Source organism: Pogoniulus pusillus, chromosome 27 (genome assembly GCF_015220805.1).
Source record: "Pogoniulus pusillus isolate bPogPus1 chromosome 27, bPogPus1.pri, whole genome shotgun sequence".
In the NCBI taxonomy this organism is placed as follows: domain Eukaryota; kingdom Metazoa; phylum Chordata; class Aves; order Piciformes; family Lybiidae; genus Pogoniulus; species Pogoniulus pusillus.
Genome location: NC_087290.1, coordinates 18459113 through 18517176, shown reverse-complemented (window position 1 = coordinate 18517176; position 58064 = coordinate 18459113). Strand labels below are relative to the sequence as shown.

At 44.2% G+C, this 58064-nt stretch overlaps 1 protein-coding gene across 3 annotated transcripts; it reads left to right on the top strand.

Annotated features, from left to right (window-relative positions):
• Positions 1-10117: 10117 nt before the first annotated feature.
• ZFC3H1 (zinc finger C3H1-type containing) lies at positions 10118-56889 on the top strand. Of its 3 annotated transcripts, none has more exons than XM_064166651.1 (35): positions 10118-10844; positions 14883-15302; positions 17242-17300; positions 17556-17754; positions 17968-18194; positions 19752-19875; positions 21486-21583; positions 22518-22721; positions 24761-24925; positions 27793-27930; positions 28297-28415; positions 29369-29515; positions 30741-30915; positions 31620-31751; positions 32404-32952; positions 33033-33142; positions 34201-34332; positions 35860-35981; positions 36588-36689; positions 37796-37912; positions 38865-39048; positions 42920-43106; positions 43471-43662; positions 44926-45163; positions 45578-45683; positions 45764-45962; positions 46502-46596; positions 48146-48256; positions 49728-49832; positions 49933-50098; positions 50795-50895; positions 52418-52519; positions 53111-53150; positions 55802-55864; positions 55992-56889. In XM_064166651.1, the coding sequence occupies exons 1-35, from the start codon at positions 10262-10264 to the stop codon at positions 56127-56129; spliced, it is 5949 nt and encodes a 1982-aa protein (XP_064022721.1). In that variant the 5' UTR covers positions 10118-10261; the 3' UTR covers positions 56130-56889. The 3 variants fall into 3 exon arrangements, with proteins under 3 accessions (XP_064022721.1, XP_064022720.1, XP_064022719.1); XM_064166650.1 differs by having other exon boundaries at positions 17236-17300; positions 17559-17754; XM_064166649.1 differs by having other exon boundaries at positions 17236-17300.
• The last annotated feature ends 1175 nt before the right edge of the window (positions 56890-58064 follow it).

The following is a 58064-nucleotide window of genomic DNA, read 5'->3' as shown; positions in this document are numbered from 1 at the left end:
CTAGGTTGGGCTGGATGAGCTTGGAGCTCTCTTCCAACCTGCTTGATTCCATGATACTCTGTGATGATACTCTGCTTCTAACCCCCCTTGCCAATCTTCCAAGCTCACCTTTCCATGTAAGGCAGACTCTGGGATAAGGTAGAGGGGTGGAAAGGTGGTTGGGAGCCCTTCCTGGGAACTCTGATTTCTGGGAGGGGTGTTGTGTTTCTGTATTAATTTTAACTTGTCTATTTCTCTATGTAGCTGTAAATATTTGTGTCTGTTGTAAATATCTGCTTGTATATTGTGCTAAGTTGTGAGTATAAAGCTTCATTCCTTAACTTCCAGACAGCTGAGTCTAGTCTGGGTGATTTCATGAGAGTGTGGAGGGGTGGGTAACTCCCAAACAATCACACTGTCTCTGAAACAGAACCAGGAAAGGCAGCACTGTGAGAATCATGGCATGGGTGGGTAGGTAGTGATACCGAGGAGTATCTGGATGAGGTTTGAAACTTAGTGGAACATTGCAAAAGTTCATTAACGCTATGAGAAAGTGACTGGAAATGTTTCCTATGGTTAACTTAGAACAAGCCAAACCTGACTGGTAGCTTTTCTACAGGCTTGCCAGAGTTGCTAGCAAAAGGCTGGACTGCTTGCATGAGTTACTAGAAGCACTCCACAGCTCCCACTTGAACCTACCAGAGGTTTTGTCGGTAAAGCACAAGAAGACATGAAACGCCACAACTTTTCAAAGCCACTTCCTTTGCTTTCAGGCAGCTGCCTGTGAAATAAACGAGACTTCAGGCACTGCAGGAGATAATTTTGGAGCAGCATTTATGCATTCAACATTTGTTCAGCAGAAGGTAGGTCAAAACCCTTCAAGTTTACAAACACAAACGAGTCACCTTATGAACATCAAATGACCTCAGGTGCTTGTTTTGATGGACATGAAGCAGCAGCAGAATGGAATTTTTAGCTAAGTATTCAGTGAAAGGCAGAGTAATAGGGGGAAATGAATTAAAAGGTCTTTTACATACAACAGGTAACCATTCATAGCCTCTGGTAAGTTTGAGGAACAGGATCACAGGCTTACAGGAATTCAGGGGTTGGAAGGGACCCAGAGAGATTATCAAGTCCAACCCTCCTGGCAGAGCAGGACCTTGAATATGTCCAGAGAAGTACTTGGTACTTGAATATGTCCAGAGAAGGGCAGCAAGGCTGGGGAGGGGCCTGGAGCACAGCCCTGTGAGGAGAGGCTGAGGGAGCTGGGGGGGTGCAGCCTGCAGAAGAGGAGGCTCAGGGCAGAGCTCATTGCTGCCTGCAGCTCCCTGAAGGGAGGTTGTGGCCAGGTGGGGTTGGTCTCTTCTCCCAGGCACCGAAGAAGGGGACACAGCCTCAAGCTGTGCCAGGGCAGGTTCAGGCTGGATGTTAGGAAGAAGTTCTTCACAGAAAGAGTGATTGGCATTGGGATGAGCTGCTTGGGGAGGTGGTGTAGTCACCATCCCTGGAGGTGTTTAAGAGGAGGCTGCATGAGGCACTTAGTGCCACGGTTTAGTTGATTAGAAAGGTTAGGTGATAGGTTGGACTCAGTGATCCTAGAGGTCTCTTCCAACCTGGTTAATTCTGTGGTCTCCCTTCTTACCTCCCAGATTTTCACTAAACCTCTATCTGACATCTAGATTTGCAACCTAATAACTGGGAGCTGTGTGGCTGGGCCACTTTATAAGAACAAGCCACCTTTCAAAGGACAGCACCAGTAGGAGTTTGTTCAGATGCTCCAGAGAGATGTTTTTATTCCCAACCACATCCACTCCACTTAGACTGGTGGCTGAACAAGTAGCTGCTTGTTTAGGTGTAACCAACTCCCATGTGTGTATTCATTCCAATACACCCTTAATTGCAATACATCTGTTCAACTTATTGCTTGCTTTTTGTTTTCTAAACTGTAGCAGATTGATACTGGAATTTCTGGTGAAGAAACAAAAGGTTCATGTAGGAATCACACAGCTGTGGCTAGTGGCTGTGGGACTGTACAACTGTGACAGCATGATTAATGGTAACACACCAACTGATGTGAAGAGGGGGCAGGTTTGGGGTGCTCTGAATTGACTTTCAGCTTCTTTCATAGTGTCGTGGAAGGCCAAAATAGGTCACATTAGGTCTAAACATGTCCTGGCTTGCCCAGATATGTTTTCTGCTCTCCCTCCCTCTGCTGATGGGAGAAGCAACCACGGGAAAGAAAGACAAAAGCCCTTTGGTGCCTTTCAGTCTCCTCTCCTTCTAAACTTGTTCACAGGGTACCCACATGTGTTTATACACTTGTTTGTGTTCTGCCCTAAAAGGTAAAAGGAGGCTGACTTTAGCTAATAATGTGAAGCTTGGCAAAGTGCCTTTCTGATTGGCTGATCTGTGGCCAAAGACCCATTAGACACGGTGTATCGATAAAAAGAGATGAGCAGGTAAAGACAATGTGCTGCTGCCACTGCTCTTGCAGATTGGACTGGATGATCACACACACGCACATATATAAAGGCAAAACACTTGAGTGCACTGCAGATTGAGCTACAGTTTGTAAGTGGATGAAAGCATCAGGTTCTCTATGGCCAACCAACTGGATTTCAGGAGATCTTTATAATAATGAAGAATTTTTGTACCATTAAATAATCTGCTTTACATAAATACAACGAGTTTGATGTTGACAACACAGATTTTTTAGTCCTGCTTCACCCAGGACCAGCACCTCCACATCTAACTTCAACCACTTAGGGAGGTGAAGGCTTTTTCACCTTAGGAACTGGATAGTTAAGTATGAAATATGAATACATCTTGCAAAACTAAATTCAGAGAAAGCAGAAGAGTTTGAGCTAAAAGAGGTGACTACAACAATGTAGAGTCAAAAGTTAAGCAGCAATATTCCTTACCTTTCCAGACTTCTGTTCAGTCCAGATGCTGTGGAACTGGTGCAGAAAAAGTGTTTCTGAAGAAAGATGAGTTTAAGTCCTGTGAAGAAGAAATGTAGTCTCCCAGTGTTTTCAGCAGCCAAAGCTTCTCATCAGGAGCATTCAATTGCTTGTTCTGTTGCTTTGCTCTGATGGTTTCAGTCAAACAGTAGAGCGATGCCACAGCAAATCATCTGGTCATGAAGCAGATGTGAAATGGAGAAATCAAGACGCTAATAAACAGGGTGGAGCCCAATTCACTGCTCTCATGGAGAGAAGGTGTCAATTAAAGAGTTCCTTGCTTGTTCTCCTGACTTCAGAGATCCACCCAGTGTCATAAACTGGTACTGAAGTGGCAGAGTACCTTATCGCTCTGCACCACGCTCTAAGATTTTAATCTCAGATGGGTTTGTGTTTCTTTGTAGCCATGGAAAACAAAACAAACCAAAGCAAAACACAACCCCCAGAACATTCTTAATCTGTGCAAGGAATTGGTACTCAGATAATCACAGGATATTAGGGGATGGAAGGGACCTCTGGTGATCACAGAATTACAGAATGGTTTAGGTTGGAAGGGACCTCAAAGCTCATTCAGTTCCAGTTCCATGTGATCAAAGATCTTCAATCACATTCTGCGCTTCTGTGCTCCACAACCTCCCTGGGCAACCTGTGCCAGTGTCTCACCACCCTCACTGGAAAGACCTTTTTCTCAACATCCAGTTTGAATTTCCCTTCTGCCAGTTCAAACCCATTCCTTCTCATCCTGTTATTACAAGACCTTGTCAATAGTCCATCCCCAGTCCTCCCTTCAGATCCTGCAAGGCCACTCCAAGGTCTTCTGGAAGCCTTCTCTTCTCCAGGCTGCAGAGTCCCAACTCTCGTAGCCTGTCCTCATAGCAGAGGGGACTGGAGCACTGCCTGATGAGGAGAGGCTGAGGGACCTGGGCCAAAATTCATGAAGAAACTGGTCTAAGATGGCTTTACCTGAGGCTTTAGAGACATCAATTCCCATGTGAAGCTGTAATGAGTAAACACACAAAGCTACTGCATACCCCACATAAGCCACCATACAGACCCAAGCTATCGATTGCTGCTGATGTTCAGTTACTGCAAGGCTCTAATGAAATGTGAGGACTGTTCACTCACAGGTAAAAAGATCCTTCCAGAACCTGCCTCTGAAGGGACCACTGTTGTGAAACTGTAGACTTGGCTCTCCACCAGGGTGGCATACAGATGACTCAAGATGAACAGAGTTGAACCCATAACGATGCTCTGTCCTCCAAGAGTTGCAAGTCTTCATATCTTCACATAAACTATTGAAATACCATTATGGTAAAGACTTAGCTGTTTCAAAATGTGGGGTGTGTCCCCATATCCCTTGTCACTCCAGCAAAGGTGTCACCATGCTTCCTACAACCTGTAATTTGGCAGTAAAAAGACCAGTCTGGAACACCCAGAGGGCAGAAATTCCTTATCCAAGGAAATGCTCACTGACAACAAATGAAAACTGATCCACCTTGATCCAATACAAATGATACTCCAACTCCTATCTACCACCTGGGATTAGTCACCCCAGGGAACATTGTGACTTGAAAGCAAATGCAACATGCTACGTGTGACAGAGTAGCTGTACCAGAACTCTGAAGCCAGTCACTGCTCAGCTTATATGAGTGCTTGGGAGTGCCCTGAACCTGTTGCAGGACTTTGCACTTGGTCTTGTTTTCTTGGAGTCTGAAAAAATTGGGACTTAGCATGCTCTCCATTTTGAGGTGACAAGAACCATCATCCTATTATTTAAAGAAAACTGGTCAAAATACTGCAGATTATTCTTACCACAGAATGTCTGAAATGGTCTCTCTCTGTACAGTCACCCTATAAAACAGGTGAACTCTTGACTTTATGCTGATGAAAATGCTATAGTGCAGTTTCTTCTACCTCATCAGAGAAAAAACTAAGTCTCACAAAATGAATGTGAGGTTTATTTTGTCACTTCTTTCTCCTGCTGACATTCTGTGTGAAACCCAACCCATGGCAGTTTGAGTCTTAGTTGCATTAAAGCTGTGTAACCAGCTCTCAACATTTGGTATTCTGATCTGGTTCTGTGTAAATGCAGAACCTGTGACCAGCTGCAGGTGGTGAGCCATGGGAGGAGGAGGTCTTGAAAGTGTCTTTTAATTTCAGGTGTCTTATTCACTTATGTGCACAAGTTTTAGTAGTTCTAGCACATCTTCACAGATGTGCTATTGCTCCAGTGCTTTTTTTTTCACGTATCTAGAGGCACAGGCAATATTCAGGGAACATGACAAAGAATAAATCAAATTCTGTGTTCCAGTATTAAGATATATGCTTCCTTATCTTTTAAATGATTCCATTTCTACTGTACTGAGAATATATTTACTGTTTAAGGCAGACATTTGTTCTCCAGCAGCAATATCATCTCTTCCCAAGCCGTAAGTTCCAATGCAGCTAAGTGCAATTTCTTTACTTTTTATTTTGTCTTAAATTTAAACATTGCAATGAAACCTCCCCAAAAGTTACTTATTTGTTACCCAAGCCACAAGCAAGGAAGTTGCAGAATGTTTGCTTTTTTTGAAGGGCAGCTCCTAACACTTTTCAAAGGTTTATGGCTTCTTGTTAGAATATGTAGATATCAAAGCCATCAGATGAACAAATTCTTTGTACCTGTGACATCTTATTCCTTGATCTAGTTGATTGGGCAGGGCTGGGTGATAGGTTGGACTGGATGACTTTGGAGGTCTCTTCCAACCTGGTTGATTCCATGATTTTACAGAAGAGATTTAATGCTCTCAGTTTCCCTGTTTATTAACAGTGAAGAATACAATTAATGAGTCTGCTTTTTGCTGAAAATGTAGACATAAAATTACCTGCTGATAAGTCCAGACAAGGGAAAACAGCAGGCAGTATTGGATGACTGAAATAAAAGAAGGGACATAGGATACTGCAGGATATACAAAACCACTTCAGATACTGCAAGGCCACTCCAAGGTCTCCTACAAGCCTTCTGTTCTCCAGGCACAGAGCCCCAACTCTCTCAGCCTGTGCTCAGAGCAGAGCTGTTGCAGCCCTCTCAGCATTTAGTGGCCTCCTCTGGACTCGTTCCAACACTTCCACGTCCTTTTTGTGTTGGGGGCTCCAGAACTGCACACAGGACACCAGGTGGGGTCTCAAGAGAGCAAAGTAAAGGGGCAGAATGCCCTCCCGTGCCATGCTGGCCACGCTGCTCTTGCTGCAGCCCAGCACACGGTTGTTGTTGGGGCTGCACTTACACACTGACAGCTCATGTTGATGATTTCCTACCGTTGTATGAAAACACTTAGAAATAAAAGTAACTGTACAAAGTAAATTGGAACCAGGGGTTTGAGATGTCCAAGAAAATGTCTGCTGGGAGGGAAATTTGTGCAACGTAGATGTAGTGATACTGAAAAGTCTTTGCAACTGCAGCAGATCAAGTTTCATACACAGCAACTGAAATGTAGTGATATCAAAACTTCTCTGCAGCTACAGCAGCTCAGATTTCACACCCAGACTAGGCACTGCTTAAGAAACCTGCAAGACCTTCAGCTGCTACTGCAGAAAGCTTTCAGTAGGTCCTGTGTCATAGTCACAGTTGTTTTTAGCACTGTGGGATATGTAAAATAGTTTAAAGCACCAACAAAAGATGATTTTCAGAGGTATTATCTATGTGAATAGAACTGAATCATAGAATCAGCCCAGTTGGAAGAGACCTCCAAGCTCATCAAGTCCAACCTATCAACTGGCCCTGTCCAGTCAACCAGACCATGACACTAAGTGTCCCATCCAGGCTTTGTTTGAACACCTCCAGGGACACTGACTCCACCACCTCCCCAGGCAGTGCATTCCAATGCCAATCACTCTCTCTGCCAACAACTTCTTCCTAACATCCAGCCTAGACCTGCCCTGGCACAACTTCGGACTGTTTCCCCTTGTTCTGTTGCTGGGTGCCAACCCAGCAGAGCCCAACCCCACCTGGCTACAGCCTCCCTTCAAGTAGTTGTAGACAGCAATGAGCTCTGCCCTGAGCCTCCTCTGCTGCAGGCTGCACAGCCCCAGCTCCCTCAGCCTCTCCTCACAGGGCTGTGCTCCAGGCCCCTCACCAGCTTCATCACCATTCTCTAGACATGTTCCAGCACCTCAACATCTCTCTTGAATTGAGGAGCCCAGAACTGGACACAGCACTCAAGGTGTGGCCTGAGCAGTGCTGAGCACAGGGGCAGAATAACCTCACTTGTCCTGCTGGCCACACTGCTCCTGAGCCAGCCCAGGATGCCATTGGCTCTCCTGGCCACCTGGGCACACTGCTGGCTCATACTTTGACATAAATAACACACTGCTGTAGTATGATGGATACCTGATTAAAAAAATCCTCCTTCCCCTTTAACCTGACTTCACTTCTTCCTTGTAAATATCTTAATGGAATCCACAGATTAAAATATATATATATATATAAATTTAGGACATGATATCCACATTCCATTGCTTGACCCTGAGTTTTGTCTGAAGTCAAGTCAAAGGAATGGTATTTAAGTCATGTAGTTTGTCCAGCGTCAAGGAATTGGGTTGGGCTGACCACTAGGCATGTGACAGTTGCTCATTACTGACCCCTCTCTCTCCCTAGAAGGGGAAGAAAAGGGAATAAGGGAGAGAAACTATCAGATTGGGGAACAGAACTGTAAGTAATTTAATGAAAACAGTAACATTAAAATGAAATATATACAAATATATACAAAATCAGTATTGAACTGAACCAAAATCATTACTGAACCCAGCCTCCTTGATGGCAACTGCATCACACTCACCACTGATGCTGTAGGCAGGCATTGAGGAAGCTCCAGACTCGACTTAGTGGCAGATGGGAACTGGATTCAGGAATACACATATGGAGACTGAAGGTGGAACGGAGAGAGTCCTCCTCAGACATTGGCCACTGAATAAGAGAGCTTGAGCTTGACTCTCTTGATGCCTCAGCTTTATACTGACTAGGAGGCACAGGGAATGCAACACCTTGGTGGTCAGTTTAGGGTCACCTGAGCTGTCTGCTCCTCCCTGTGATAAAAGGAAAGAAAAATAAAATCAAGGAGTGCTGGTAAAGGGCCTTGCAGCTCAGATGCACACTTTAAAGATGTCTGTAGCAAACTCTAAATGCCAAACTTTGTACAAGTGTTTGTTTGTAGCAATCAGTTGAACAGCTCTAATGCGTGAACATAAATAACAACCTTTGCAGAAGTCTTTGTTTGTAGCTACTAGTTGGAGATTTGTGATATGTAATCTTGAAAAGGCCCAGGTCTGCATTCTTTTGACTAAGGAAAGCAGGAAGGAGATAAAGGAGAAGCAGAGATATCCTGACTTCAGACCAATAAAGCAATCAAGGGAGGCCTGCTGATCAAAGATGAAAAACCCCTGAGAGGAAGACTGCTGGCCTTCATCCCAGATGGGGGTTGGGCTTGATGCTCTCTTTGGGTACCTGCCAACCCCTGACATGCTGTGACCCTGTGGTCATACAGGATACATAAAAAGCTCTGGCTGTAGAAAACATTAAATGACCACCCAAGACCACAGGGTGTGGGGGGTGTGTTTGTGGAGCCAGGGCAGAGAATGAGAAAATATCTCTGTTAGTGAGCTCCAAGAAATAATTGTGATAACCCCACCTCTTGTCATGAATACATATGCTCTTGTAACATAAACTGAGGCTGGTGCCAGCACAGGGTGTGCAGGACTGGCAGAGATATCCCCCCTGTCACCTGGCGCTGTAATGAACATATCTGCCTCCTAATTCTGCTTGAGTTGTGGGGGTTGTTTCACAGGTCACCTGCAATGGCAGCCTTCTGCTTTCTTCACTCTTAACACAGTGCAGAAGATTTAGCTGTGACTTTGGTCTCCAAAGGACCGAGTGTAAGCAAGAGCCTTTCTGCATACCAGTCCTTGGTACGAGCTACAAACATCAAGTGTCATCACTACTGGAGGCTGATACTGTCTGCATGGGTTTTTGCACTTCAAAAAGTGCAGCTACTTAGAGGGGGCTGAAAAGTAAAACTACAGAACATAACTGGTTCTGTTCTAGCTTAAATCAGGACAGGAGGACGGAGCCAGGCTCATCTCAGTGATGGCCAGTGCCAGCACAAGGGGCAGTGGGTGGCATACGAAGTTTCATTTACACATGAGGAGGAATTTTTTCCCTGTGAGGGTGCCAGAAGCCTGGCACAGGCTGCCCAGGGGGGCTGTGGAGTCTCCCTCTGTGGAGCTCTTCCAGAGCTGCCTGGATGTGTCGCTGTGTGATCTGCTGTAGGAGATCCTGCCCTGGCTGAGCTGTGGAGGTCCCTTCCAGCCCCTGACATTCTGTGATTCTGCTACACCAAACCAAGATGATGCAAAGTGTTTGGAACAAGGAAAATTAAGTTTGGTGTGAAAATTTAGAGCATACAAAGGACGTGCATTACCCATTCCCTAAAGAAAATCTAGAGAGAAAGGCAAAGAAGAAAAATAGTAACGTGATAGTGAATTTTATTTTTCACAGGCTCAATGGATGTTAGGGGTTGGAAGGGACCTCTGGAGAGCTTCCAGTCCAACCCCTGCCACAGCAGGAGCAGAGCATCCAGCGCAGGCCACACAGGAGCACATCCAGACAGGGTTGGAAAGGCTCCAGAGAAGGAGACTCCACAGCCTCTCTGGGCAGCCTGTGCCAGGGCTCTCTCACACCCAAGAAGTTCTTCCTCACATTGAGCTGGAACCTCCTGTGCTGCAGTTCCCATCCCTTGCCCCTTGTCCTGAGGCAGGGCACAGGTGAGCAGAGGCTGTCCCTGTCCCTTCCTTCCTGACCCCCAGCCCTCAGCTCTTGACAGACATTGCTCAGATCCCCTCTCAGCCTTCTCCTCTGCAGCCTAAGCAGCCCCAGGGCTCTCAGCCCTTCCTCATCATCTTCTGCGCAGAGTTTCTTCCTAACATCCAGCCTAAAACCCGGCGGATCGAACTCGCACCGGCGTCCGCCCGGAGGCCGAGCCAGGAGCCCTGCCCGCTCCGCAGGGCCGGCGCTGAGCGGCGCCTGCATTGCCCAGGGCACCCCGCGCAGCGAGCGCGGCCCCGCCGCCGCCGCCTCCCTGCCGCACGGCGCTCTCGCCGCCCGGGAGGGGCGGGCCGTGCTCTCGCGAGAAGCTGGGCGGGCTGGGCCGGAGCCGGGCGGGCGGCGGAGGGGCCGCGGCGAGGCGTGGGGCCGCTCTGCGCAGGGAGCCGAACCGCCCGAGCGGCGTGGGGGCCTTGTGCTGCTGCTGCTGCGCTCTGCCTCGCTCGGATCGTTGGCCTGGGCCTCCATGGCGGCCGCGGAGGCGGCGGCGGCGCTGGATCCTAGCAGACTCTCCCCGAAGGAAGAAGGGGAGCTGGAAGACGGCGAAATCAGCGACGATGACAACAGCGGCTTCGGGCCCTGTGGCAGCAGCGGTAGTTCCGAGCCCGGCGGCGGCCTCGTCAGCAGCAGGCCGTACTCAAGACGCAGGCCGCCTCCTGGCCTCCGCGGGGACATCTCCCTTTCCTCATCCGGTCGACCCTTCTCCCGTTCGCGGCATCAGCCTCCGTCGGACATGGGCCACATGCACGGTCACGGCGGGTATCGATCCAAGGACTCGTTCCGCTCCCATCCGCCGCCCATGCCGGCGCCGCGGATGCCGCCGGGTTCGCACTCCGACACGGGCCCCCGGCTCTCTTTTTGGGAGCGAAGCCACAATGCTCTGGACCAATTCCGTTTCCGTGGCCGGCCCTACAGGGGCGGAGGGCGCTGGGGTAGGAGTCGAGGCGGCGGCGATCGGGGAGGCAATCCGCCCGGGAGGCCACCCGGTGGCGGAGGCGGTGCCGGATTCAGTAGCAGTCAGGGCTGGAGGGAGCCTTCGCCTCGGAAGTGTATCCTTGAGACGTGAGAAGGAGCGGAGACGGGAGGGCCGTGGTGCTGGAGTGGGCCTGGGTGTGTCGGTGCCGCGCTACGTGGCCGAGAGCCCTGGGAAGGGGCCCTTTTTTCTCCTGCTTTGGCATTAGGACTCCTCTAGGGGTAACGGAGAGGGAGGAGGTTCCCCTCCCAGTCGCAGGGGTTGGCTGAGGCAACAGGCCCTGCTTTTCCAGGAGAGGCTTCGTGGAAGCCGGATTAGTGCCGTGACCTGGTTGCAACCTGGCCAGTCAAGCCTCATGTAGGGAGAAACCTAGAAAATATAGCCCGAAACAAAGCCTTTCGTTGATTTGGTCCCGGGTGGCTGATTTCTAGCCCGAAGTGCAAATACTGTGAAGTGGGGTCAGCCTTTTGTGTGGCACTTTTAAAGCATGTAATTAAAGTGTCAGAGTCGTAAAGCTAAACCCCTAAGCTTGTTAAGTTCCCTTATTGGGCAATGTGCGATAGACTTTTTTTCGGGTTTGCTTCCAGCCCTTAAGAGGCTCTTTTCACGTAGTCGAAACTGACTTTAAAGATAAACCTTAGCTGGACTGGGATTGTATGCACGGAATGTGGTTTATGTGGGAGTTTGGTTAAAAAGCTCCGTTTCTCCATAAAGCCATATTCAGCATTCCTTGCAGATAGTTCACCACAATTGCTTCGGTGACTTTTAAGAGTTATATTTTTTTTATTTGAGGATTAGGAACTGCAGAACTGATGGATGAAGTTCCCATTTTCCAGATTCTTTATAGTAAAGAAAACTTAATGAGTGCAAAGTGTAACTTGGGGGAAGTCTCCTACCAAAACTTGATGCAACTGCGTTGTTGCCTGCAACTGAAAATATGGACAAATGAAAAAAAAAAAGAGCAGCAACAAAAGCTGACCCCAGAGTGAGAGAACTCCTGGTTAAAACCTGTTCTCCAAAGCCTCGCAGTGCTTTATTGTCTTTTGTACAAACAGGACAGAATGTGTGGTGTTTGCTTGAATGTGTTGGTTAATAACAGGAACAGGATTTTTTCCTACTTGAGCCAGCACTTGAGCTTTTCAGACTTACTTGTTGGAGCCTTGTGATATGTTACACACAAGGTTACTTAGCCACGTCTTTACTTTGCTTTTGAACGTGAATGGGGCATGCAAACTAATGATGAAGAGATGGTTTTTCTTTAGTCTCATCTGGTAAAGTTGCAGCATTACTGAAGTCTTCATAAGAATTTGTTGTTCAAGTATCTTAAGAGGCAGTGAGCGAAGATGTTATTTGCCCAACAGTAAGACTGTTCTGGTGCTGAAAATAGATATTGTCTCTTAATTTGCAGTGATGCTCTGAGTGCTAGAAAATGGTTGCTTTCTGTGCATCGTCTAAATTGGTAGGACAGACAGGTCATCCTAAGCAGACCTTGCAAAGCTCGTTAATTCTCATACAGACTCTTCCCTTTTCATTGAAAGAGCATTCAGAAAATGAGAATTCTTATTCCCCCCATTGTTAAGAGCACACTTCTGTTTTGTGGGTGATAAAGCTTCTAATACTAGTGCCCTTTTAATAAGTGACATTCAGTTGTTTATGGATCATACGGTTAAGCAAGGCTTGTGATTTTCTCTCAGTCTTTCTATGGTTTTTTATCTCCTGGCCACCTGAAAGAGTCGCTATTACAGTCTTCCTAAATATTGAGATACCTTCATATTGCTGATTGTGAATGAAGTAGAGATGTAGTTCATGGGTGTGCGATTTGAGAGGAGACGTGAACATTGACTGCCACAGGGAGGCTTGTGGCCAAGAGTGGTGTTTGGAATTCCTCCAGGAAAGCAAAATAATTGTCTGCTAATAGAGATGGAGTTTTATCTTTATCCTTGGAACTACTACTTTGCACAGTGCCTTGCAGGAGTAGTATAGATGTAAATGGAGTAAATGATGTGGTGGAACATGAGTTCTTACCACTTTTCTTTGGGTATTGCCTTTTAATAGACTTTTGCCTTTGAATTCCTAGCAACTCAAACATGAAGCTGTTGGACAGCTGTTCAGCAGAAAATTTTGCATAGAGAATTGTGGAATTTTAAGTCTGACATAGAGGACCAAAATGCAACTTTCTATTTCTGTTGAATTCCAGGCTCTTCACATTGTACATTTTTCTTCACCAACTTGCCCAGTTTCTTCAGCTGGTCTCTCTTTTTTTTGGTTGTAGAATGAAGTTTCTCTTGAGTTGATTGAAGGATGACTTGTTTTTTTTTATGTGTGTGTGCTTTTCTGCCTTTGATAGCACTCCATGTAATCTTGCACTCTGTGTGCACAATCACATTTTGAAAACTCTTATATATGTGAAACAATTTCTGAAGAATAGCGTTGTGGGAGCTCTGGCAGTTGTATCTTCCTGAGCACAGAAACAGAGTCTCAAAGCTTTGCCTTATTACTCAATTCTAGATGACTCCAGAAGCTATTGTAGTATTTTAATATCTAATATACTTTATAAATGATCTTAGGTCACTTTAATTAGCTTGGGGTATTCCTGTGACTGACAAGATCACTAAGGTAGTTGTCTTTTTGGAAGTAAAAATGTGTTGGAGTTAAATTTGGCCAATATACTGCATGCAGATCTTGGTATTCTCAGCATATTTATAGACCAGTGCCTTCTGGATTTTGTGAAGCTTGTGGATTCAGAGGACACCTGTTCTTGCTTTTAGGTTACTGCATTTATTGTTTTAGGAGATGACGTTGGTGAAAAAGCATTTCACATAACCGGGTGTGAGTCAGCTGCTGTCACAGCAGGGTTAATACTGAAAGTCAAATGAGTCAAACCGGACTTGGTAGCCTAAAAGACCTCCCCTGGAGCAAGCGAACTTCTAGTAGTGAGCTCTTTTATTCTCTCTGCAGTTGCCTAAGAATATTTTCATTGCTTGCCTTGGACAGCATGTGAAGAAAATCTATCCCTTGGGCACGCATAGGCAGCCTTTGCTCTGTAATTAGCTATTTCCGCCCTTCTGAACATTTTTGGAATGTTTTAATTGCTATTCTTCAGTCACTTTATTTCTTTCAGTTTCTGTGCCTTGCCTTATTTGCTTAGCTGCAGTTACTGCAGTGTGTAATTGTGCTGTGCCTAGACTTAGCATTTCATGAAAGGATGAAATCAGTGAGGATAAATTTAGTCGTGTGATGATGTTTTTTTCAGAAAGGTGGGAAGTTAATACTTGAGTTACAAACTCTGCAAGTCTGACTGCTCCTTTGTGATGGAGAGGCTACTGCGTTCAGTTTTGGGCCCCTCACTTCAGGAGGGACATTGAGGTGTTTGAGTGGGTCCAGAGAAGGGAAGAAAGCTCATAAAGAGTCTGCAGAACAGTTCCTTCGAGGAGTGACTGAAGTAACTTTAGCCTGATGTAAAGGAGGTTGAGGGCAGACCTTGCTGCTCTACAGCTACCCAAAAGGAGATCCTGGCGAGGTGGCAGTTGGTCTCCTGGCGAGGTGGTGGATGGTCTGTTCTCACAAGTAACAAGTGTCAGGACAAGAGGAAGTAGCCACAAGTTGTACCAGGGGAAGTTTAGGTTGGACATCAGGAGAAATTTCTTCATTGATAGGGTTGTCAAGCACTGGAAAAGACTACCCAGGAAAACGATTGAATTAGGGATGTGGTTTAGCAATGGATTTGGTACCAAGAGATGAATGGTTGAACTCTGTGATGTTGGTCTTTTCCAGCCTAAACACCTCTATTATTCTTACTGTTACTGCTGTTGTTTCTGGGATAATGATGTGAGCAAGAGACAAAACTTCTCAGTAATTAATGAAATTCTTGTCATAAATAGGATATTTTAAATTGTTCATTTGGGATGATGTTGATTTACTCTGTCAGTATATACTAATGGATACAGCTTTTTCGTGCTTGGTTGTATTTATAGGGGATATTTTTGAAGCTAGCCTTAAGGTAAATTTAGAGTGCATGGGAATGATCTTAAATTCTGTTTCATGAAATTTAGTCTTTGCCACTGTTTTAAGGTTCTACATGTTCTTTTCATGTTTTTCTTGACGAGTGTTTCAGCCAAAACTTTTGGAAGGTCCCCATCTAGAAAGCAGAACTACTCCTCTAAAAATGAAAACTCTGTGGAAGAAAGTTTTGAAGATTTGCTCTTGAAGTATAAGCAGATACAATTAGAGCTTGAATACATCAATAAAGATGAAAGACTGGCTTTGAGCAACAGGGAAGAAGATGAACAACAGAGTGATGATAAAGCAGCAGACACTGAGGACCAAGTAACTGTAGAAAATGACAGTATTAAAACAGATGCTATAAAAGAAGTATCTCCTGAGGAGAAAAATCCGGTTATGGCCTTTCAGGCATTTGAGTTGAAACCTCTCAGACAAAAACTGCCTACTCCAGCTGAGAGGAGCAGATTGAAAAAAGGCAAAGAAGGAACAAAACAGTCATCACAAAAATCTGATGGCACAGAATCCGGCCAAGGTAAATACCTGTAGATTTGCTTTTAGCTTGTAAACTTCTTTTTGCTTACCATTGCTTATCATATTAGGTATTGGGGAAGATGAGATACTGCTTCAGTTAAAAGCATGAGGACAAGGCTTGAAGGCTTTAATTGCTATTCAAAGCAGAAATCATTTGCTTCCACTGTAAAAAAATTGGGGATTTTTACTTCTTTTTTTTTTCCAGAAGCAAAATGTAGTTTGGTTTTAGCTGAAAAGGTATTTAGAAGCACCTTTTGCTGCATTTCATCTTTCTTATATGTTGTGTGCAGTGTAACAAGCTTTATATTTTTCACCAGAATCATTTTAATCATTATTGATTTCTTTTTTTTTTTTGTGAATAGTGAAGAAATTATGGCCCAGAAATAGAAAGCAATGGTAGGAGAAATGTAGCTAAAGAGTAGAAGTAAATGTTTTCTCTAGGTAGTTTTGGACTGCAGGCCAAAGAGCATAATTGTTCAGATGTATGAATGAGTTAGCAAGTTACTATGTCCAGATGATGTGAGGTGGAAGTCCTTGACCTTACTTTTGGATCTGTAGGAAAATAAAGCAGTTAGCTTAAATTTCATATTCTGAAACTACATCTGGTTGTAGTACTTGTTCACCATGGGAAGGGTGTGCTTGTGGGTATTACTTATCATCTTCTGTTAGCTCATTTGTGAATGTGTGCCAGCTGTCGAGAGACAAAGTAATAGATGGGTGAATTAGAAGTACCAGTGAGTAATAAGTAGGAATATAAGGAAGGGAGGAGTGGGGCACTGGAAGTCAGAGTGATTTATACATAACTTCAGAATGAGAACTTAGAAAGGCAAAGCCTATAAAGAAACTGGTAACTAAAAAAACTGGTAATAAATAGTAAAATCACTGCATTTTTAGGTGTGTTTTTCTGCTAATGCCTTTTAATAAAAAGGTAAAACCAGGTGCTGGTATTCTTTAAAGAGGTAATATGTTTTTTTTATTGGGAGATATGAGGGAAAAACAACAGATCTTGACTGCAGATGAATAATCAGTAGCCTTCAGAAAGAGAACATAGCAAGGCAGGAGAAAGAGAACTGCTTTAAAAGCCAAACAATGTTCCTACCAGTTTGGATTGTGGGAAGTAATCTCCCCATGCTCCTCTTTCCTCTGATAAACATGTACATGTATGGTTATATAAAAATGATCAAGTTCTGTTTTAGCTGTCAATTATACTAATAGTGATGAGCTCTAATTAAATTATGTACTAACATAATATACCTTAGGTATGTTTGAGGGAGCCTAGATCCTTCTTAAACAAGACCATAGGGATGGAGGCCCATCCTAGGGGGATGGACCTCAAATTGCCACAATGTTGTATATAAAATACATGTTAATCTGTATATACACATCATATTATCAGGTGGATATTTGGCTTTTGGACACTCAAGGAAATTAATATATCAACATCTTAATATTTGGGAGGAAAGCATTACTGTTTCCTACCCATTTGCATAGGAAAAGAGAGCTTGGAAACTAGATTTAATTCTGCATAAGACTGACCCGTTACTCAAAATAGCTGCCAGTGGAATCTGAGATGCTCACAACGGCAGCTGATACGAGATGGTAGCTTGAAACAGGTGGCCAGAAGTCTTCTTTTCTCCTTGTCTCCAAATCTGTTTTTCTGCTTCTTGGGGATTTCCCAACCTCAAGATACCATTGTAAAACAACAAATCTTGCCTTAGGCTTCTGGCATCATGGTGGTGTGTATTTCATCAGAGCTGCCAGGTTTGTATTCACGTTGGTCTATGTGATCTTACACATACAGCTGCTTTTCTGTTGTACAGTGTGCACCAATGAGACTGATAAAATAATGTTTGTGTGGGTTGAATCCTGCATGTTGCTGCAATGTATTTCTGTCTCTGAGAAACAGCTTACTCAATATGGTTCTGTTTTGGAAGGTACAGAAGACAAAGGACAAAGTTCAGCACGAAAGCTTAGCAGTTCAGATGTGACATCTGAAAAGGTAAGAAAGTATTCCTCTGTAGATGGGACATAACTGCATTAAGATACTCTATGGCTTTTCTTTAATTGCAGTCTAGAAGTGTTTCAGTAATAGAAACAGTCCATTCTTAAGGAATGATACATACCAGTACAGTAGGATTTTGTAAGCTTTCTCTTGGTAAATAACTTTGGGACAGACTTAAACTTTCAGAAACAATTCAGTTATTAAACACTTCTTTACTTTTTTCCTCTCGCTTTATTTTCTTTTCTTCTAAAGAAGCTGCTTGATGATGAGGAAGAGATGTCTGAATTGCAACTTAGGCTTCTTGCACTACAGTCTGCTAGTAAAAAATGGCAGCAAAAAGAACAACAGGTGATGAAGGAAAGCAAGGAGAAATTAACAAAGACGAAAAGTGTTACACAGAAAGTCAAGGCCAGTACAAAAGCACATTCAACCAAAAAAACTAGTGCTACAGGTAAGAAGTTTAATATTGCTGAAATGACTATCAATGACTTGACCTCAGAAAAAACCAAACCCCCATAGTATGTTGTGTGAAACATTGGACAGTGAGCCTTTCATCCTTTTAAAACCCCATACATCTACTGAAAGCTCTTGAAGAATCTAGGATTGGGAGGAAGCACTTAGGTAAGGTGGAGTTAATAGTGTATTGTGCTTGCTTTTTTTAAAGCCAAGCAAAATTTGAGAAAACAGCAGACAAAGACATCAAAGAAGATGCAGCAGCAAAAGGAACAAGACAGGCGTCAGAAAGAGGAAGATTTGAGGAAACAAGAAGAGGAAGAGGAGAGAAGAAAGAGGGAAGAAGAAATCAGAAAAATCAGGGACCTCTCGAATCAAGAAGAGCAGTACAATCGATTTATGAAGCTAGTTGGAGGAAAGAGGAGATCAAGAAGCAGGGTAACAGATTTTTTTTTATATGGTGTTCAGGTGTTATATTTGGGATCCTTGAATGATTTCTGCCTTGTCTCTCTTGGTTCTACATCCCTCCTTCCCCACCTCTCCCTTAAGAAGTGAAAAAAAAGCTTGAAAGTATTTCAGTGTTTTAATTCCTTGCTAGAAAGACATTCCCTTTGGGTTTGGTAAGATCAGTTTTGTATGAGTTGTATGTTTGCAAGCAAAGCATTTCCCTCCTAAAGATATTTTGGACAGTGTGATCAAAAAGCAATCTTATTTAATACAATCAACCAAACTTGCCTTTCTTCTCCTAGATTGCAGTTTTTATCTTCATGTTAAACAACTTCAGGGGTCTGCTTTCAAAGTGTTGCCTGAGCTTTGGTTCCTTTGTATTATTTTTTAATTGGTCAATGTACAAAATATGCTCAGGGTCACAAGGTAATTACTTGAGCCTCATTACAGAATGGCAGTTTTGTCACATTTATGAAGGCAGAGTTCCTTCAGTGGTCATCGTGCTGCCCTGGTAGGCTGTCTTCATTGACTCATCTTGAGATGAGCAGGAGGCACTTGAAGCACCAGTGTTCTGTCTCTAGTACAGTGCATTACAGGAAAAAAAATTACTGTTTGTTGTCAGCATTAATTCTCTCATCTTGGAAGCAGTGCAGCTGCTGCAGCTAGGTGCTTCCAGTGCTTGGAGCTATTGATGCTGTGAGGACAAATGAACGAAACTGCAACTAAAGGAACTGTAACTCCCTAATTGAGGTTGTGTTATAGGGGAGTCTTATTTATAATAATAAGTAAAACTGAGGCTGAAAGTGTGTAAGTGTAAGCAACAGAAATTCTAGAAGCTGCCAAAATATCTCCTGTATGCCTCAGAGGCACAATTTGAAGAGTCTAAGAAGTCATAACTTACCTGTTCTTTACATTTTCTCCATTCACTGAGCATCTGCAGGCATCTATGTAGCATTAGGCATTCTTTGAACAATCTGATTTATTAGTTAACAATCTTTGGGTGTTTTTCAGTTTGGTATGTGGCTCCTGGGACAGTAAGAGGATTCTCCATCTGACACATCAGTCTTAGGACAACCTGTACATGTTTAAGCTAAACACCCAGCCTTTGGCATAGCGAGGTTGATCCTTGTGTAATTTTGTGTTGTTTCTACAGGAGTAGTTCAGGTGCCCTTGTTAATTGCCATGACAAATTAACAGAAGTAACAAAAGCACTTAATTGTTTCAGTGTTTCAGAAAATACATAACCATGGCAACTTACCAGATTTACAATGACCTAATAGATGCTTAAAAACTGCTTATATGTATCCTGACACCCTCCCTCTCCCTCCTCCCCTGCAAGAGATAATTTGTCAAGTCACTGACCGCAGTGAATTTGATTTAAAGGTAGTTTTCAGGTTGCTTTTTTATACAAATTAAGTAAATTTTATTTATAAAGCAATTAGAAGACAATGTTGTAAGGGCCTATTTCTATGATGCCAGTTTGAGTTGGTTTTCTCTACAAGAATAACATATGGGCAGCTAAATAAAACACTTTTTTGGTGTGCTTAGTCCTCAGATACTGACCTGAGATGGTCTCTGGATAAACCTTCAACAGACAGCGCAGGAGGCATATATCAGTATGATAATTATGATGAAGTTGCTATGGATACAGATAGTGAAACTAACTCTCCAGGTAAGACTTAATTGCAGTTTTTTAATGGTGGTTGCTAAAAATACTTTTTAAAATAGGAAGTGAGCTGTCATTTTAGAAAGGAAGTCTGTCTTTTGAGGTGTGCCACTTTAAAGAACTAACTTTTTAGGCTGAGCTAATTGTCTTGTTTCTGGTTTTCTCTCCTGTCTCTGCTGTTTTAGTATTTTGAAGGTCTTCAAGGCTATATTCTTCTCACTGCAGTACTGTAGAGTTTCACTTGTGTTTCCAAGCAGCTGTGGAGAAATAGTTAGGGTCCCCAGGGTGTTGACTGGATAGACAGCAGCTTTGGAATTCAGGGCCTGGGAGTCCCAGTGGACTTCAAGTAGCATATGAGTCAGCAGTGTGGCTGTAGGTGATAAAGGCAAACTGCAGCCTGAGTTGTAGCGCTGTGACTGTAATGGATGTGGGGTTGAAGTGAGCTGTTAAGCTCTGAGACTGCATCAGTTTTCTGGTTTCATGGTAGGAGAAAGGTAATGGCATCCCAGGGGTTTATAGAAGAGCTTTTTTTGACTGGGGGAAGCTGTTTCAGGAACGTTTTTCATACATTTCATTGAGGACTGGAGCACTTGAGTTATGGGAAGAGAGTGGAAGAGCTAAATTTGTGTTCAGAAGAAAAGGCTAATGAAGGCTTTTGCTGCTGTCTTCAACAACCTAGCTTACAGTTACAGAAGACAGAGCCAAACTTTTCTTTTGAGTGTGGGACATAAGGACAAGGGGCAAGAGTTAAATTATAGCAAGCTAAGTTCTGCTTAGATACAAGGGAAACTTGAACAGAGGATGCTCAAATACTGGAGTAGGCTACCTTGGGTATGTTGTAGAATCTCCATCCTCAAATATACTTGGAAACTGGACAAAGCCCTTAAGAACTTGACTTTGGGGACAGCCTTTCCCCGAGTGCTGTTGCTAGGACATATGCCTTACAGAGGTTTCTTCCAGCCCAAAGAAGTTGCTAACTCTGAGTTTGAAGTGCATTTGAGATATTCAGGTTTCCTTGTTTCATCTCAACATGTGATGTGTTGAGAACTTAAACACTTTATTGATCATGTTTATTCCTCTTGCTTTTCCCCTTCCTTTTTCTCTCTTGCTGTCCTCTCCTTTCTTGTTCTTCCTTATACATCAGTTTGCTAAAATACTGCACTTGCTGTTATCAATATGTAAGCATCTGAAAGTGTAGTTTTGTTTCAGGATTCAGCATCAGCTGTGTATTTGGTCTGCTTCTGTCCTAATTTATGTTGTATTTTTGGTAGCCAGTAATTGAAAGACTGAGATACCCAGCCTAAGAAGGTAGATTCCTACAAATTAAATATGAGGGCTCTATGATTTAAAATCATTGCCTTACCTAACTAGTACTGTTTGGCTGTGCTTGAATTTTGTGTGTGAAACAGAAGGAGGACAAGCAGCTACTCTTGTTACAGGTACAACTGTAAGAAATCACTGTGCTGTGTCTGGTGTTACCTTTCCAACTGGTGCATAGTATCACATTTGTCTCTTCCTTCTGCTTCATTAAATTGGTTGAGGTAGAAGCATGAGTTGATGTTGAGTAATAATCTCTCAGGTTTCTTACATGCAAAACTTTCATGTTTTAATTGCAGCAGCTTCTCCAATGCAGCCTCCTTTCTTTGAGTGTCCAATAGGATATTTTCCACCTCCTGTACCACCAATTTCCTTGCCACTGCCACCTCCAATTCCAGTAAGTAACCTTGAAATGAGTGTGGTTTTGAAACTGTTGATAAATCTCATTTTGTAGCATATTTCTCATGCTAAAGTTAGGATTAAATTTAGATTCTCTCTTTGATACAGATCTCTCTCTGGTGATTTTCTTGATCAGATGGACTTGTGGCTGCTTATTTAAAACTTTATTTCAGCTATTGTTTAGGCTGATCAAAGGGAAGCTTTCCCAATTAATTTTTTCTCTTAGTTATTGGACTTGTGCTATTTTGTTACAGAAAGCAAAAATTGTCTGAAGAATGTAAGGAAAAGAAGAAATTGGAATTGTTAGTGCAAGGCAACTTTGTCTCTTATCTGCAGGCCATGGATGTAGATTTGCTTATTCTCTGACCTGTTAGCTGGGATGAGGGGGAAGCAACCAAAACCACAGCTCATCAGAGCCCTTCAAACGTTGTGCATTTTGAACATGTGCTGTCTGTTTTCTACCTAGAGGTCCACATGGAAATGGAATTAATGTGTTTTTTTTTTCCTCACTGAATAATTGGTACCCTTTTTAAAGCAGTAGAAAGTTGCCATTCCCTGGCCATGACAGCTTCTGAATTTTTGACCGAGAAATTGTTACCTTGTCAGCTAAGACAAATTCATAAAGCTACTTAAGGGCTATTTTAGTAGCAGTGTGAACTAGCTTGTCAGCCATATTTCTGTGGCTATACCACCTTTGGTTCTGGATTCTCACTGACTTCAGTTTTTGTGTCTGCACTACATCACTGTCCAAATGTAACCTTTCAGTTAACATCTTTGAGTAATTACTGTTTTGCAGCAGCCTTTAACAGTGATCTAAATCTACTCCAGTTTGAATTACTTTTTAAACCATGCAATAATTTAGCTCTCAGTGTCTGCTAAATCATAAGGTAGTAGTAATTCTCATGTTTCACACTCTTTTTTTTTCATCTCAGCCTGTACCATCTTTGAGCCAACTTTATATGGAGGGTATTCCTTGTGTATCTCTTGAGCCACCTCCACCTCTCCCACCTCTTCCCCCTGAGGAACCTGAACAGCCACCAAAACCTCCATTTGCTGATGAGGAGGAGGAAGAGGAGATGCTCTTAAGAGAAGAATTACTCAAGTCTTTAGCCAACAAACGAGCTTTCAGATCTGAGGTACTCCATGGTTTTTTGACTGAATTTCTAGATAGCGATTGAGTGCACCCTCAGCAAGTCTGCAGATGACACCAAGCTGTGTGGCACAGTTGACTTGCTAGAGGGCAGAGATCCATCCAGAGGGACCTGGACAGGCTGCAGAGCTGTGCCCAGGCCAACCTCATGACATTCAACAAGGCCAGGTGCAAGGTCCTGTACCTGGGTTGGAGTAATCAAAAGCACAACTCTAGGCCGGGTGGGGAATGGCTGAGAGCAGCCCTGAGGAAAAGGCTCTGGGAGTCTGGGGTGATGCAAAACTCCACATGAGCCTGCAGTGTGAGTGCAGCCCAGACAGCAACCCTGTGCTGGGCTGCAGCAAAAGCAGTGTGGGCAGCAGGGCAAGGGAGGGGATTCTGCCCCTTGGCTCTGCTCTCTCCTCAGGCCCCATTTGCAGTCCTGTGTGCAGTTCTGCAGCCCCCAACACAAGCAGGACATGGAGGTGCTTGAGCCAGTGCAGAGGAGGCCACCAAGATGCTGAGAGGGCTGCAGCAGCTCTGCTGTGATCACAGACTGAGAGAGTTGGGGCTCTGCAGCCTGGAGAAGAGAAGGCTTGGAGGAGAGCTTGGAGTGGCCTTGCAGGATGTGAAGGGGGCTGCAGGAGGGCTGGGGAGGGACTATTGGCAAGGTCTGGTAATGAGAGTATGCGGAGGAATGGGTTTGAAGTGGCAGAGGGGAGATTGAAAGTGGATGTTAGGAAGAAGTTGTCTACAGTGAGGGTGGTGAGACACTGGCACAGGTTGCCCAGGGAAGTTGTGGCTGCTTCCTCCCTGGAAGTGTTCAAGGCCGGGTTGGATGAGTCCTTGAGTGACCTGTTCTAGTGGGAGGTGTCCCTGCCTATGGCAGAGGATTGGGACTAGATAATTTTTGAGGTCTCTTTCAACCTAAACCATTCTGTGATTCTGTACTACTACACAAAGGCCCTGCTAAAAAGGTGGTCCTCATGTGTTTGACAGGCTTCCATTTCAGTATTGAAATGTGGCAGCAGGGTCTCCCTGGAGCCTCATCTTCTTCAGGTTGAGCAACCCCAACACAGCTTTTCCTCATAGGATAGGTACTTCATGACTTGAGCATTTTTGTGATGATCTTGATCAGACCTTAAGTATGACCTGCTGAGCAAGGATTGCAGGCTTTTGTGTGCTGCCTTTCTGATGACAAAAAAAATCACTGGAATTTCCATCGATTTCCACAAGAAACAGAAGGAGAATGGCACTCAGAAACACCAATTTAATTGTAAATTGCAGCTCATCCTTTATTTCTGAAGGAATTATGAAACTTGAAGGCACTGAAAACTGAGCATGTTCATGGGAATGGTGATTTTAATATCTGGGAAAAAAGAACCCCAGCTGTCAGTTAGGAGCCAAGACTTTGTTTCAGCCTTCTAGCAAAAGGAGCTAGAGGTGTAGTTTGTTGGTTGTGTTTTTTATTTCTCTGTTTTGGGGTTTTGGTTGAAGCAAGAAGCAAAGTGTGTGAAAATTCAAATTGGTTTTGGTCTTGTTGAAAGATGATGGATCTTTTGTGGCTGACCTGTGGTTAACTGGGCTGTGTTTGTATGCCTTTCTGATACTCCTGCAGAGTGACAGGGTTTGGATTAACCAGGCTGGAAAGACCTTCAAGATCATCACCTCCAACCTATTACCCAAATCTTGCCTCTTCCTTTCCATGCCTGAAACATTACATCTTTATTCATAAGCAAATGCTTGAATAAAATAAGGATGACTCAGGTAGCTGGGAGGAAGAGGAGGAAGTAAGCCACCCAAACAGAACTGACATAAGAATACTTAAGGAAATAGCTTTTACCTGAGGTATTATTTAAAGATGCCAATATAGATGGTCTGCTATATGCCAAAATTCCAGTGTGTATGGAACAATGTAATTTATGCTTATGTCTTTTGGACTTGATTCCAGAGGTCTTTTCCACCCTGGTTAATTCTGTGAGTCTGTCTTCTACAAGCTTTGTGAAGTGTATAGTTTTCTGATTGGGTTTTTGTTTTGTTTTATAGGAAACTTCAAGTAACAGTGGTCCACCTTCCCCTCCTGTTCCAGACAATTTGCAGTCCATGCCAAGAAGCAATCTGACTGCTGTCAGTATTAATACAGTGTCTCAGCCACGGGTGCAAAATACAAAGTTCGTTAGAGTGCCGAGGGCTCCTCGAGCAGTGATCACCGTAAGGAACTGTTGGTGCTTTCTCTTAATAAGGCTATGGGTAGAGCTTGTCCTTAGTAGGGATGCTGTGATGAGATCTCACCCTAACACTTCACAGTTGCTGTTCCTAAGTTCAAGGTTCTGCACCTAGGTAGGGGCAATCCCAAGCACTGGTATGGATTGAGCAGTGACTGGCTCAAGAGCAGCCTTGGGAAGAGGGACTTGGAGGTGCTGGTGGATGAGAAGCTCAATATGAGCCAGAAGTGTGCACTTGCAGCCCAGGATCTGGTTGTGTTTCTGGGCTGCATCAAGAGGAGCGTGGGCAGCAGGTCAAGGGAGGTGATACTCCCCCTCTATCCACTCTGATGAAACCTCACTTGGAGTACTGCATCCAGTACTGGAGCTACTATTACAAGAAAGATCAGGAGGTGCTGGAAGGTGTCCAGAGAAGGGCCACAAGGATGATCAGAGGGTTGGAGCTGCTCTGCTGTGAGGACAGTCTGAGAGAGTTGGGGCTGTTCAGTCTGGAGAAGAGAAGGCGCCCAGGTGACCTTATTGTGGCCTTCCAGTATCTGCAGGGAGCTACAAGAAATCTGGGGAGGGACTTTTTAGGCTCTCAGGTAGTGATAGGGCTGGGGGGAATGGAGCAGAGCTAGAAGAGTGTAGATTCAGATTGGATGTTAGAAGAAGCTCTTCAGTATGAGGATGGTGAGAGCCTGGAAAGGGTTGCTCAGGGAGGCGGTGAAAGCCTCATCCCTGGAGATCTTCAAGGCCAGGCTGGATGTGGCTCTGGGCAAGCTGATCTAGTGTGAAGTCTCCCTGCCCATGGCAGGGGGATTGGAACTGGCTGATCCTTGTGGTCCCTTCCATCCCTGACAATTCTGTGATTCTGTGAAATGAAGGTGAACACGTGGGGAGGTAATGGTTTGTTTCAGTAACATAATGTCTTTTATCAGCTGTGCTGTTGAAAGGTTGTAAATGTTACAGCCTTTCAACTGCAACTGAAATTCAGTACCTGATGTTAGTGCTGGTTGGCTTAGTTACAGCAGATAGATGAATACCTTGTGTTTGAATCAGCTGCCTTGGCTGCTCCCTCTTACAGAAGGGGTTATAGAAACAAAGCATTTTGCATTCGTTAATAACTTTTTAAAGTAGCTTGGGATATGGAATGTTTATTCCTCCATCTGGGAAGTAATAACAGCAGGCACAAGCACAGATTTGGGGTTGCCCTGCTGGAGCAGCTTAGGTCTTTTAATGCCAGGAGCCAGTGATAAAAGAGGTGTATTGGGCATCTGAAGATGAGAAGGATGGAGTGCTTTATCTGGCTCTTAGGTTTCCATGGGGCTACCAAAGTACATTGGTGAGGAGAGGACCAGTGCCTTGCTTTGTTTTCTTGCAGCTATATAAATTGGAATTTCACCTACTCTGTTCTGGGGGTGCAAAATGATACAGCAGTAGTACATTCAGAAGCAGTCAGTACAACCCTTATTTTAAGAACTGTCCAGAAGGAGAATATCACAAAGGAAAGATTGTGAAAATGGGGTCTTTTTTCCTTGAAAAAGTAGGTTTTTTTGGTGGGTTGTGTGCTTTAAAAGACATTTGAGGCTTTGAAGAGGTTCCCTCTAGAGGTAAAAGTTAAATGTGTAATTGTACTTGCCTCAGTTGACACTGATAGATGAGAAGAGCAGCCCTGGAAATGTGAACCTAGTTGCTGCTTTTCAAGCAGTAGCTCCAGAGCATTTGAGTTAATCTAAATTGTCTGCTTGTTTCTGCATCCTTCTTTGTGCTGGAATTTGCAGTCATCTGATCTTCAGTGAGAGGTTCCAGTTGAGTGATGCTGGCAAAATGTGATTAATCTTGCTTCATGTTCCTTATGTACTGTTGATGTTCTGCCAGTTTAACTGCCTCAGCTGTAAGGTCAGCTGAGCATAACTGTGGGACAAGAGGCCTCCCAGCAGTGTGGCAGAAAGAGGAGGGAGTTCTGCTATGTCTGCCCCAGCATTTCAAATGCAAACTTGATTCTTACTTTTCAGTTACTTAAAATTGCTTGCAGATGATTTTCATTACAACTGAAGTGTAGGAGTCAGATATTTGTGTCCTATGACCGTGGAGATGGAAATTTGTAGACCTAGGCTGAAAATACTGGAGTACTCTACATGTTAATAGTGTCACTGTCCCTGGAGTTGTTCAAGAGAAGACTGGATGAGGCAATTAGTGCCATGGTCTAGATGACTGGGTAGGGCTGGGGGATAGGTTGGACTGGATGATCTTGGAGGTCTCTTCCGACATGGTTGATTCTATGATTCAAGAATGGGGATGCACAGATGCTTAGGTGTTTTGTCTCTTAGCATGTGGAATTTGAATGCCATGCTAACAAAAGGAGTTTACCTCAGTTGTTGGAATGGTACAGCTATTGGAACTTGAAATACTGGAACAAAAGCCATGGCCAGGCAAGAGTGCATGAGCTCAGAAGTACTGAGTTAAGATAAAACAGAAGGTTGGAGTGACCTTAGAGAATGGTGTAACAAATATAAACAAATGTAAGGCTGAAGCCTGTGGCTTTCACCTATCTCTGCTGACTTAGACTGCTTAGACACAATGTGCATGTCACTGAGAGAAGATGATGAGTGTCTATGCCAATTAGTATGTCATTTCTAGTGCAAGTACATGTAAACTATTACAGTTCAATACAGTTTGTAGCCTTCTGATGGAAGGTATAAAAGCACATGTTCGGGGTGCGATAAACGGATTGGCTTGGCTTGCATCAAGCGTCTCCCTGTCTCTTCTGATGCCTGTGGCACCTCATTTTCTCCTAGTAAATATGTGCTCAATTGTATTTGTCTCTAACTTTTCCTTCTTGCTCTAAAACCCCTTTCATTCTCCCCACAGCTTCCAAAGCACAAGTCTGTTGTAGTGACATTAAATGACTCTGATGATAGTGAATCTGATGGAGAGCCATCTAATTCCACCAGCAGTGTGTTCGGAGGGCTAGAATCTATGATCAAAGAAGCAAGGAGAAATGTTGAGGTAAACACTAACAGCATTTAATAGGTTTAGTCTGTAATTTTACTTCGTGTATGGAATTTCAAGGTCAGAAATAGGGTCAAGAAGTGAGCACATTACTCCTGCTGGACTGTTACATTTTAGTTTGGATTGCATAAGATAATTAATGCTTTGGGTGATTTTTTTTTTGTAAATATGGCATCCTGAAGATAGACTTCCCCATCTCCCAGTTAATTCAGTGCATCTTTAATTACTAGCAAAAAATGTCTGAGAAGATTGCATTAGCCTTGAGCTGCTTGAAGTTTGTGCTGAAATGCCTCTTCAAACAGTAGTTAACAGCTGTATTTTAACCTTGTGTGGCTGGTGTTGACTTGAACCTCATTGCAACAGGCATCGAAAATCAAAGCGCCCCCGAAATCAGAGAAGGAAAATGATCCAATGAGAACTCCAGAGGCTCTACCAGAAGATAAGAAGATAGAATACAGGCTCTTAAAAGAAGAGATTGCCAGGTACAACTGATTTTAATTGGTACTATGAAATGTATATTCTTTGTAGTCCATTACTGTAACTAGAAGGAATGTGAGTTTGGAAGTCACCAGGTTTTTCCCCCACTTGATTTCAGAATCGCAGAAACATTCAGGTTGGAGAAGCCCCTCAGGATCCCCAAGCCCAACCCATATCCCTGCTCCATAAGGTGCACCCTAAGCCATAGCCCCAAGCACCACAGCCAAACTACCTTGAAACACGTCCAGGGTTGGTAACTCAACCACCTCCCTGGGCAGCACATTCCAATCCCTGACCACTCTTGCCATGAAAAAAATGTTTCCTAATGCCCAGTCTAAACCTACCCGGTGGCACCTCGAGGCTGTTCCCTCTTGTTCTATCACTAATGACCTGTGAGAAGAGACCAGCACCAGCCTCTCCACAATGTCCTTTCAGGACTCCCTTTGTAGTGACACAGAATCTCAGCAACATGCAGGTTGGCAAAGCCCCTCAGGAGCACCAGGTCCAACCTAGAACCCAACTCTACAAGATTCACCTTAAAGCATAGCTCTGAGTACCACATCCAAGCCACCCTTAAACACATCCAGGGTGGGTGACTCCACCACCTCCCTGGGCAGCTCATTCCAGTCTCTGACTGTTCTTTCCATGAAACACTTTTTCCTGATGTCCAATCTAAACCTCCCCAGCCTCAGCTTGAGGCCATTTCCCCTTGTTCTGTCTGCAGTTACCTGTGAGCGGAGCCCAGCAGCAACCTCTACACAATGTCCTTTCAGGCAGTTGTAGACAGCATAGGAGCCTGAAGAAAAGTCTCTGAATTTGAACTGTCTTAGAGTAGTTGATTGCACTTGTGAAAAGGTTTTGATTTTAACTTGAAAGCTTGTCCTGCCCCTGTGAAGAAGTCCATAGCCAAATGAATGCTGAAGGTACTGAACATCTCTGCTTTAAACATCTCTTTTAGCCGTGAGAAGCAACGCTTGATTAAATCTGATCCACTGAGGAACAACTCATCCCCTGCCAATTCTGATGGGGAAGTTGATGGGATTGGAAGAATAGCAGTAGTGACAAAACAAGTCACAGAGGCCGAAGCAAAGCTTAAGAAAAACAGGTATGTGTTTTGCTGTTGTAAGTTGCAGCCTGTTTGGCAGGATGAAAATAGTAAATCATAGAATGTCAGGGGCTGGAAGGGACCTCCAAAGCTCATCCATTCCAACCCCCTGCCAGAGCAGCATCACCTGCAGCAGATCACACAGCAACACATCCAGGCAGCTCTGCAATAGCTCCACAGAGAGAGACTCCACAACCACCCTGGGCTCCCTGTGCCAGGCTTCTGGCACCCTCACAGGGAAAAAATTCCTCCTCATGTTTAAATGAAACTTCCTATGCCTCAGTTGCCACCCACTGCCCCTTGTGCTGGCACTGGGCATCCCCCAGCAGAGCCTGGCTCCAGCCTCCTGCCACTCACCTTTCCATCTTTCTAACCATTGCTGAGCTCCCCCCTCAGACTCCTTCTCTCCCAGCAGCACAGCCCCAGCTCCCTCAGGCTCTCCTCCTAAGGAGGATCTTCCACTGCCTTCAGCATTGCTGTGGCTCTGTTCTGGACTCTGAAGCTGTCCTATGTCCCTCTTGAGCTGAGAGGCCCAGAACTGGGCACAGTACTCCAGATGCAGCCTCAGCAGGGCAGAGTAGAGGGTGAGGAGAATCCTCTTGAATGTATGCATTTAAAGTTCAGCAAATGACTTGGACAAGTCAGTCTTGAATTCAGCTGCTGCACAGAAGGAACTGTTATAGTGTCTGTTTGGTGTTGGATGGTAACTTAGGTGTGATTTGGCATACTGTTGGCAGACCTACCTCTGTTCAGTGCCACCTAGTAATTGAACTGTGGAAAATGGGTATGCATTTCACTACTTGGTACACTTTTGAGGGCAGCACATTTCAGTGGGGTATTCCATTCATTTATAAGTGAGTGTTCCTATGAGCTACAGGAGTTGGGGCTCTTCAGCCCAGAGAAGAGAAGGCTTCAAGAAGACATCGTAGTAGCCTTCCAGTGTCTGAACAGGGCCTACAGGAAGGCTGGGGAGAGACTACTGACAAGGTCTTGTAATGACAGAATGAGGAGGAATAGGTTTAAAATGGCAGAGGGGAGATTGAAACTAGATGTTGGAAAGGGTTCTTTGCAGTGAGGGTGGTGAGACACTGGCACAGGTTGCCCAGGGAGGTTGAAGTGAAAAAGAGCTGGCTTCTTAAATACCTAGGGTTTCAGAGGAGCAGTGCTAGCTCTAAGAACCCACCCTTTGGAAACTGTTTTCTTGTAAGGCTTTTTCTGCTTTTAGACTTCTGCTGATGAAGGATGAATCTGTCTTGAAACATTTATTGCAACAAGAGGCCAAGAAGAGAGAGAATGTTCGAATTGCTGAAAACAAAATCAACAAGCTGACTGAACAGCTGCAAGCAACGGAGAAGATCTTGAATGCTAATAAGATGTTTCTCAAGAAGCTTCAGGAACAAGTAATGCTAATTCTGAAACTTTTCTCTTTCACAGAATCAGAGTTATCCAGGTTGGAAAAGAACTCTAGGATCATCCAGTCCAAACTATCACCTTCTAATTAACTAAACCATGGCACTAAGTGCCTCATCCAGCCTCTTCTTAAAACACCTCCAGGGACAGTGACTCCACCACCTCCCATTCCAATGCCAATCGCTCTTTTTTCCTAACATCCAGCCTAAGTCTGCCCTGGCACAGCTTAAGGCTGTGTCCCCTTGTTCTGTTGCTGAGTGCCTGGCAGAAGAGCCCAATCCCACCTGGCTACAACCTCTTTTCAGGTAGTTGTAGAGAGCAATGAGGTCTGCCCTGAGCCTTCTCCTTTCAAGGCTGCACAACCCCAGCTCCCTTAACCTCTCCTCACAGGGCTGTGCTCCAGGCCCCTCCCCAGCCTTGCTGCCCTTCTCTTGACACCTTCCAGCACCTCAACATCTCTCTTGAATAGAGGAGCCCACAACTGGACACAGCACTCAAGGTGTATCCTGACCAGTGCTGAGCATAAGGGTAGAAGGACTGCCCTGAGCTGGATATCTTAAAAAGGGAAGCTTTGTTTTTGGAGGCAGTAGCCTTTCTTTGAATTAACCGTTATCAATTCCCATGTCTTTTTCTGACTATTTTATGGAGTCTTATCTGAAACTAGTATTTATTTTTTATATATACATATTTTCAGATTCATAAGGTTCAGCAACGAGTTACAGTGAAAAAAGCTCTGGCATTAAAATATGGGGAAGAACTTGCTCGAGCTAAAGCAGTTGCAAGTAAGGAAATTGGAAAGCGGAAGCGGGAGCAAGATCACCTTGGAGTAAGTCTGCATGTTTTTAAACTCTGCACTACCAGGTTTGATGAGAAGCTTGGCTCAGGTGAGATTTCAGGACAACAGGAAAAACAGTTAAAAAGCTTTGTAGGAATCTTCTTAATAGTTTTCCACAGACAAAACATTCATCATTTAAAGAGGAATCCCGTTCAAAGCCTATATTTCTGTGCCGGGGGAATGTCCTTAACAGATAAATAATCAGAGAGGCTCCATGCCTGTGAAGGAGAGATGGAAATACTTTGTCTCTAGGTATCAGTTACCTTGCAAAGACTTTGAAGATGGGATCTGATCTTAGGTTGAAACAGAGAAAACCACAGCTTAAATATTTGTGTAGATGTTTCTTCTTGTCTCCCCCCTCAACATCACTGTCGCTGCACCTTTTCAACTGCTGTTGAAGCTCTGCACCTTGCTGGAGGTGGTTTTTGCTGAACAACCTGCAAACCTGCTAGGTGAATTGTGGCAAACTCTGTTGAGATTTCCCTGTTGTTTGTAGAAGTTTTCTGGCAAGAGTTGAGAATAGGCTTTTATAAACTCCGAATTAAATATCTTGCTTGTCTCACATTTACCTCCAGTCAATAGATCAGTAAATGTGAAAAATTAAATAAAAGGCAGTTTTTAATAGATTTTTCTTTCTTCTCAGCCAAGTAAAATGTTGAAATTGGAGACCTCCCCTGCATCGAGTCCAAAAAAGCATTCAGCAGAATTGATTGCACTGGAGAAGAAACGACTGCAGCAACTGGAGTATGAATACGCTCTAAAGATTCAGAAGCTGAAGGAGGCCCGTGCACTTCAGACCAAGGAACAGGCAAATATTGCACCTCATGCAGAAGAGGAATCTGAGTTTGCATTGCCTCAGCCATCACTTCATGATCTTACACAGGATAAATTGTCTTTGGACAGTGAAGAAAACTACTTCGATGATGAAGTTCTGTCTGATTCGAACCGAGAGCGGAGGAGATCTTTCAGAGAATCCAATTCTTTCACTAAACCCAATCTGAAGCACATGGACACTCCAAAACAAGAAACTATAAATAAACTTTCTAAAAAGGCATCAGAAGAGCCTGAGCTCTTCCTGGGGTTGAATATTGATGAACTGAAAAAACTGTATGCTAAAGCTGACAGCTTGAAAGAGCTGCTAGTGAAAAGTACTGCCTCTATAGTACCGAAGGAAGATCTGTTGTGTGGTCAGGTAAATGCTTTCACACTGAGTTTGAAGCTTATCTCAGGGTGGTATTGCAGTTGCTATATGTCTGTTTCTCTCTTTCCCAGGAAATTTCAGTGGATGTGGATTTCATTACTTCACAAAACAAACAAACTGAAGCAAAACCGTTTCCTTTTGGACCATATCATAGTCCCCTCCTAGTGTTTAAATCCTACAGGTATGAAGACTGCAGTGGCTTTTTGACTTCTGTGTATATGTTCTTGTTTAAGAATTCTTCACTGCTGTTTCCTATAGAAAGGCAAGTGAAAAACTTGACTTCACCTGAAGGAGAATGATAGAATGGGTTCATTGAATTCATTTGGTTGGAAAAAACCTCAAAAGTCATCGAGTACAACCATCAGCCTCACACAGCATGGCTGCTAAAGCATGTCCTCAAGTGCTGTGTCCACACATTTCTTGAACACCTCCAGGGACGCTGACTTCACCACCTCCCTGGGCAGCCTGTTCCAGTCATAGAATTGTTTAGGTTGGAAGAAACCTCAAAGCTCATCCAGTTCCAAACCCCCACCATAGGCAGGTACACCTCCCACTGGAACAGGTCGCTCAAGGCCTCATCCAACCTGGCCTTGAACACCTCCACAACCTCCCTGGGCAACCTGTGCCAGTGTCTCACCACTCTCACTGCAAAGGACTTCTTCCTAACATCCAGTTTCAGTCTCCCCTCTGCCACTTTAAACCCATTCCTCCTCATTCTGTCATTGCAAGACCTTGTCAATAGTCCCCCCCCAGCCCTCCTGGAGCCCCCTTCAGACCCTGCAAGGCCACTCCAAGGTCTCCTGGAAGCCTTCTCTTCTCCAGACTGAAGAGTCCCAACTCTTGTAGCCTGACCACTCTTTCTCTAAAGAGTTTTTTTTCCCTAATACTCAGTCTCCCTTGGCACAACTTCAGGCCCTTTCCTCTTGTTCTGTCACCTAATACTAGGCCAGAGAGACCAACTCCCTCCTAACCACGACCTCCCTTTGGGTAGCTGAGATAATATTTCTCAGTGGAGAATTCTAGAGCAGAATCTAGAATGTGTTTTGGTGGAGAAGGACTGTTTTGGTTCCTCCCTGACTCATTGTTTTCACCAGCAGCACTTCTGGTTAGCAATAGGGTTTTAGAAATAATGAGATGTTAATACACAAAAAGTTGTCATTCCTAACTACAGGTTTTGTTTAGTAAAATTGATGTCTCACCTTGTACACCTTGTCTGAATAATTCCCTGTTTCCTTTCAGGTTTAGTCCATATTTCAGGACGAAGGAAAAGCTGTACCTCAGTTCACTAACCTATAGCAACATGATTGAGCCAAAACAGTGTTTCTGCCGGTTTGATTTAACAGGCACATGCAATGATGATGACTGCCAGTGGTGAGTTCTTTGAGATATTGTTGGTTTGAGCTAAACCTCTCTTCTAGGTGTCTGACACCAAAATAGGCATGTTTGAACTTTATTGAAGAGGTCTGGGATTATGGTCCTATGCAGAAGCTCTTGAAACCAGAGTTGCTTAATACCCTTCATTGGTAGGAAAAGAACCCTTTAAGCTGTGAAGAGGGGAGACTTTTTAGATGTAAGTTTAGAAAATAAGAACACAGAATGTTAGAGCTTGAAAGGGACCTCCAGAGACTTGAGTCCATCCCCCCTGACAAAAGCAGCATCGCCCAGGGTAGTCCACACAGGAAGGCATCCAGGTGGGTTTGGAAAGGCTCCAGAGAAGGAGGCTCCACAACCTCTCTGGGCAGCCTGCTCCAGGGCTGTCACCCTCATTGGAAAGAAGCTGCATGGAACTGTAACCTCTGTTCCAGTTTGCATCTTATTGCTGTGCACTACTAAAAAGAGATTGTCCCCTTCCACTTGACACTCACCCCTCAGGTATTTATACACACAGTTCATCTTTTAATTACCTTGTAATCTGGCTGAGACTCCTCTTGCTTTATAGCTTCAGCACAACTTCAGATCATGATGGAACCTCAGGCAGTGGCTGCTACTGTTGGCACACTAGAGATGTATAATGCTGCTGAGTGAAGTAAAGCACATACAAATACTATGTGATGATGTAGGAATAATACTGTTGGATATTGCAGTGGAATTCTAGTTTTGTGGGAGAACACTGGCCTGTAATCAAAATACTGAGCAGTAACCTTGTTTCTTTCCAGTCTGGTGTGAAATGATATTAAAATATTGCACAGCACATTATAGTTGGTACAGGAGCAAATGGATATCAAATAGATAGGAAATTTCTAAACACTAAAAAAATGTAAGTGGATGTCAGCTCTCTTTTGGCCTTTTCAGTGACAGGCAGGTTCAGGAAATTTTTAAGACCAGGCTGGATGTGACTCTGGACAAGCTAATCTAGTGGAAGGTGTCCCTGCCCATGGCAGAGGGGTTGGAACTAGATGATCCTTGAGGTTCTTTCCAACCCTAACAACTCTGTGATTTTTGTAGATCAAATTTTAGTTGTTACCATCAAACCATACTTTGAATCTTTGGATATAGCATATTCTCAAAGTGTTCAGTGTGCTGAACTGTGTAAGCAACAAAACCTGCAGGCCCAGTTTTGATGGAGTTGGCAGGAGAGGGAGTGATACTTAATTCTTAGAACTACCTTGTTTAAACTGCCAAAGTCTAAATACTGTGGGTTTGTGGTAGTGCAAAATGAGTAAGAGGTTTGTTTGAAGAGTAAGGTTATAGTCCATAAAGACTATGGTTAAGTTACTAATGCAGGATTAAGTGCAGAGAAGACCCAAACTTAATTAATAGAAATGTGTAAGTGGCCCATATTGTAGGGGATCATTTTCCTCACACCTCACCCTTGTGTGTACTGAAATGAAGTCTCTTATTTAAGCCTTATTAACCTGTTGCTGTGATAAATACATGAATTGCCTTTGTTCCTTTCAGGCAGCACATGAAGGATTGCACTCTCAGCCGTAAGCAGCTGTTTCAGGATATTCTGTCTTACAATTTAGAGCTGATTGGCTGCTCAGAAAAAAGCACTGAGGAGGAGATCAGCACTGCCACAGGTTTTTAAGTCTTTTGTTCGCTTTTGTATACTAAGATTCTCTTCTGAAGAGTGTGGCTTTCCATAAAAGCTTTAGGTGCTGTGCAAGGCCTTTGGTGCAAAGCAATAGGTAAAATACAGCTGTATAAAAAGTAAGCTTCCACAGTTGTCCAATGCAGTGTTTTGTAGTGGATTATTACTTTGATGTGTTTACAGAAAGGAAAAAAAAACCAACCAAAACATTAATCTGTGGAACTCTTCACTCAAAAAAATAAATTATTCCAAGTATTACTGGGATTCAGGAGGTTGGGAAGCAAGGGGTATGGAATCTTTCCTCTGCCCTTCCTCACTTCTCTATGTAGCTGCTGGACTGGTCTATTTCAGTGGAACTGGTATCTATTTAATTTCATTTCCAAATGCCATGCATTTCGTTCAGCCAACAGTATTGCATATAGGCAAACTGCTGAACAGAACTGCTTCAGCTCTTCATTTCTTTGTTGTTAAATGATCATACCTCTTGAAGCAGTCATATTTCATTAATCCAGCATAGGCTGTGCAAAATTGCTGTTAGATGATCTGTCCATTTCAATTGATGTGTTTGCCTAAGATGTAAATATTCTCATTCCAGAAAAATATGTTGAAAAGCTTTTTGGTATAAACAGAGATCGTATGTCAGTGGATCAGATGGCTGTTCTTCTGGCCAGCAATGTCAACGAGAGCAAAAGCCACAGTGAGTAACTTGGCAGATTAAATATGGACACATTTTTATTATGCAATTACCTTGATGGTTGTGTAGACCAAGAACATCTTTTTGTTGTTGTTTAGTTTATTTATCTCACCGTTAAAAATTCAGTTTATGGTAAGCAGCAACCTGGATGAAGGCACAGAGAGCACTGCCAGCGAGTTTGGTGATGACACAACACTGGGTGGAGTGGCTGAGACACTGCAGGGTTGTGCTGCCGTTCAGCCAGACTGGAATGGAAATCAACAAGGGCAAGGGGAGAGTCTGCACCTGGGAAAGAACAACCCCAGGGATCAGGATTGGTTGGGGACTGAGCTGTTGGAGAGCAGTAAGGGGAAGAGGACCTGGGGGTCCTAGTCGATGAGAGGTTGTCCATGAGCCAGCAACGTGCTCTGGTGGCCAGGAAGGCCAGTGGCATCCTGGGGTGGGTTAGAAGGGCTGTGGGTAGTGTGTGGAGGGAAATTCTGCCCCTTTACTCTGCCCTGGTGAGGCCACATCTGGAATATTTGGTTCAGTTCTGGGGTGCTCCCCAGTTCTAGAAGGACCTCAGGGAACTGCTTGAAAGAGTCCTGTACAGAGCCAGGAAAATAATTGAAGGCAGTGGAAGATCTTCCTTAGGAGGAGAGCCTGAGAGAGCTGGGGCTGTGCTGATGGGAGAGGAGCCTGAGAGGGGACTGCATGAGAGTCTCCCTTTCTGGAGATACTCAGGAGCTGCCTGGATGTGTTGCTGTGTGATTTGCTTTGTGATCTGCTGTAGGTGATGCTGCTGTGGCAAGGGGGTTGGACTGGATGAGTTTTGGAGGTCCCTTCCAGCCCCTGACATTCTGTGATTTTTGTGGGGAAAATAAAAAGGGGGCAGCAGAGTTTGTTTTAAGGCAAATGCAATACTTCTGATGTCCAAATACAATACACTTGATGTTGAGTTTGGAAACATGACTTCTGTAGCTGAGCACAGTAGGTATTCAGTAGTGCTGGAACTTACACGTTTGCATTGTACTCACAGGGTATTTTTTATCTAAAATCTTTATTAGCAAAGATGTCTTAATATTGAATACAGCAAGTAAAAGAACATCTACTGCTTTGCTTGTTTCTAGCACCTCCATTTACAACATGGAAGGATAAAAGGAAATGGAGACCAAAATACTGGAGAAAACCTCTGTTAGACAGCAGCAGCAGTGAAGAGGAACAGTTTGTTGGACCTATTAAATATGGTAATCTGCATGTGTAACAGAAGGGTGCTGAGGGAAAACACCAACCCACCTCTTCCCAATATCTGCTCTTAAATGGTTCTTCAGAAAATCAGAATCCATCCTTCTCACAGCTCACTTGAATGCACATTTCCTGCATACAGGCTTCTGTTTTGCAGAAGTTTCTGGGTGTAGCTTGACCTGAGTTTTGTTGTATTGAAGGAACAAACATAAAATCTGTTACAATGTGTGCCAAGAAGTTAAGCTGAAATTCCTACATGCCTGTTCTTAAACAACAGACAGAATTATCTCCCAAGGCTGTTTCCTTCAGCTTTGACCTTAGACTATTAGGATTTTGGTTTTGCCATCCCAGAACTGTAAGTAGCAAAACTTGATATATTCAGTTATCTCCTGTTTGTCCAGAGTTCCTATCTGGTATTGAGGTCAGGAGTTAAAAAAAGCTGCTGTTACATGACCTCTGAGACTTGGAAGCTTGCTACAGTGTCATTAACCTGACAGTGCTTCACATCTGCCTCATGCAAGTGGGAGCTTTAGGATTTGTTAGCAAATCCTGTGGAAAGGATTTTTAGATACTGAATTGAGAGACGTTTTCCTGTCACAAGGGGACACAGCCTCAAGCTGTGCCAGGGCAGGAAGCTCTTCATGGAAAGAGTGATTGGCGTTGGAATGGGCTGCCTGGGGAGGTGGTGGAGTCCCCATCTCTGGAGGTGTTTAAGAGGAGGCTGCATGAGGCATTTGGTGCCATGATTTAGTTAATTAGAAGGTGTGAGGTGTTGATTTGGACTCAATGATCTTGAAGATCTTTTCCAACCCGATGAGTTCTGATTCTGAAAGTAAGGATATACTTGAATTATCTAAATGCCCCTCCTTATGTGAATTCCAGTCTCACACAGATCACTTCTGTTTTGAAAAGAAAGATTTTTTTTTTTTTTTTACTTTCTGTTTTTATTTGCAGCTCATCCCACAGAACATAAAAAAAGAGTCCCAGCTCTGGATGCTGTGGTGACTCCAGATGATGTCCGGTATTTTACAAGTGACACTGATGACATTTCCAACTTGGAAGCAAGTGTCCAAGAAAACCCCTGTGATGTACAGCTTTGGATTAAACTTGCCTACAAATACTTGAATCAAAATGAAGGGTAAGTCTGCTAGATATTAGATTTGCTTTTGTGCTTTGCCCATACTGCTAGGGTAATTTCCTTTTGGATAATAAATTACCACAGAATTGTCAGGGCTGGAAGGGACCACAAGGATCAGCCAGTTCCACCCTCCACTGCCATGGCCAGGGACAGCTCACACTAGATCAGCTTGCCCAGTGTGATGGTTTGGGGGTTACCCCGCCCCTCCCACACTTTTGTATTTGCCCCAGCTAACTCAGACGGACCCTGGGAATATAGATGAAGCAATTTATTTACAGCTAGCAGAATTTACAAGCAGCTATTTACAATATATACAGTTATATACAATTATATACAGAAATATACAAAGGATAAACAATACAAAAGCACAGCTCCCCTCCCAGAAACCTGAGTCCCCAGGAGGGGCTTTCAAACCACCCCAACACCTCCCCCCGGCCCTCTCAACCTTACCCCAGTTCTCAGGAAGAAAAGAGGTGCAGCCAAGAGGTTAGGGAGCAAGGTTAGTAGGAGCAGGGTTAATGAGATGTGACCAGGTCTGAAGGCAAAAGCAAGAGTGAAACAAAATGGAGAAAAAGTCTTTCTTCTTCCCAGAGTTCTCAGCGAGACTGTGAGAGAAGTTGACATCAATTGTTTTCATTTCACTGCCCATTATCTAGTTCTGTTACCAAAACATTCTAGCTTGCTTCAAACTAGCACACCCAGAGCCACATCTAGCCTGGCCTTAAAAACACCCAAGGATGAGGCTTCCACCACGTCCCTGGGCAACCTGTTCCAGTGTCTCACCACCCTCACGCTGAAGAGCTTCTTTCTAATGTCTAATCATCTTCCTCTAGCTTGGATCCATTCCCCCCAGTCCTATCACTCCCTGACACTCTAAAAAGTCCCTCCCCAGCTTTCTTGTAGCCCCCTTCAGATAGTGGAAGGCCACAATAAGGTCACCTTGGAGCCTTCTCTTCCCCAGACTGAACAACCGAAACTGTCTAAGGCTGTCCTCACAGCAGAGCAGCTCCATCCCTCTGATCATCTTCATGGCCCTTCTCTGGACACCTTGTAACACCTCCAGATCTTTCCTGTCATAGTGGGTCCAGAACTGGACATAGTATTCCAGGTGGAGTCTCATCAGAGTGGACTAGAGGGAGAGAATCACCTCCCTCACCCTGCTGGCCACACTTCTCTTGCTGCAGCCCAGGCTCTGATTGTGTCTCTGGGCTGCAAGTGCACACTACTGGCTCATGTTGAGCTTTTCATCCCCCAGCACCCCAAGTCCTTTTCTTCAGAGCTGCTCTCAAGCCAGTCCCTGCCCAGCCTGTGGATAATGGAAAAAACAGCAGTGGATCAATACAGGTTAGGAGGTGATCTGCTAGAGAGCAACAGCTCTGTGGAGAAGGACCTGAGAGTGCTGTTGAACAACAAATTGTGCATGGGACAGCAGTGTGCCCTGGTGGGCAAGAAAGCCAGTGGCATCCTGAGGGACATTAAGAGTGTGTCCAACAGATGAAGGGAGGTTTTCTTCCCCCTCTACTCTGCTGTAGTGAGGCCCCTCCTGGAATATCGCATCCACTTCTGGGCTCCCGGGTTCAAGAGGGGCAGGGATCTACTGGAGAGAGTCCAAGGGAGGGCTACAAGGATGCTGAAGGGCCTGGAGCACTGCCTGATGAGGAAAGGCTGAGAGCCCTGGGGCTGCTTAGGCTGCAGAGAAGGCTGAGAGGGGGTCTGAGCAATGTTTCTCAATAGACTCAGATATTCAAGACCTTGTCCAATGTGGCCTTGAACTCCCCCCAGGCAGAAGGCATCCACAACCTCCCCGAGGCAACTTGTAGCTAAATACTGCCAAGACTTAGATGCTTACATTCAACTCACCTAGAAACTGTCTTTGGAAGCTTTTGGATGCCAAGATGTGATACAGCATCTAGCAAAAGTATTTCCTTTGAGATTGCCAGCACCAGAGAGCTGGGTGTGAGGATGGAAGGGACAGGGACAGCTTCTGCTCACTTGTGCCCTGGCACAGGACAAGAGGCAAGAGATGAAAACTGCAGCACAGGAAATTCCACCTCAACATGAGGAAGAACTTCTTGACTATGAGGGTGACAGAGCCTGGCACAGGCTGCCCAGAGAGGTTGTGGAGTCTCCTTCTCTGGAGCCTTTAAGGTTCTGTCTGGATGTGTTCCTGTGTGACCTGTGCTAGATTCTCTGCTCCTGCTCTGGCAAGGCAGCTGGACTTGGTGATCTCTGGGGGTCCCTTTCAATCCCTAGCATCCTGTGATCAGTAGCTACGTGAGCACTAGAAGGGCTAGAACTGAGAAGGCAGGAACTCAAGGGGAATATTGCCAACAAGTGATAGTGAAGAAAAGCACAATCTTTAAATGTAAGTGGATTTGGACAAAGACCAGTAAAAGAAGGGAGAAAACCCAAGGGAAGAGTTCTTGCTAAACCAGCCACCTCCTCCCATTTCCCTCTTCCCTGCCTCAGCAGTCTGAAGAAATTGAGTGGTTTAGTAGGGGACAGTGATAATGGAGGGGACTGGAAAAGCTGCAGACAACACATGGTTAACCACTTCAGTTTGCTCTTGTGGGATGTGTTCCTTCTCTCGTTAATGTCTATGCAAAGCAAGTTCTAAAAGTGTTTTCAGAGTAAATGTTACCTCAGCAACGTTCTGTGGTTTTGTGGAAGCTTGTTTATGAGCTGAAGTTCAGCTCTGTGGTTTGTAACAGCTGAGCTCATCTTGCATTACTTTGCTGGTATCATCTCATGGTAGTTATCTCAGAGTAAAGTTGTTTTGATGGTTAGAGGTAGAGAAGATGTGCTTGATGTGCATGAAAACATGAAATAAAGGTTAGAGTGCAGAAAGTAAGCTCAATGTGTTACAAAAATATTTTAACTTACTTTGTCTCAAATTTCTGCTTGAGTTTATAAGTCTCTGTAAATGCCTTTGTATGATAGCAGCTTGAGACTTCAGCTTACAGAGTCTTACCCCTTTGAAATTGGACTCTTGTTTGAATTGGCACTTTTTTCCTGGAAAACTTATTTTTCCATGCACTGTGATAATTGCACCTAATGAACTTTGAAGGACAAACACTGAAATGGAAGCTTTCCTAGTAACAGACAGCATTGTGTGCACTTGCAGCCCAGGCTGTGATTTGCCTTCTGGGATGCACCTGCATCCAGAGCAGCGTTGCCAGCAGATCCAGAGAGGTGATTCTGCCACTTCACTCTGCTCTGGTGAGACCTCACCTGCAGTGCTGCATCCAGCTCTGGAGCCCTCAATACAGGAAGGACATGGAGCTGATGGAGCAGGTCCAGAGGAGGCCATGAAAATGTTCAGGGGGTTGGAGCAGCTCTGTTACAGAGGCAGGCTGAGGGACCGAGGGGTGTGCAGTCTGGAGAAGAGGAGGCTCAGGGAGGACCTCATAGCAGCCTGCCAAAATGTGGCATAGCAGCCACAAGAAGGCTGCAGAGAGGCTGTTTGCAAAGGCCTGCAGGGACAGGATGAGGGCAAAGGCTTCAGACTAGAGCAGAGCAGATTGAGATTGGATGTTAGGAACAGGCTCTTTGCCATGAGGGTGCTAGAACACTGCAACAGGTTGCCCAGGGAGGTGACTGGGGCCTGATCTCTGGAGATACTCAAGGTGAGGCTCAGCAGGACTGTGGGCAACCTGCTCTAGTTGAGGATGTCCCTGCTGAGTGCAGAGGGAGTTGGACTGGATGAGCTTTGGAGGTGCCTTCCAACCCAGAGCCTTCTAGGATTCTGTGAAAGAACCCCAAACACATGACTGTGTCTCTTTCATTCTACTCAAACCCCCATTTTTATGTTTGATACAGTGTAAGTTGTAATTACTGATGTAGCTGGTGTGACCACTCTTTCATTTTACAGCTCATCCTCTGAGTGTTTAGATTCTACTTTAAATGTTTTGGCTCGAGCCCTTGAGAACAACAAAGAAAATCCTGAGATTTGGTGTCATTACCTCAGACTCTTCTCAAAAAGAGGAACCAAGGAGGAGATACAGGAGATGTGTGAAACAGCAGTGGAATATGCTCCCTCATATCAAATCTGGTGGACAGTGAGTAAAAAACACATGTGGATTGTTGATGTAAGTGTGTTTTCTGCTGTAGAAAGTCAGTAGGTATGACAGAGTGGAAAGTGAAAGTCCTGAGAGCTGTTTGAAAACTCAAAAGTTGCTCAGAAAACGAAGTTATTCACAGTTCTAAGTCATCACAGCTGATAAAAGTTAAAACCAAGATGTTCTGTTTCTTTTTGTTACTTAAACTTACAAAGTGAACCTTTGACTGCTTAATTTTCAGTGTTTATAAAAATGTGGGAGGGAGGGAACTGGCTGATGAAGTGGTGAAGGACATTCTCTGGAGCTTGTGATTGATGTGATTTTTAAGCTTCACCAATAAATAATATGAATTATTTCTCTCTAGTTTTTGAACTTGGAGAGTTCCTTTGACGGGAAAGATTACGTTTGTGGAAGGGTGCTGCAGTTCCTCATGGAAGTGACAAGGGGAGAAGAAAATGCAAATCTTGTGTCCTTTCAGCTGCTGGAGACTCTCCTGTACAGGGTTCACTTAAGCCTGTTTACAGGAAGACACCAGAATGCTCTCCTTCTGCTGCAGGTAACTTCCAGGAATTGTTTTCATAGCTTCATGAAGTTCCATGGAAACAAGAAGAAAAATGTTTTGACTGTGAGGGTGACAAAACCCTGGCACAGGCTGCCCAGGGGGGTTGTGGAGTCTCCCTCTCTGGAGATATTCCAGAGCTGCCTGAATGTGTTCCTGTGTGATCAGCTCTAGGTGACCCTACTCTGCAAGGGAGGTTGAACTTGGATGAGCTTTTGAGGTCCCTTCCAGCCCCATACATTCTGCGATTGATTTGGTTCTTCACCTTCATAGTGGTTTTGACTCTGATAGTGTGAACTCCTTTCTATATTTGCTGCAGGAATTCTCCTAGAGACTCACGTTTTGACACATGATACCATTGTAAAATTTGGATGTACCTTTGGGATTCTTTAAGCTGTTCTGCTTTGCTTCTGTAGGTAGCAGCCTAGACTAACACATCTCAAAATAGGTCCCAAGGGGACCGTTTGACTGCTTTGCTTCTGATAAGCTGTAGCACACTTTGCTGCAGTGAAGGGCCTGTGAGTAATGTGTTGCCTCAGGTAGTCAAATGTTTAATGCTACAGTAACTAGCAAATTAGTAGTTCTTGGGCAAGAACATGGTATGATGTAATCTAACAGCATTGCCCTGCTCCTGAATTTAAACACTCTTAAGTCTGACTTGACCCCATGAACTCCAGAGTCATGGAATTCTCTCAGGCTGCTGCGGCTATAGAAAGCATTTACATCACTGTTGCTGTTCTGTGGACAGCAGAAGTGGTGGCTGAAGGTGAGAAGTGGAGTGCTGACATCAGGTCCTCTCGAGTGGCAGTTGCTGTAGTTTCAATTGCGAGTTGTTCCCATTGCTACCAGCAGGCGGCGCCTGTTGCTTGCTGCACCCGAAGCCGTTTTTCTTAGCAGCGTAGTGTAAAGGCCATGGTGCTGCTTTTTGTTCTAGCTCCAGCTGAAACGGCAAAAGGGTGCTTGAATCCCTCCAAAAGCTGTTCTAAACACAGAGGTACACATAAATGCAGCTCTGAGTGTTTGACTGAATGAACAAAAAAGGAACAGAGAGGGTAGTTTGAGACTATTAAAACTTAACTCTTCCTGTTTCCTTTTCTCATTCTTAGCTGCTTGTGCTGGATTGAGGCTAATTGGAATATTTTAATGAGAGATTGTAGGCTGTGACAAGAAAACAACGGTGATGTCTGCTTCCCTCATAGGCTTGCTGGGACCTTGAAAGCTTTTAATGGCTGAAGTGTGTCTTTGTTTTAACCTTTGCAGAGGGCTTTAAAACCAGCAGCTGAGCAGACGGTTTTGGAGCGCCTTACAGCCAGTGACCGCTGCCTGGCTTGGCTGGCATACATACACCTGATGGAGTTTGGCACCCTCCCAGGCCAGCTCTACGATCCAGCTAATGTCAGTCCTTCAAGGATCATGAACAAAGAGCCATTTTTGATACCATGGCAAACAGCTCACGACGTGAAGAGCGATCCTGAGGCTCTGTTAGCTATGTTTGAAGGTAAGATGAAGGAGGTAAACTGCCTAAAGTATTACTCACTTCTTGTAAATGAAGAAATACCCAAGTTTTAACATTTGAGGGCAGTGACTGTATAGACACTGGAAATATTCCCTAGATTAATCCATCTTGAACAGAGCAGTGGAGAAGCACCTGGTCCTGAACACCTCCAGGGAGGTTGTGGAGCACAGAAGCACCGAACGGGATCAAACCTCCCTGGGCAACCTGTGCCAGTGTCTCACCACCCTCACTGCAGAGAACTTCCTAACATCCTCTAGACTGGCTCCAACAGTTCCATGTCCTTATAGAAGTAGCTTGCCCATTTTCATTCTGTGAAATGACTTTTTTCTATGTTAAGGCTTTACATAACTTTGACATAGATGTCTAAGGGCTTGATTTTGGCTTTTTGTCTTGAAGATGCAGTCAAAACATGTACTGATGAAAGTCTTGAGGCTGACAAGAGAATAGCTGTCTGCTTTCCTCTCTACAGAAACATGATAGCTTTGCTGAAGCTTCTCGAAAGGTAAGTTGTTTCAAGACATTTTGAACTGGAGTACTCAACCTCTGCTGCTTTGAAAACTTAACCTTCACTTCTCTTTTAAGGTGGGAATCTGCTGCAGAACTTTGTAGATCTTTACTGGAGCTCTGCCCTAACAACTGTCAGCTCTTGGAGAGTTTGGCCACCTTGTATTTGCAGATGGAGCAGAGTGATAATGCCTACAAAGTGTGGATTGATGCTTTTGAGAGAAGTCCCCAGAGTGCAGAGATCTTTTATCACTTGTGTAAATTCCTTGTTTCCCAGGTAATGCTCCAAATCCCAATTTATTGGCTTGCTGGCCTTATTAAGTCTGGGGTTTATTTATTGTTTCATGGAATCAGTGTCAGGGATCAATCACAAGGATCATGTAGTTCCAGCCCCTCTGCCATGGGCAGGGACACCTCATGCTAGATTAGGTTGTCTAGAGCCTATTTCAATTACCAAATTGCTTAACCTCCACAATATTTGTGTAATGTGTAGTACCTCCTTTGTGTAGATGGGGAAAAATAGTATTGGCAAGATGAGTGAATTGATTAAAGGTAATCAAAGGAATGGCATAAAATTATACATTTGTAGTAGTAGTAATCCTATGTTAATATCATTAAGCAACAATAATAGACATAACAACAAGATTTCAACTTTTCTCTTCTACCTGATAACTGACCCAGTGAGACTTAATTGTTGAGAGAATTAAGACAGGGAAGCATTGCAGAAGTCTGTCACTTGTTATTTGTTGTGCTTCAATTTTACTTACCATTTTTTGTCTGATTTTGTTTTTATTAAACAAACAACGACCAAACCAGGAAAGGTCAAGCAGTATTCTTCCACTGTTGCAAGATTTTGTGGCAGCTTTCTTTGAGAACACATGTCCACAGCATGGTCCCATGGATCTCTTAAGGTATGTTTAGAAGATTCCTTTTTTCCCTTGTTTAAATGTTAGTAATGTTACAGGCTCACAGAACGCTAGAGGTTGGGAGAGACCTCTGGAGAGCTTCCAGTCCAACCCTGCCAGAGCAGGAGCAGAGAATGCAGAGGAGGTCACACAGGAACACATCCAGACAGGGCTGGAAAGGCTCCAGAGAAGGAGACTCCACAGCCTCTCTGGGCAGCCTGTGCCAGGGTTCTCTCACCCTTACACTCAAGAACTTCTTCCTCCTGCTGAGCTGGAACCTCCTGTGCTGCAGTTTTCATCCCTTGCCCCTTGTCCTGTGGCAGGGCACAGGTGAGCAGAGGCTGTCCCTGTCCCTCCCTTCCTGACCCCCAGCCCTCAGCTGTTGATGGACGTTGCTCAGATCCCCTCTCAGCCTTCTCCTCTGCAGCCTAAGCAGCCCCAGGGCTCTCAGCCTCTCCTTATTAGGCAGTGCTGCAGTCCGTTCAGCATCCTTGCAGCCCTCTGTTGGACTCTCTCCCTGTCCCTCCTGAGCTGAGGAGCCCAGCACTGGCTGCAGTATCCCAGGTGTGGCCTCTCTAGGGCAGGGTAGAGGGGAAGGAGAACCTCCCTGGAACTGCTGGACACACTCTTCTTAATGCACCCCAGAATATTGCCATTTTATGGAAAACCAAATCAGTCTAGAATATCTAAACTCCTTTCTTAGCTTGGCATGTTCTGCTGGAACTGAAGAGGAAAAGTGCTGTGGTTGTTCTTAAGGCTTGTGCTGCTTGTTTGTGCACATACACTAAACCACAAACATTTAAGTGTGAAGCAGCCAGCAACATGAACATCTGGATTTCAGGAAGGAAAATCAATCATATGCATGCCAGAGGTTGGAGTTAGGGGGTTTTATGTTGTTTGCCCCTTCACACTATGAAGGGACTTGGGAAAGACCTCGTTGCTGAAAAGGCACAGGTTATATCTAGCTTGCTGATTCTCTCTTGAACTTTGGCACCTGAGAGACCTCCTGAGCTTTTGAAATAAGCAAGTTCCCACTAGTCAAAATAGATGCTTCTGACTTCAAAGAAAGACCTTCTCTACTAAAACAGATGAGAGTCTTTGAGATGTTTTCATTTCCAAGTCAGGTGTTGCATTTTCTTCCTGTTTACATTGAATTAGAATCCTAGAATCAGTCAGGGTTGGAAGGGACCACAAAAAGCATCTAGTTCCAAGCCCTCTGCTGTGGACAGGGACACTTCACACATCAGCACTGCCATTGCAGGTTAGCTGGTTGAGTGTAGGTTCCTTACCTAATGTATTTGACATGGGAAGGAGGAAGTTTGAAATACAATCCAGCGTTTAACTTTCAACATAATGAGGTAGTAAATGGTTTCTGCATTGCCTGTTTCTATGTGAAGCTGAAGTGTGAATTGTATCTGGACAGAGTGAAACTAAAATCTAGGAGAAAGTGTCTTTATGTCTCATGAACTGAATTTTGGAGCTAAATGTTGTGACCACTTAGATCTACTCCACATGGAGGGATATTCTCATATGCTGTCCCTTCTTTCTCTTGTAGATACCTCTTGAATTTTCCAATGCCAATTGAATTTGCATCACCTCTCTATAAAGAACATCTCACAGATGATGTTGTAAACCAGCAAATCCCATATCTGTGGCAGATCTACTGGTGAGACTTTCTAAAGTATTTCTGAGAAGCAGCTGTTGAGGCTGACTGTTGCATTTCCAAAAGCAGAACATTTCTGACTTTTGCATTTCCAAAAGCAGAACATTCATTGTTTGCCTAAGGGTATATTTGGGTCCTTAGAGAACAACTTCCTTGCCTGCTGCACAACAAAGACAGTTTCATGAAGCTTTGATTCTCCACTTGAGAAATCTTGTCTGAGTTCTCTCCTAATGGGACAGGAACAGGTGTGTCCATCTCACAGGAGGATTTTGTTTGGTTTACTTTTGGTTTACGTTGTTAGTGCTGCTCTTCTGGCTTCTCTCTTTCAGTTGTCTCCTTTTTGTTTTACCTCAGTTTTGCCCACTCTATTTAACTTCATTTAGCCCTCTTCTCCCTGTGTCACCTGAGCCACTGTTTCAGCTGTTGATGGAGCTACTGTCAATAAAGGCTGGAACTAGGCACAGACCCCTCCATAGCAAAGCAATGCAGCAGTGACCTTTTTCTCTGCAAGAGATAGCTCAGGGGACAGATCCTTGTCATGTATACGCAGTCTGCATTTCTTGCACCATGACTGCTGAGAGCAGCAGTTCTGTAGCAAGGTCTCAACAACAGCCCAGGCATATTGGACATTTCTCTAGCTTTCATCTTCATGAGTCTCAATTTTTTCCTCTTGGGACTTACTGAAAGCCTTAGTTGTGTTTTCCACTGTTACTTTATGCATCCAAATAAGGTTTATCCACAGAATATCTGTTACTCCTGTGAGTTTGGTGAGGTCCTATTTGTTAGCCTGTCCCAAGAGCTGTGTTGTGAGGAGTTTTTTTGAATGTCCTTGTCAGGTTGGTCTTTTTGGTTTATTTGGTGAGGGGGTTGTTTTTGGGGGGCTTTTTGGTCAGTTGGTTTCTGGTCGGTGATATTTTGGTCTAGATTTGTTTTTTGACTCCTGACATCATCAGGGTATTTCTACCCTAGATCTCCACATTTCAGAACACTCAGTTTTGTTGCCACAGACCAAGACCATTTCTCAAATGGATTTAATCTGACTTAGAAATTTTGCCACAGACCAAGACCATTTCTCAAGTGGATTTAATCTGATTTAGGAATTTGTCGTTGTGGAACTTTTCCTGAAGCACAAGCTCAAGACTTGTCTTCATTCTGCAGCACCAGACTATCCCTATTAAAAGGATTAGTAAAATGGTTCTTTGCAAGAGTGGAAGACAGTTCATCATACTTAACTTCTATTTCAGAGTTGCATTTTAAACTGCGTGGTTACCATTTTAATTCCTTATTACCTGCAGTTGAGACATTCTCAGTTCAGTAAGCAGAGTGATAGCTCAGCAGCACTATGGACTGATTTGACAAGAGTGGCTTTCCTTATGTCTCAGACTAGGAGATTCTTCCATTGTTTATTACTCTTAAGGAATAAGAAGCTGCATTGTTTATGACATACAACACTTTTATCTTTCAATACAAACAGTTTGTGCCAGTCCCTTTACGCCAGTGTCGGTGAAGCGCTGGATGCTTACGAAGCAGCTCTGGGGGCAGTGATGCAGCAGGAAATTGTTCAGAATATCTGGCTGGAGTAAGTTCTTAAGGGAGGAAAGTAAATTAATTTCCAAACGAAGTGAAGCCTACCAGAACCATCCTTTTTTTCTTCTTCTTTTTGTTTCTTTTTCTTCCAGTTACCTTGTTTTTATCAATAGCAAAGTTGTTGGATCCAACAACAAAGTTCAAGAATTCAAGCTTTTTACTGACCTAGTGAACAGATGTCTGGTTACAGTCCCCACACGATACCCAATTCCTTTTAGTACTGCTGATTATTGGACCAATTATGAGTTTCATAATAAGGTAAAAATGTGTCTGTGGACAGTTTGAATTAAACAGGCTGACCTGACCTTTCAGCAAGACAGGTACCTTTAATTTCCTTGTTCGCAGTAGTAGATGAACACTGAGAGTTAGGAAAATGAGCAAGTATCTGAGGAGGACAGGAGGCAATCTAGCAGTGAGCTTTTGAGTAAAGGATGTGTAAGGCAAAGAGAAACTTCCATGGTGGCATAATAATACTGTGAATGTAGCTCTTAGTGACAAACTGCTTACTAGTGTGTACTGGAGGGAAGAGTCGTTGAGCAAGAGGAGCCTGCAGACTGTCAGGTGGAATCAGTATTTAAGCTGCCAGCTCTGAGCATAGAAATTACAGTGATTAAAAACCAGAAGAAATAAAGGAAGAGTTGAAAAGCAAGTTGAGCACTTAGACTCAATAAAGCTTATAGAAAACCTGGGCCTGCTTTGTTAACATCAGTGCATTTCTCCTGGCTCACTGAATGCAGGCTAAAAAAAGGACTCAGATACGTGGGGTTAGCAACTTGACACTAAGGTTTTGTTACACAAACTGCTTTTTGTGCCCTTGGGGGATAGCTTTTAGTTTATAAAGTTTGTAGATGGTAACTCACTTCAGTCATAACACTCCTAGTTTGCTATTCCATTGTTCTTAGCAGACTGAGGCAGCTATAAGGTGGATTAATGTTTACAATTCAAATCCTGCAGGTAATTCTTTTTTATTTGAGCTGCATTCCAAAATCTCAACATTCCAAAACCTTGGAACGGTTTTGTTCTACCATGCCTGCTAATCCTGGACTTGCACTGAGGTATGTACCAATACTTGTACTCAAGGCAGACAGCTGATTAGCATAGCTGCTTGGGTTTTTTTGCAAGGCCTGCATTGTTTGCTTTCTGCCATCAAAGCAAAACTCTTCTTAGAGTATTGTGTGTGGCTTGAGGCAAATTGTGCCTCAGTTTTTCTTGGGTTTGACAGGTTCTTTTCTATCCACAGAAGGGTTTCATTAGCTGGGAATTCACTCTGCTTTGTACATGAGACAAATGGTCAGAATGTCATCAAAGAATCCTAGAATGGGCTGGGCTGGAAGGGGCCTCCAAAGCTCCTCCAATCCAACCCCCTCTGCACTCAGCAAGGATATCCCCACCTAGATTGGGTTGCCTGCAGCCCTATCCAGCCTCACCTTCAATATCTCCAGGGATGGGACCCAACCACCTTCCTGGGCAAACTATTGCAGTGTTCCAGCACCCTCATAGTGCAGAACCTGTTCCTAACATCCAGTCTCAATCTGCTCTGCTCTAGTTTGAAGCCATTGCCCTCATCCTGTCCCTGCAGCCCTTTGCAAACAGTCTCTCTGCAGCCTTCTTGCAGCCCTCTTCAGATACTGGCAGGCTGCTATTAGGTGTCCCTGAGCCTTCTGTTCTTGAGTCTGAACACCTGCAGCTCCCTCAGCCTGGCTTTGTAGCAGAGCTGCCCCAGTCCCCTGCTCCATCTGCTTAGTGTCCTTCTTGTATTGAGGGCTGCAGAGATGGACACAGTACTCCAGGGTCAAGGGTATTGAGAAATGAGAGATAAAGGTCATTAAACAATGAAATTTTGAAGTGTTCAAGTACAGGTCCAGCACAGAACAAATGAAAATGGGCTCACTAGTGTCTTTGATCCCATTCTGTGCTTCTGTGCTTCACAACCTCCCTGGAGGTGTTCAGGACGAGTTTGGATGAGGCCTTGAATGACCTGTTCTAGTGGGAGGTGTCCCTGCCTATGTCAGAGGCTTGGAACTGGCTGAGCTTTCAGGTCTCTTCCACCCTGAACCATTCCATGAAAGTCCCCAAACATTTCTCCTGTTGGTCATCAGCTGTGACCCAAGGAATTCCCAGCAGGACTGTCTGAGGCTGTGGGCAGAGGGTGGTGCACGTGAAGGTGCATGGCTGCCTTTTGAACCAAGCTGTGATTCTGTCCAGATGGAACTAGGCTTCCTTAGGCAGTGTAGATGCTACATGGAATGGGTGAGCAGAACTGAGTGAGCAATGTCCCCAGCCTCCTTTCAAACGTGCAGTTACCTTGTGCCTGCTAGAAGTGCATCTTGCAGTGTGCCAAGGTCCTGTTTTCTCTCTGATTTCACACTCAGTTGTTGTCTGGAGGTGTACCTCAGCTGGTTTGGTTTTGTTGTGAGCCATCCAGTCAATGCTGTAGCTTGGGTGTTTTTTATCTGCTTGCAACTGTTGGCTCAGATGAGATAAAAGGTATTTTGTGTAATGTGTCCATATCTTTGGGTTGGTTGTGTGTTGCCAGTGATTAGAGCAGTGTTCCTTTCTCATGAATGCCTTTTACAGACTGCTGCTGCGATACTGGGAGGAGAGCAATGTTCAAATCCTGAAACTGCAAGCCAAGATGTTTACATATAATATCCCAACATGCCTGGCCATCTGGAAAATGTAATGCAACAGTCATACATCTGTTTTCATAGATAGTGCTTTTGTTTGTAAGGTTTGCATCACAAAGGTAAATCTGAAACGTCCTTCCAGTTGGGCTTGTACCGGAAGTCTCTCTTCCAGTAGCTTCTTATCAAGTGGTTTGGGACCACAGACAGAGATGCTGTCACTTCTTGACAGTTAAATGGGATTTCCCCTCTTGGGGGAAACCTCTCTGGATGGATATTGTGCAGAGAATTATGACTGATGTATTTACCAGTTGCCTTTTGAATTCAACTATTGACTTCTGTCTCCTCCTCTCTACCCTCCCCTTTATATATCACAATAGCAGTAATCTCCATTATCCAGTGATGCTGAACTGATCTTTTCCTTCAGTGTTTGTTCATAATGGGGAAACCACTGAAATGTCTTGCTCATGTAAGGTTGTTTTTAAAAAATGGCTATTTTTATCTTTTCCTTGTAGACTAACATAAGTGGAAGTTAGTCAGTTTGCTCTCAAGGAATTTCTGATTCCATTTCACAGTCAGTGTTCTGCCACTAATGGCATTGAAAACCTTGCAAGAATAAATATTTGTATATATTTCTTTTCCTCAGAGCCATTGCTGCCGAATGCTTTCTAATGGGACAAAGAGAAGTAAGTCAACACAGCTTACTAAAATGAGTCATTGTAACAGCCTGTGAAACTTCATCCCTCTGCTTTATCCAAAGCAGAGGGCACCCCTGAAACCCAGTATTTCTAGATAGTTGAAGTACTCAACATGTAATCCATTCTACCCTGACTGCCAGAGATGTTTCTCACATGTGGAGCAAATGTTTTGTTTGTGTATCACGAGTACTTGTGCATAGTATTCATGTGTGTCTTCCCCTCAGCTGGGGAGAGAACTGCATTCTTCCTTTTTAGTTTGGTTTGGTTTTAGCTGGAGGAGATTCCTGGAAATGTCAGGGCTGGAAGGCACCTCAAGGATCATCCACTTCCAACCACCCTGCCCTGGGCAGGGACACCTCACACTAGATCAGGTTGCTCAGCCTGGCCTTAAAAGGAATGAGGCTTAAAACAGCTCCCTGGGCAAACTGTTCCAGTCTCTCACCACCCTTATGGTGAAGAACTTCTTTCTAATGTCTAATCTAAATTGGCCCTTTTCTGGCTTGGATCCATTCCCCCCAAGTCCTGTCACTACCTGACAGCCTAAAAAGTCCCTCCCCAGCCCTCTTGTAGTCCCCTTCCGATACTCGGAGGCTACAATAAGGTCTCCTCGCAGCCTTCTCCACCCTGAACAGCCCCAACTCTCTCAGCCTGTCCTCAAAGCAGAGCAGCTCCAGCCCTCTGATCATCCTTCTGGCCCTTCTCTGGACCCCTCGCAGCACCTCCAGATCTTTCCTGTCATAGGGACTCCAGAACTGGACACAGTATTCCACTACCCCACAGCCTAAAAGTCCCTCACCAGCTTTCTTGGATTCCCCTTTCAGATACTGAAAGGCCACAAAATGCAGTAGGTGGAAGGAAGGATTTTTGTGCTGGAGCCTTTATAAGTGGTTGGAAGGTGCTCTGCTGAGTCACTCCTTAGCTCACCAAACACATCAGGTTTTGTTTTTCTCCCGAAGTCACAAGTTTACTCTGGTGCTTGAGGGAGAAAAACACTTTTATCACTGTATGTACAAATACAAAAGGTATTTGGCACAGCAGCTGAGTCAGTTTGCAGTTCAAACAGAAAGGATCTTCCTGATACTGCTGCTGTCACTTTCAAAATACCTTTTTGCCACTGCTGCTGTGCATTGGGGGAGATCACCAGGCCCTGAGTTTGTGACTCATCACTTGTTTGTGGTGTTCCGAGTGACTTCTCTGCTGTATCTTGTGTCATTCCTGTAGTGTCTGATTCTCAGCATCCTTTTTGCTGTCAGTAATCTTTCTTTTGAAGCAGTATTAAGCCTTTAAGTGATCTCTAGTGGGCAGCCTGGCTGTTGCCAGACTCCCAGAGCAAATCTTCTTTCGCTGTCTTCTAGCATGTTTAAAAAGAACACCATCCCCTCCCAGCAGACAGTTTGCTTTGTAAGATAGCAAACAGTTCAAAGTCAGGAGATACCAAAGGCATGGTTGCCTCTTCAACCTTAATTCTGTCTCTGTGTTAATGGTTTGGTGTAATCTGTAATTGGTCACAGATCCCTGCTTCAGTCATTGTATTAGATGGACTGCATTTTAAAGCACTGCCTGTAGTGAGGCTTGGTGACATAAACATCTCTGCTCTCCTTAGTTAGAAAGTTAGACAAACACAATTCAAACGAGTGGAAAAAAACCAAGAGGGTCCTTAAAGAAGGTGAACTAATGCCAGTGAAGGCATATGTGAAACACCAAAGCTGGATTACACCCAGGAGAAACCTCCTGCTTCTCCTCTGCGGCCACCTGACTAACTGTATGCCGTGGATTAAAGTCGCTTCAGGTGGCACACAAAGTGCAGTTGTTTGGGTGGTTTTTGGTGGTGGGGAGGGCTTAGTTTGGGATGCAGTGAGCACTTAAAACTGTTCACACAAATCAGTGGCCATTCCAGACCACTGGATTTTCTCCTAAGCAAGTAGAATACGGTTTTGAAGCTGAATTGTGATTCAGATTCTGGATTTCCTGTTCTTGGAGAACCTGTCAGTCCCTTGAGAGGTTATGTAAAAGTTTGCTGAAATAGGACAACAATTTGAAATACCAACAAATACTTCCCCTAATCACTCTGGTGGAAGTTGGCACTTTAGATACCAGTAGCTGAAGGAGACTTGAGTAAATGTCTACCTTAAAGCATTTTGATCCTCTCTTTGCAACCATAAAATGGTAAACCCATTTTTGTTTTTCCAGAGATGCATCCTGGTTGTTAAAGCACAGATAGGCAGCTGTTGAAGGGGAAAACAAAAGCCTATGAAACAGTTATTTTCATTGCAGGGTTGAGCTGATACACAATAAGCAAGACCTTGAGACTACATATTGAGTGGTGAAAGAAATACTCAGTGAGCTGCTTCATTCCCTGAGCGTGCTCCATCCTGTGCAATGAATGAGGCAAGAGTCTCGTGAAGGAAAAGAGAATGCCCACATGTAATTAATCATGTGCACACAAGGGTCAGAATTAAGGTCAGACATAAACTTGCCTTTGCTTTTTAGTAGCAGTTCAATGCTTGACTTTGAAACCTTTTTTTCTCTTAAAACCACATGAAAAAAAATGGTTTTGAGTGTTCTGTGCTTCAGATCTCGCTTGGCTTGGAGTGCCCAGAGCTGTGCTGACTTTTGAATCCCTGTCTTTTATTTTACAGGTCCACCATTTATATCAGAGAGCCCTTCAGAAGTTACCTCTATGTGCAACACTGTGGAAAGATGTAATGTTTTCTCTTTATGATTCAGTTTTGAGGTTTCATTGAAATTTCTCTGCATATCCCATATCCATAGATGTGGTGATGCTCAAGCTCTGGCTAAATCTTATATCTGCTTCCCCATCTCTTACAGCAACTCTTGTTTGAAGCATCAGGAGGAGGTAAAACTGATAACCTGAGAAAACTAGTTTCCAAGTGCCAAGAGGTTGGAGTCAGCCTAGATGAGCTTTTAAATTTAAACACTTACAGAACAGAGAGCAAGAATCACTGAACGCTGGGCATGGTCAGCCCTAAGCCCCATTAAATGCCAAAATCAGTTGAATGATTCTTCAGGCTGCTCCATGCCTGACATCTGTGTAAGGCAGATGAGTATTGCTGAGCATATCGAGTCTCCAGTCTGCTTTCCTTCAACCTGGAAACAATTAACCTGACCCTCCTCTGGAGAAATGAACTCCCTGTCTGGCCTTGCTTCTGGGCCCTGCCAGATTGTGATAACGCCGCCTACGTAAGTATGGTTAACCCAAATGACAGACAAGTCCTCTTTTATGTTTGCCTTTCCTTTTCCCTTTGGTTTGCCCTTACTCACTTGACACTCTGGCTGATGCCTGAGAGCTCTGTGTTTGGGCTTAATTTGACTGGGCTGTGTTTACAGTACAAAGCAAGTAGTCCACTTTTGGGTTTCCTTTTCGTTTTTTTTTTTCCCCTTTTTTTTTTTCTTTTAAAAAAAAACTTTTTTTGAGACTTTTTCATTACAGGATTTAAAACAAAACAAAACAAAAAAAAAAAAGCAGCTGCTCTTAAGGGAAGTGTAACTGCCGTGGCCACAAGTATGCTTCTTGCACTTGAAGGCTCTAAGAGGGTTGCTTACTGCCCTTTCCTGCATTGGACTCACGGCAGAGACTATTAAACTTGAAGATTTACAGAACCTATTGCAAATGCCAGTGCAGCAGAACCTAAGAGTGCTCAATTATGTGCAATTTTTTTTTGTAAAGAAATTTTAATTTATAATAAAGTTTAACAGTTTAAAGACAGCTCACCTTGGCCTGGTTTGTGTGGGGATTAGCCTTCTCCAGGCAGCACTGCTGGGCCCCATCCTCTTGAACAGCTTCATAGATGATCTGGATGAGGGCATGGAGTCAGTCATCAGCAAGTGTGCAGATGACACCAAGCTGGGGGCAGATGTGACTGAGTTGGAGGGCAGAAGGGCTCTGCAGCGGGACCTTGACCGCCTGAACAGATGGGCAGAGTCCAATGGGATGGGGTTCAGTAGCTCCAAGTGCAGTGCACCAGAATGAGAGGACACAGCCTCAAGCTACACCACGGGAAATTTAGGCTCGAGTTGAGGAGAAAGTTCCTCACTGAAAGAGTCATTGGACACTGAAATGGGCTGCCCGGGGAGGTGGTGGAGTCGCCGTCCCTGGAGCTGTTCAAGGCAGGACTGGACGTGGCACTTGGTGCCATGGTCTAGCCTTGAGCTCTGTGGTAAAGGGTTGGACTTGATGATCTGTGAGGTCTCTTCCAACCCTGATGATACTGTGATACTAATACAGGTGAGCTTTTTTGACAGGGATCGTTTCAAGAGAGAGAGTTTCAACACAGAGTTGACCACCTGGGAAATAAAAAGCCTTTGTCTTGGGTTACTTGGATCAAAAGGGAGGCAAATGTGGTTAAGCAACCTGTTGTGGATGTAGAGTGTCTGTGCTCTGAAAGGAGGTTGTGGCCAGGTGGGGTTTCTCTCTTCTCCCAGGCAAGCAGTGACAGAAGGAGAGGACACAGCCTCAAGCTGCACCAGGGCAGGGTTAGGCTGGATGTTAGGAAGTCTTCACAGCAAGAGTTATTAGCACTGGATTGGGCTGCCCAGAGACTTTGTGGAGTTGCCATCCCTGGAAGTGTTTAAAAGGAGACTGGATGAGGCTCTTGGTGCCGTGGGTTAGTTGATGAGGTAGTGTTGGGTGACAGGTTGGGCTTGATCATCTTGAAGGTCCCTGGAGGTGTTCAAGGCCAACTTGGATGAATCCTTGAGCAACCTGTTCTAGTGGGAGGTGTCCCTGCCTATGGCAGAGGGTTGGAACTGGCTGAGCTTTGAGCTCCCTTCCAACCTAAACCATTCTGTGATTCGATGATTTTTACCTCCTCAGAGGGTTTGACACGAGTAAGAGATCAATTTTGTGAGTCAAAGGTGAAGTGTCCTCGGTATTGATCTCTC

Coding starts and splice junctions, on each gene's coding strand:
- ZFC3H1 (XM_064166649.1), top strand. CDS start 10,262: ATGGCGGCCGCGGAGGCGGCGGCGGCGCTGGATCCTAGCAGACTCTCC. Junction 33,143..34,200: donor CTAGTGTTTAAATCCTACAG/GTATGAAGACTG, acceptor GTTTCCTTTCAG/GTTTAGTCCATATTTCAGGA. Junction 39,049..42,919: donor TACTTGAATCAAAATGAAGG/GTAAGTCTGCTA, acceptor TTCATTTTACAG/CTCATCCTCTGAGTGTTTAG.